General features: G+C 39.9%; 4 protein-coding genes across 4 annotated transcripts; all 4 read right to left on the minus strand.

The window, feature by feature from the left end:
• Positions 1 to 28,563: 28,563 nt before the first annotated feature.
• Positions 28,564 to 29,357, minus strand: LOC110892601 (uncharacterized mitochondrial protein AtMg00810-like). The gene is made up of 2 exons (XM_022139755.1): positions 29,085 to 29,357; positions 28,564 to 28,914 (listed from the first exon to the last, which is right to left on the minus strand). Exons 1-2 carry the CDS (start codon positions 29,355 to 29,357, stop codon positions 28,564 to 28,566), a joined length of 624 nt encoding a protein of 207 aa, XP_021995447.1.
• A 6,993-nt stretch (positions 29,358 to 36,350) lies between these two features.
• LOC110894390 (protein BIG GRAIN 1-like E) lies at positions 36,351 to 37,808 on the minus strand. Its single transcript, XM_022141622.2, has one exon. It carries the CDS (start codon positions 37,514 to 37,516, stop codon positions 36,500 to 36,502), a length of 1,017 nt encoding a protein of 338 aa, XP_021997314.1. The 5' UTR covers positions 37,517 to 37,808; the 3' UTR covers positions 36,351 to 36,499.
• Positions 37,809 to 55,361: 17,553 nt separating this feature from the next.
• Positions 55,362 to 55,877, minus strand: LOC110892602 (RNA-binding protein FUS-like). Its single transcript, XM_022139756.1, has one exon. It carries the CDS (start codon positions 55,875 to 55,877, stop codon positions 55,362 to 55,364), a length of 516 nt encoding a protein of 171 aa, XP_021995448.1.
• Positions 55,878 to 60,041: 4,164 nt separating this feature from the next.
• LOC110894391 (protein BIG GRAIN 1-like E) lies at positions 60,042 to 61,816 on the minus strand. The gene has a single exon (XM_022141623.2). It carries the CDS (start codon positions 61,360 to 61,362, stop codon positions 60,349 to 60,351), a length of 1,014 nt encoding a protein of 337 aa, XP_021997315.1. The 5' UTR covers positions 61,363 to 61,816; the 3' UTR covers positions 60,042 to 60,348.
• Between the last annotated feature and the right edge of the window lie 10,273 nt (positions 61,817 to 72,089).

Below are 72,089 nucleotides of genomic sequence, written 5' to 3' on the forward strand. Positions count from 1 at the left end.
AATTTAATGGAAGCAAACTTTTCACAATCAAACAGAAGAAATGCTATCAATCGTACATTTTCAAACACTGAATCAAATGATTAAATTTATTTTTAAACTCTGATTACAATGCGTGTATGATATGCAAACTCCCCCTCAGCCTAAGCTCAGTGTTTGTTCGTGTAGAAACTGATAGTTTTGTTGATACTCTCTATCAGATTTCCCTTGTTTGTTTTTGATTGAGATATCCTCTGCTTGCTTGGCCTTGATTTTCAAGTATTCTTCAATATTTGTTGGCCTGGGACATCCTTCAATCGATGGCAAGCTCCTTTTGGCAGGGTCATCCTCATAGTAGAAAGACTTAATTTCATCTCTGACAGTTACAAGTTCAAGAGGAAACTCAACACCTGCAGGAGGTAAGGGTTTGTACATTTGAGCTGAAGAAAGAGGAATGAGTTTTGGAATTGTGATAAGTGCTTGGGATTTTGAAGCTTTTGGTGGTGGTGATGGAGAATCATCATCTGATATGACAACCCTTCTCCATTTTATTTTAGGGAAGGCAGATGATGTTTTGGGTGGATCAGTGGGAGTGATTTTGGTGACAGTGGTTTGTGACTGACTAACAGCTGTTGAAACAACTGGTGTTTCAAACACTGTTGTCATTACAACAGATGTTTTAACATCTGCTGTCTTCTGCTTTAGAGCAGGAACTGATGGTAGTGGTAAGGCAGTGGTAGTGGTGTGTGTTGAAGTGGTGTGTGTTTGAGCGGGAGCAGTTGTTGTAACAGCAGATGTTTCAACAACTGTTTGGATGGAGGTTTGATGTTGGTGGCTTTTGGACAGTGGTTTTGGAGTGTGCTTTGGAAGGCTGGATGGTGTGGATTTGGGTTTCCTTACTTTTCTAGTAAGATTTCCTTTTGGAATCGGATTTTGATCATCCTTTTCACCAGAACAACCCTGCGCATTCAGCTTCATAAAAGCTCTTTTCTCCTCATTCCACCTTGCTAGATCCTTTGCCGCTCTATCCTTCTTTACACTTATGACAGCATCATCAAGTGCATTATGGGTAACATCAACCTTTTTACTGCCATCTGGCAAAGGAATATCTCTGAGCATTGCATCTTTTTCTGTGTCAAGGTATAGCCCATTATCAATCCCTTTCTTTACCCACTCCTTAATTTTCTCCCCCTTTTTGGCATTATCTGCAGGGAGGTCATCAAGATAAAGTACAGTCGGAGGAGCAGTGCCAGTGGTTGTCAACAAATGGGCCTTAAAAGCCTTGATGTCATTGTTTGTATCCTTGAACCTAGACTCCATTGCCTTTTTGAGACCTTGAACATGTTTGGCATGTTGGTGCTCGGCCAACTAAAATTGTTGATGAAGAAATGGTTGAAAGAGGTTCCAGAGCTCATTTGTAACATCTGCTGGTGGTGGAGCAGGTGTTTGAGATGGAACAGCAGTGGATGGTACCTTTTGAATTGTTAACAACTGTTGCAGCATGTCTTTAATTTCTGCAACAGATGCGTCCAATTTTTCAACACGTTCCGTCAATTCTTGGTACTTTAAACCATCACCCAATTTAATGGGATCATCTGATTTCCCACTAGCAGTGGTTTTATCAGAAGTGGAGGTAGGGAGTGTACTCCAAACATCAACAACTGATGCCCCTTTTTCTTGGTACTGGGGTCTTCTTCCTTCAACACTTGATAATCTTTTGATTGAACCAGTGGTTAATACAAACTCACTAGCAGATAACAGAGGTGTTATAGAAGGAATTGCCTCCAAGGAAGTCTTATTGATGTAACCACTGTCCAAGTGTAAACCTGTAGGTTCAACACTTGTAGTGGCTGTTTCACTTGGAATACCACCAAGAGTTACTTGTAACTCAAGGGGTGTAACCTCCTCAGGTTGTGTTGGTGGGTTAGCAAAGATTGATACATCAAGCCCAGTCTCATGTTGAAGTATTTTCTCATGAACAAGTGAGTGAGAAGGACTGGTTTGTGCTAGGTTCAAATCAATTGCATCCAACAGCAGTTTGGTGTTTGGTGGAATTGGGGATGTGAAGGTGGGTTTAGAAAGCGGAATTGCCCCGGGTATTGGGCTGTGGAGGATGGAAACGAGTGCTTCCAGAGCCTCATGATGTGGTGACCCTATTTGTACAACCTGTTCTTTTTGTGAAGAGACAGGAGGAGTTTCAGGTATGGGTTGAGATATTTCTACCAACTGCTGTGAGGAAGTAGCAGCAGTGGTTTGTTGTGATTTTTGTGCAATCACAGGCAGTTGCTCTGGTATCTCATCCTCCAGAGTTACCTTTTTGATGGGTTTGGGGGGTTTTTGATTTTTCTTTTTCTGTGGCTTTTTGGTGATTTGAGGTGTGGGTTTCAAGACAGTTGTTTGGCTGCCTTGATCACCTTGAGCAGTGGGCTCAGCAGCAGATACCTGAGGAGCAGTGTTTGCTGCTAAAGTCTGCTCAGGCACCTTTGCTTGTGTTTTACAAGGCGTTAACATTCTTGAAAATTTTTCAGCAGTTAAGCTGTTTATTTGAAAAGATTCACCTTGGTTTATTACCGCAATATCATTCTTACTAAACTTTTTCTCAAAGTAATAACTTAAAAATCTTGGAAACAGTAAGAATGATTTTGTTTCAACATTTTTAACCAAATCATTGAAAATTGCCTTGGAGTAGTTAAGATTTTCTCCTTGTAAAATAGCATACCCCAAGTTTTGAATTTTCAATGGTATTTCATTAAAGGAGGTGGTTTTGTTTGAAACACACATGAGAAGGGTATGAAATAAAAATCTGGTTGCAGAAGGGAAGAAACCTTTTTGTAAGGTATCCCTCTTCATTGTGTCTGCATACCCTCTCTCAATGAAGTCAGTTTTTAACTCGTTTTTAGGGAAAGGATCTTTACCTTCCTGGTCAGCGAGCTGAAAGACCTCAGATATTGATTGCGGTGTTATTCGGACTGCTTTCTGCTGCAGAGTAGAGTTAATGGCTATGATATCTTCTCCTTGTTTTTCAAGAATGCAATTTTTCCAAAACTCTCACTGAGTTTGCAGGTAAATGGGTGCATTAGCGGTCAACAAAGTTTTGTACTTTGAGGCGTTGAGTATGTCGAGGATGGAATCAAATGTATCGATGGTGCCGGGTTTTGTGAGAAGACCCAGTAGATTGTGAGATGGTTTGTGTGGGATGTCGGTGGAGGTAGCCTTTTGAGAGGCCCCTTTTGAAGCTTTTGCGGATGATGTCGATTTTGAAGATGAGGATCGAAGATGAGATTGTGGAGAAATTTGACGAAATGTGATGGAAACTGCTTTGAGAAGAGAATTTTTGAGAATTCAATTCGACAGTGAAACCCTGTTTGGGTGTTTAAAGGGGGTTTTATAGAGGAAGAGTGAATGCTGACGTGGCAGCAGTTACAAAAGGTCTGACCCCTAAGTACTGCCCGCATGCCATCCCCTGGTGAAGTGAAGGACAGTACTTTTAAACAGTACAAGTTGTGAAAACAACTGGTGAGAACAGCAGTTGCAATGATAATGGAGGACAGTGGATGCTTTTTACCATCAGTAGATAGCTCAGCAGTGGATGCACCACTAATTTTGACCATCAGTGGTTAACCAAAGAAAATGAGAACAGGGGATGACTTTCAGTTGAGGACAGACTTTTTGTAGAAGCACAGACTTTTTGAACCCATCAGTGGTTATGGCAGACTTTTAGGATTTTAATGAAAGATTCATTTTAGCTATTTTTAGGGATGGATTTTCGATTTTCTGAAAACATTTTAATGCTTTTATTCATGGAAAAACAAGATTTTGCCTGTCATTCCATGTTTAGCATGCCAATCCTAGAGATCAAGCTTTCAAAGGTGGATGTGTCTAATGCTTTGGTTAGCACATCTGCCAGCTGATCCTTAGTTGGAACATGATGCAGAGAAATCAAACCTTTTTCATAGCAATCCCTCACAAAGTGATGTCTGATGTCGATATATTTGGTGGTTGAATGGGAAACTGGATTTTTGATGATATTTTCTGCTGCTTGGCTGTCCAACATTAGTGGTGTCTTCAAGGCAGTGATACCAAAATCCAGTAGCTGATTTTGAAGCCAGAGCAGTTGGGCTGTACAGCTTGCAGCAGCTATGTATTCTGCCTCAGCAGTGGATGTGGAAACAACTGCTTGCTTTTTGCTTTGCCAAGATACTAAGCAATTGCCTAGGAATTGGCACCCTCCTGAAGTGGACTTCCTTGTTTTATCACATCCAGCAAAGTCACTATCTGAGAAACCTGAAAGCTCAATTTTACTATCAGCTGGATACCAGATACCAAGTGTGGGAGCACCTTTGAGGTATCTGAATATCCTTTTTACAGCAATAAGGTTTGACTTTCTAGGGGCTGATTGGGATCTTGCACAGACACATGTTGCAAACATGATATCTGGTCTAGATGCAGTTAGGTACAATAAAGACCCAATCATGCTTCTATATAAGGTCTGATCAACCAAATCATCCTTTTCTCCAGACATGACCAATTTATTGGTTGCAATGGGTGTACTACATGGCTTACAATCATCCATATCAAATTTCTTTAAAAGCTCTTTGGCATATTTGCCTTGATGGATGAAAGTACCATTTTGCAGCTGCCTCACTTGGAGACCAAGAAAGCATTGAAGTTCACCCATTGCACTCATTTCAAACTCAGCTGTCTTGAGTTGCCTGAACTCTTCACACATTTTATTGCATGTGCTTCCAAAAATGATGTCATCCACATAAATCTGGACAATCATCAAATCCTTTCCTCTCTATTTTAAAAACAGTGTTTTATCAATCCTGCCTCTGGTGAAACCAATGGAAAGTAAAAAGGTGGAAAGAAGTTTCATACCAGGCTCTTGGTGCTTGTTTCAAGCCATACAAAGCTTTATTTAGCTTGTAGACATGATCTGGATAAAATGGATCCTCAAAACCTGGAGGTTGACAGACATATACCTCTTCTTGAATTTTACCATAGAGGAAAGCACATTTGATGTCCATTTGATACACCTTTATGCTGTGGTTGACAGCAAAGGCCAGAAAGAGTCTGATAGCTTCAAGTCGTGCTACCGGGGCAAATGTTTCATCATAGTCAATACCCTCTTCTTGTCTGTAGCCTTGAACCACAAGCCTGGCTTTATTCTTGACAACAATACCCCTTTCATCAGTTTTGTTTTTGAAGACCCACTTTGTGCCAATAGGACTTACATTCTCTAGCAGTGGTACAAGCTCCCATACTTGTTGTCTTCTGAACTGTTGGAGCTCTTCTTGCATGGCTTCTACCCAGCTGTTGTCTTTCAGTGCCTCTTGGTACCTGACTGGCTGATGGAGTGATAGGAAGCCAGCAAAAAGACAAATGTTTTGGGACTGCTTTCTTGTGAGCACCCCTTCATTGATGTTGTGTCACACCCCTAAATTTTCACGTGTCACCGGTGGGCCCGGTGGGGGATTAACGTGACGTAGTTGATATCATCATAGTCAAACAACACAAATTATAATGCACAACGGAAGCAAATGAAAATAGATTTATTTCAACCATCAAATGTAATATTAAAGTATCACAAGTAGTCGAAATAGATCCACAGGCGGATCGGAATAAAAAGAGAAAAATTGTTCAACAGACAAATGCATCCCAAAGCTTGCGAGACTCTATGATGCTAAGGAGAAACCAGCCTATTGCGTATAGCACCTGCACTTAATCTTTTTGGGGAAAATACGTCAGTTTGCACTGGTAAATACAATTTAACTGACTCATTTTGTAAACATTTGAAAAATTTGGTTTTAAATGCACAAGGCACAAAACATTTTATAACTTGGGAAGAATTAATCAAAGTTAAACTTGTAAAAGATTTACATGTTTGTTGTGCGTTCAGTCGCCCGAGTCGTGTCGGGTTTAAGGTTAAATGACACACCACTAGTATAAGTCCGCGGCGGGAAGCCAACGTTTATACCTTAATAATATGGACATAATACCGGGTGTACGCCTACACCCGGGTGTCAAGGTCGTGGCCAAAAAATGATGCCAAGGATATCCGGGACATGGTCATTAAGCTCCCAAAGGCGTAAAAACAAACAACACCAAGTTTTCAAACGGGTCACATTGATAATACCCAACTACTAATGAGTTGGGGTCAATTGCCCGACCAAGCGGTATTTTATATACCGTACCCCCAAGCCCGTATAGGTAAAATAAGTTAAAAGTATTTACCTGAGCAAGTATAACCACAAATTCAAAAATGCACGTGTCTTTTACTGGGCTCCTATTCTGGAACGAAGGTTATAATAACCTATTAGAATCCTAACGGGTCTTTAATATAGCCTAAGCCTAGACCGGTTAGTTTCGAATAATAAATATGGTTTAATCGCGAGGAAATGCGAAAACCGGGGAGGAATGTGATTTAGACCCTACAAGCTTGGATACTTGTATAATATGGGTAAACTAAACACATTCTGAATTTAGAGACTAAGATGATACGGTTTGACCCGTTTCGGCTAATATGCGTGAACTAGTCACATAAGCCGATCCGAACGCGAAAGTGCGTAACGAGTAACCATATAAATCATATGCAAGTTTCCTGAGATTATATGCACCAAATATGTTGCAATATCAGTAAGGTATGTCCAATTATGCCCCAAACGTTTTTAAACGCCAATTACGCCTCATAAGGGCATTTTGGTAATTTTACATAGGCTAAAAGGGTAAAAATGGGAAAACTGAGTTTTTAACTTTAGTCTACTGTTATAATATATATATTTTTATTAAATATATCAATAGCTATTATATCTTTTATGTAAAAACTAGTTTTGACATATACTATGTCGTAAAAATGCTTAAAAAGGCGATTTGGAGCCATTTCCGGGTTTTAAAAGAAAAACTGATATTTTTATATTTCCAGAAGGCTCAACATATCATATTTAACATAATAAATCAGTAGAAAAAGGTTTGAGGTCAAAAGGTTTTGTAAAACTCATTTTATGGCCGAAAGGGCAAAATCGGCATAAGCCGAATTAAGCTTAAAACCTCTAGTTATGCTCATCCTAAAAATAAATAAAAATCCTTAAAATTCCCAAAATATTATTATATAACAGTGGGTATAAAGTTTTGATATAAAATTCGGGTTTAAATAGGTTATGCGTTAATTACGCTAATTATTTACTAAGAAAGTTTCTAATTACGCTAATGAGCATAACTCTTAATCTAGACCTCAAACTGATGTCAGATTTTGGGGACAAGTTTATATTTCAGTAACTAAGTTGTCAACGCTTTTATATTTTCAAAAATCATGATTTTTGGACATTTGGGCATAATGGTCAACATATGGGCATTTAACGGAAACATGCATACGAACAAGATATCTAATGAACCACGTTGCATAATCACAGGAGGATATACTAACATGTTATTAGGTCCAAAAGAAGCTCTAAGGCAATCTTAATCTTAACTAAAACGGGTCAGAACTGAAAGTCAAGGTGAAAGTCAAACTATGCGACTTTCGGTTCCGAACCGGGTCTAAAACAGAAAATTGTCGAGTTGAACATGTTGGAACATGTTCTTATACTTATTACCAAGTTATATTAATGTTCAAACAGGTTACATTCAACCTACATTGCTAATTATGCGTTAATTTGAAATTAAGCATTCTGTTGACTTTTTATGATTAGCTTTGACTCGACAATTGACATGCTTAGAGTGGGAATCTGGAAACACCCTTTTAAGGGTTTGTTACCCACTTAATTACCTTCCTAAAGGTATCTTTAATTCGTGATTTGACAGAGCACATTATGCTTAATCACGAAGTCAAACCTTAATTACGACGGTTTGACTTTTACTTAATTAGCTAAGCTAGAAAGGATTAAAGAAGGTTAAGGACACTTACAAGAGTCCTAAGATGGATTAGAGAGCCTAAGAAAATGTGTTGGTGACCAGAGGAGCTCCAGAAAGTCTTTAGCCAAAGTTCCAAATGAGCAAGTGTCAAATGAACACACTTAAGCCCTTTATATAGTGAACTAGGAGCTCCAAGATCTTGACAAGCAAGTCTAGGGTAGTAAAGGGATGATCCCAAGTGTCCCTAAGGAGCTATTTACTGCCTAGCAAGCCCATAGATTCACAAATTTACGTTTTAAGTCGGTTAAACGAATTGGACAGGCAGCTGTCCAAAACTTACTGCCAGCGACGGTCTTACGGACCGTAAGCTTGAGGCCTTACGGTCCGTAAGGACCTCTTGCGGACCGTAAGCTAAAGGGTTACGGTCCGTAACCGACCTTACTGAAACATGGTTCAGGTGCCTTCCTTACGGACCGTAAGCCTAAGGCTTTGCGGTCCGTAACCGATCCTTGCGGAACATGCCCAGGTACCCTGCTTACGGACCGTAAGCGATGGCCAGAAGACAAAAGTTTGAAAACTTTTAAGTCTTGACCATGCAATCCACCATTCCGAAATCAGACTTTCTTTTGCAGATGTGGGCCACCTTGACCAGCCATTGCATGCCCTACTTCCTCTTACATGTCCCTCATTCAAACTTAAATCATAATGGGACTTGTAAGATCGACGGAGGTTCCAAAAATGAGTCTTGGACTCTCAATTACTTGGCCAAGGAAGATTAGCTATACTAATTCTTATTTACAAGAATTTTATTTAAATTAGGAGTAGTAACAACCTATGTTTCCGAAGTCCTTGATAAAGATGTAACTTTATTTATTTGAGAGCAACCGGTTATCATATGAGATGATCATCAATTGATTTAAGGATCTTGGGATTTATAAAAATTTCGGGTCGCTCAGAGGTGATTTAATAACGTGTCGCCCTTGGGTCGTTCAGAGGTATTTTAAATAACATGACGCCCTTTTTGTTAGAAATCCTACCACACATCTTTTTATTTAATCCGGTTTCTCTGACACGTCTGTCACACATGACACGTGTCTTCATTCTAATGGACAGGAATTTTCGAGGTGTTACATCCTCACCCCCTTAAAAGAAATCTCGACCTCGAGATTTACTGAAACAATTGAGGGTATTTTTCGTGCATCGTGGACTCTAACTCCCACGTATAATCAGGACCTCTGCGGCCCTCCCATTTGACCTTGACAATGGGTACATACTTCCTTCGAAGCTTCTTTACCTGTCGGTCCTCAATCGACACAGGTTTTTCTATAAACTTTAAGCTTTCGTCTATATGCACATCTGTATGCGGTATGACTAGCGATTCATCAGCTAGACATTTCTTCAGATTGCAGATGTGGAACACGTTATGAATACCACTAAGCTCCTCTGGTAAGTTCAACTTATAAGCCACCGATCCTACACGTTCGATGACCTCGAATGGTCCGATATACCTCGGGCTTAACTTCCCTTTCTTGCCAAATCTCATTACTCCTTTCCATGGTGATACTTTGAGCAAAACTTTATCGCCAACCTCAAACTTGAGGGATTTTCGCTTACCATCAGCATAGCTCTTTTGCCTATCACGGGCAACTTTTAGGTGTTCAGTAATCTGGGTAATCTTGTCCGTTGTCTCCAGGACTAATTCTGGTCCTGATAACTGGACGTCTCCTACCTCTGCCCAACAAATGGGTGTTCTGCACTTTCTACCATATAATGCCTCAAAAGGCGCAGCCTTAATGCTGGTGTGGTAGCTATTATTGTAGGAAAATTCGATCAGAGGTAGGTGCCTATCCCAACTTCCTCCTAGGTCAATCACGCATGCCCGAAGCATGTCCTCCAAGGTTTGAATAGTACGCTCACTTTGCCCATCCGTCTGAGGATGATAAGCTGTACTAAAATTCAATTGCGTACCCAGGGACTTTTGGAAACTCTCCCAGAAATGAGATGTGTATCTGGTATCCCTATCTGAGATAATAGATACCGGTACGCCATGCAGGGATACAATCTTATCCACGTACAGTTGGGCTAGCATGTCGGAACTGAAAGTTTCTCTAATAGGTAGGAAATGTGCTGACTTGGTCAGTCGATCCACTATCACCCAAATAGTGTCATTTCCTTTCTGCGTCTTGGGCAACTTGGTGATGAAATCCATTGTTACCATTTCCCATTTCCAAGTGGGAATCTCAGGCTGTTGTAGTAAACCTGACGGTTTCTGATGCTCAGCTTTAACTTGAGCGCACGTCAGACATTTAGCCACATGGGTGGCTATAGACTTTTTCAAGCCTATCCACCAGTAATTTGCCTTTACATCCTGGTACATCTTGTCCGCTCCAGGATGGACGAAATATTTGGAACTGTGGGCTTCCTTAAGAATGACGTCACGAAGACCTCCATAAACAGGAACCCATATTCTTCCATTCAATCTCAGGATTCCGTCTTTACCATAGGATAACTGTTCTTCAGTCACTCCTAGCTTTTCATTAGGGTAGTTAGCTTCTAGCACTGCTTCCTTCTGTGCAGCTAACAACCTTTCATGTAGACTGTTCCTCACCTCAATGCTTTTGGCATTGATTCTGGTTGGCTTTATCTTTTCCTTCCTGCTCAGGGCATCCGCGACTACATTGGCCTTGCCTGGATGGTATCTTATTTCACAATCATAGTCATTTAGAGTTTCCATCCATCGTCGCTGCCTCATGTTCAATTCTTTCTGGTTGAACATGTGTTGAAGACTTTTGTGATCAGAGTAGATCACACATTTAGTGCCATACAAGTAGTGCCTCCACAACTTTAGTGCAAATACAACGGCACCCAATTCCAAATCATGAGTGGTGTAATTCTTCTCGTGCACTTTCAATTGTCGTGAAGCGTAGGCAATGACCTTGCCTTTCAGCATTAACACACAACCCATCCCGATGTGTGATGCATCACAATAGACTACAAATTCATCAATCCCATCAGGTAACGTCAACACAGGAGCATTACTTAATTTCTGCTTCAACGTATCGAATGACTCCTGCTGCTTAGGTCCCCAATTGAACTTGCTATTCTTGTGAGTCAGCAAAGTTAGGGGTGCTGCAATTCTTGAGAAATTCTCGATGAATCTCCTGTAGTAGCCTGCTAAACCTAGGAAACTGCGGATTTCCGTAGGTGTCTTTGGCTCCTGCCAATTCATGACAACTTCAACTTTTGCGGGATCCACTTGAATACCACGCTCACTGACCACATGTCCAAGAAATTGGACTTCCCTCAACCAAAACTCACATTTGGAAAACTTCGCATATAGCTTTTCTTGATGAAGCAGCTTCAGAATACAACGGAGGTGCTTCTCGTGATCAGCTTGATTCTTGGAATAAATGAGAATGTCATCGATGAAGACGATGACAAATTTATCCAAATAAGGTTTGCAAACGCGATTCATGAGATCCATGAATGCGGCAGGTGCGTTTGTGAGCCCGAAAGGCATCACTAGGAACTCGTAGTGACCATAACGAGTCCTAAACGCAGTCTTGTGCACGTCTTCATCCTTAACCTTCAACTGATGATATCCCGATCTCAGATCTATCTTGGAGAAATAGCTTGCCCCTTGAAGTTGATCGAATAGATCGTCGATCATGGGTAGAGGATACCTATTCTTAATGGTAACCTTGTTAAGCTCTCGGTAATTGATACATAAGCGCATCGAACCATCTTTCTTCTTGACAAATAGAATCGGTGCTCCCCAAGGAGACGAACTAGGCCTAATGAAACCTTTGGCTAGCAAATCGTCTAGCTGGGTTCTCAATTCCTTCATCTCCGTTGGCGCTAGCCTATAAGGCGCTCTAGCAATAGGTGCAGCTCCAGGAACGATATCGATTTTGAATTCCACTTGCCTGTCTGGTGGCAAACCAGGCAGTTCTTCTGGAAAGACTTCAGGGTATTCTGATATAACGGGAATGTCTTCAATTTTGGGCTTTTGCTCATCAATGGTTACCTGTGCCATATAGATGACACAACCATTCTTCAAGCATTGGGACGCCTTGAGCATAGACACCTGCTCAGGCAATCCATGACGCGTATCACCCTGAATGGTGAGAGACTCACCAGATGGAGTCTTGATTATTACTTGCCTTCTACTGCATACAATCTGGGCTTGGTTATGCGATAACCAATCCATGCCCAATACTACATCAAAACCGGCTAACTTGAAGGGTAGCAGGGATAGAGGAAAAGAGTGGTTCCTAATGGATATAGCACATCCATCTAACACAGTCGAGACGGTTTCTAAGGTACCATCTGCTAATTCTACCTCATACTTTGCACTAAGGGCTTTAACAGGCAATCCTAACAGCTCACAGAATTTACTATCCACAAAAGACTTATCTGCCCCGGAATCAAATAATACTCTTGCGAAAACGTCATTAATGAGAAACGTACCAGTTATGACGTTATCGTTCTGGATGGCCTCTTGAACATTCATTTGAAAGACCCTGGCGTTGGTCTTCTTTCCATCCTCCGTCTTCTTGGCATTCTTTGGGCAGTTGGTCTTTATGTGCCCCTTTTCGTTGCAACTGTAGCAAGTTGCATCCTTCAACCTCTTGCATTCAAGAGTTCTGTGCTCAGAAGACTTACATATCCCACACATCTTGGGTTGGGATTTCTGTTCGAACCTGCACCTCCCAAAATGGTGCTTCCTACAAATGTTGCACTTGGGCCTATCGCCCGACTGTTGCTCGCTTCTCCTGGCCTCAGATCCCTTCTTACTGTCACGGTTTCCCCTATGTTTCTTACTCGATCGACGTGAATTATCATCTTCACGTTTCCTCTTGTCAGATTCCGCACTTCTTAACGCTCTCTGTCTCGCTGCATCCTGAGTGAGAGACAGAGATAAGTCGGTGACAGATCGGAATGTAACAGGTCGCGAGGCCTTCACACTGGCCTTGATTTCTGGGGCCAAACCCCCAATAAAGCGCGCGATCCTTTTAGGTTCAGGGGTCACTAGGTAAGGTACTAATCTGGATAAAGTATTGAAACTGGTGAGGTACGCCTGGCAATCTAGGTTCTTCATAACCAAAGATAGGAATTCAGACTCTATACGCTCAACCTCATGCTGAGGGCAGTAGTTTTCCTTGATAAGAGCAACAAACTGCTCCCAAGACATACTATACAGGGCAGCCTTTCCAGAGGCCTGAATCAATGCTCCCCACCAGGCTAGAGCCACACCCTTGAAAGACTGGGATGCAAACTTAACCATATCCTTCTCAGCACATCCACTGATGTCTACCACTGTCTCAATCTCATCAAGCCATGTCATACAATCAACTGCCCCTTTCTCCCCAGTAAACTCTCGAGGTTTACATGACACGAAATACTTATACGTGCAACCCTTAGCACGTGGGGCTTCATCAACCACAAGCTTCTTGGGGTGAACACTGTTTTCATTTGAGGAATGACGATCCTCATCTTTCTTAGGTTTGGAAGGAGTAGGTGGCGGTTGGTTGCGAATCTCAGAATGATTCTTTGGTTTAGCATGCGGTGTAGATAGGGTTCTACTGCGGGTTTCACTGTACTCGCTGTACTGTCGCGCTAAGGCTTTCCGAACCGCATCATTCACAATTGCTTTTAACTCGGCACTAGTCACTAGGAACTTTGCATCATCACGGTTCTCTACCGGATGGCTATTGGCTTCTTCTGATCTGGTCATGTAGCTTCAACGCTACATATAATTGATAAACAAAGTTTTCACTTAAAGGCTCTTTATAGTATTTTATGTTTTATTAACCAAGGTTTTAAATTGCCATTTTAGGTTAATTTATTAAAACATTAGGATGTGGTTATTATCCTATAGTACTCTTATTATTAGCACATAAGGCCTAGTCACAAGGACAGTTAAGATATTTAATAACCAAGATTTTACAGTATCTAGGTGTTTTAGGTTGAATCATAGTTCTCTACCATTAATCAACAGGGAGTCATAAGCTACCACTGTCCTTAGTCACGGAGGACATTAAATTATTGCCCACAGGCACTTCACTTTAAAGAAGTGGTTAAATAATTAAGGGAATTTAAAATTAACCCTTTATGATATATGGCCTGTGCGACTTTACTGATTCACAGTTTTCCAAGAGCATTAACATACTAACAGATGTTAATAATTGGAATCTATTATGTGGGTTATACCATCTTGGCCAGGTTTGTAATAACACAAAGGCTAGGTTTTACCTCTAAGATTCTTTAATAATTAACGCAGAATAGTCCTAAATTGAGATGTTAATTATGGATCTTAACCTAATTACGGAACTACCATCTTGGCCTTGTTTTATAAACTATAAGGCTAGGTCTTGGTTCACTTTAGATTTTACCAATTATTATAATGGCAGATCCTTTTAAATATTTCATTTATCTTCATATTTTATGCATGCAATAAAATGAAAACTTAATTAAAACATCCCACAAATTGTTTTAAATCAGAACAACACTTGCCCAAACGGGACTTCTACTAAAAATAAATGAAAATGCCCACGCAGGGGCGGGAAACAAGAACAAACCCACGCAGGGGTTAACTAACCAAACTTGCTCACGCAGGAGCAGAATACAACCCACAAGCTCACGCAGGAGCTGAATACTGGAATAACAAGTCCACGCAGGGACTGAATTACAACATAAATAAAAATAACAAGGGTTCTCAATGACCCCTCCTCTTCGACTTCCCCTTAAGCAAATCTGATAGCCCTTTGAAGAAACCTTGCCGCTCTCTGCGGTCTTCACGAACCTCTTGTTCGACTTGGTTCAGCCTTTCAAGGACTTCCTGCTGAATCTGTGGCTGTGGCGGCTGATACACCGGTGGAGGAGGTGGCTGATGCTGGTACCCATAAGTCGGGTAACCAGTAGTCCATGGCCCTCCGTATGGTCCTTCAGGGTGAAGGGCATTGTAATCCCGAGCTACTTGATACAGATCTACCTCCGCATAACCGTAGTTGTAGTTGTAGTGGGTGTGCGCCGGCTGCTCGAAGGGGTTGTATGCCGCTGACCCAGCATACGCAGGAATCGGGTTATCGAAACCCAAAGGTGGTACCACAGGTACTGAGTTGACATCTGGTATAGGGCTTGTTGGACCACCCATCTGCGGGTCCTCTTCCTCCTGAAGTGGCGGGTAGTGGCTGCCACTTGATGGCTGGGGAGTACTAATTCGAACTCCACCTCGCACGGACATCCGTGCATTTGACCTTCTCCGCCTCGGTGGCTCCGGAGGCGGCTGCTGCTCCACTGGCGGTGGTGGCGGTGGCGTGACTGCCACAAATTGATGACCCACCGAAGGATCCTGTTGCTGCTCGTGATGCGAGTGCTCAGACGGGGTGAAATACCAATCATACTGATTGAATTTCTCCATAAAACTGTCCGGTCCGCGGTATGGCGATCCATGGAATGATGACCCATCTGAGATCTCAATGGGATGATTCGGCGTTCCTGATGCAGGTTCCACGGGGTCAGTATCCTCATCCATGTCGTTTTCCCCTGAAAAGTGGTCTTCCGGTCCAAGTGGGTTAAAACCCACAGGTTCAGGCAGAAGGTTAGCCGGGTTAAATCGGCTTTGGAAAACGGGTGTTGGGTCGCCAAAAGAATGATGAGAGTTGGATCTCTGTAGAGGTATGAAAGCTGGCGGCTGGTTGTTGGGCTCGTTTTCTGAATGGGGCCCAAAAGAGTGTTGGTACGAAGGTGAAGAGCTAAGGGATACAGATCGCCTTCCGGGTTCGACATAGAGCCTCCATGGCTCTTGCGGGCTTGTGCTCATAGTGATAGATGGAGTACGCCGGTGCGAAGGCCCGACTTCGTGATCATGACCTGTCACGGGTCCTTTGCCTCTACCGCGAAGGAATCTGGGTGGCATGATGACCTGCATAAAATATTTAGATAACAACAACAATATAATAAAAGACTCAAAAATAAAACAATTCAGAGTTTGTCCTAAGTTCAATGTCTAGACTCGGAACTCGAAGAATGTGCAATTTGTGCACTGAGATTAAACACAAAAGGCTAGTGTTTAATTCACTCAGTGTTGGCTCTGATACCAACCTGTCACACCCCTAAATTTCCACGTGTCACCGGTGGGCCCGGTGGGGGATTAACGTGACGTAGTTGATATCATCATAGTCAAACAACACAAATTATAATGCACAGCGGAAGCAAATAAAAATAGATTTATTTCAACCATCAAATGTAATATAAAAGTATCACAAGTAGTCGAAATAGATCCACAGGCGGATCGGAATAAAAAGAGAAAAATTGTTCAACAGACAAATGCATCCCAAAGCTTGCGAGACTCTATGATGCTAAGGAGAAACCAGCCTATTGCGTATAGCACCTGCACTTAATCTTTTTGGGGAAAATACGTCAGTTTGCACTGGTAAATACAATTTAACTGACTCATTTTGAAAACATTTGAAAAATTTGTTTTTAAATGCACAAGGCACAAAACATTTTATAACTTGGGAATAATTAATCAAAGTTAAACTTGTAAAAGATTTACATGTTTGTTGTGCGTTCAGTCGCCCGAGTCGTGTCGGGTTTAAGGTTAAATGACACACCACTAGTATAAGTCCGCGGCGGGAAGCCAACGTTTATACCTTAATAATATGGACATAATATCGGGTGTACGCCTACACCCGGGTGTCAAGGTCGTGGCCAAAAAATGATGCCAAGGATATCCGGGACATGGTCATTAAGCTCCCAAAGGCGTAAAAACAAACAACACCAAGTTTTCAAATGGGTCACATTGATAATACCCAACTACTAATGAGTTGGGGTCAATTGCCCGACCAAGCGGTATTTTATATACCGTACCCCCAAGCCCGTATAGGGAAAATAAGTTAAAAGTATTTACCTGAGCAAGTATAACCACAAATTCAAAAATGCACGTGTCTTTTACTGGGCTCCTATTTTGGAACGAAGGTTATAATAACCTATTAGAATCCTAACGGGTCTTTAATATAGCCTAAGCCTAGACCGGTTAGTTTCGAATAATAAATATGGTTTAATCGCGAGGAAATGCGAAAACCGGGGAGGAATGTGATTTAGACCCTACAAGCTTGGATAATATGGGTAAACTAAACACATTCTGAATTTAGAGACTAAGATGATACGGTTTGACCCGTTTCGGCTAATATGCGTGAACTAGTCACATAAGCCGATCCGAACGCGAAAGTGCGTAACGAGTAACCATATAAATCATATGCAAGTTTCCTGAGATTATATGCACCAAATATGTTGCAATATCAGTAAGGTATGTCCAATTATGCCCCAAACGTTTTTAAACGCCAATTACGCCTCATAAGGGCATTTTGGTAATTTACATAGGCTAAAAGGGTAAAAATGGGAAAACTGAGTTTTTAACTTTAGTCTACTGTTATAATATATATATTTTTATTAAATATATCAGTAGGTATTATATCTTTTATGTAAAAACTAGTTTTGACATATACTATGTCGTAAAAATGCTTAAAAAGGCGATTTGAAGCCATTTCCGGGTTTTAAAAGAAAAGCTGATATTTTTATATTTCCAGAAGGCTCAACATATCATATTTAACATAATAAATCAGTAGAAAAAGGTTTGAGGTCAAAAGGTTTTGTAAAACTCATTTTATGGCCGAAAGGGCAAAATCGGCATAAGCCGAATTAAGCTTAAAACCTCTAGTTATGCTCATCCTAAAAATAAAAAAAAAATCCTTAAAACTCCCAAAATATTATTATATAACAGTGGGTATAAATTTTGATATAAAATTCGGGTTTAAATAGGTTATGCGTTAATTACGCTAATTATTTACTAAGAACGCTTCTAATTACGCTAATGAGCATAACTCTTAATCTAGACCTCAAACTGATGTCAAATTTTGGGGACAAGTTTATATTTCAGTAACTAAGTTGTCTACCCTTTTATATTTTCAAAAATCATGATTTTTGGACATTTGGGCATACTGGTCAACATATGGGCATTTAACGGAAACATGCATACGAACAAGATATCTAATGAACCACGTTGCATAATCACAGGAGGATATACTAACATGTTATTAGGTCCAAAAGAAGCTCTAAGGCAATCTTAATCTTAACTAAAACGGGTCAAAACTGAAAGTCAAGGCGAAAGTCAAACTATGCGACTTTCGGTTCCGAACCGGGTCTAAAACAGAAAATTGTCGAGTTGAACATGTTGGAACATGTTCTTATACTTATTACCAAGTTATATTAATGTTCAAACAGGTTACATTCAACCTACATTGCTAATTATGCGTTAATTTGAAATTAAGCATTCTGTTGACTTTTTATGATTAGCTTTTACTCGACAATTGACATGCTTAGAGTGGGAATCTGGAAACACCCTTTTAAGGGTTTGTTACCCACTTAATTACCTTCCTAAAGGTATCTTTAATTCGTGATTTGACAGAGCACATTATGCTTAATCACGAAGTCAAACCTTAATTACGACGGTTTGACTTTTACTTAATTAGCTAAGCTAGAAAGGATTAAAGAAGGTTAAGGACACTTACAAGAGTCCTAAGATGGATTAGAGAGCCTAAGAAAATGTGTTGGTGACCAGAGGAGCTCCAGAAAGTCTTTAGCCAAAGTTCCAAATGAGCAAGTGTCAAATGAACACACTTAAGCCCTTTATATAGTGAACTAGGAGCTCCAAGATCTTGACAAGCAAGTCTAGGGTAGTAAAGGGATGATCCCAAGTGTCCCTAAGGAGCTATTTACTGCCTAGCAAGCCCATAGATTCACAAATTTACGTTTTAAGTCGGTTAAACGAATTGGACAGGCAGCTGTCCAAAATTTACTGCCAGCGACGGTCTTACGGACCGTAAGCTTGAGGCCTTACGGTCCGTAAGGACCTCTTGCGGACCGTAAGCTAAAGGGTTACGGTCCGTAACCGACCTTACTGAAACATGGTTCAGGTGCCTTCCTTACGGACCGTAAGCCTAAGGCTTTGCGGTCCGTAACCGATCCTTGCGGAACATGCCCAGGTACCCTGCTTACGGACCGTAAGCCAGGGGCCTTGCGGTCCGTAAGCGATGGCCAGAAGACAAAAGTTTGAAAACTTTTAAGTCTTGACCATGCAATCCACCATTCCGAAATCAGACTTTCTTTTGCAGATGTGGGCCACCTTGACCAGCCATTGCATGCCCTACTTCCTCTTACATGTCCCTCATTCAAACTTAAATCATAATGGGACTTGTAAGATCGACGGAGATTCCAAAAATGAGTCTTGGACTCTCAATTACTTGGCCAAGGAAGATTAGCTATACTAATTCTTATTTACAAGAATTTTATTTAAATTAGGAGTAGTAACAACCTATGTTTCCGAAGTCCTTGATAAAGATGTAACTTTATTTATTTGAGAGCAACCGGTTATCATATGAGATGATCATCAATTGATTTAAGGATCTTGGGATTTATAAAAATTTCGGGTCGCTCAGAGGTGATTTAATAACGTGTCGCCCTTGGGTCGTTCAGATGTATTTTAAATAACATGACGCCCTTTTTGTTAGAAATCCTACCACACATCTTTTTATTTAATCCGGTTTCTCTGACACGTCTGTCACACATGACACGTGTCTTCATTCTAATGGACAGGAATTTTCGAGTTGTTACATGTTGCCAATGATTTGATCTGGTGGATGAGATTTCAAGAAGATTATCTCTCCTTGGTATGGAATGATGGCATTTTGTGGTGAAGGCTGCAGATGTGTATCATCTGAGCTAACCACTGCTGGTGACTTTGATGACACAGCAGTGGCTTCAAAAGGTGGAGGCATTGGAGGTAAAGGTGTGGACACCTGCTGACTTTGATCCACTGTTTGAGGACTTTTGTCAGCAGTATTTGATGAGGTGAAAGCAGGGGTTAAGGGACTACTTTGGTCAACAACTGTTGAGGTAGCAGTGGTTGAGCTTTGACAACTGTTTTGAACAACTGATGCTCTCCCTTTTGAAGCAGACTTTTGAGGAATGATGATTTCATATCCATAGTCTGGTGATGAATCCTCTGATGGACCTGCAGTGTTAGTCTTGACAGCAGTATTTTCAAAAGTGATTTTTTCAAGATCAAACAATTCTGCAGGATTTGCAGGGATTTTCATTGATGAAAGTTCATTGAACTTTACATTCAAGGTCTCTTCCACTGCTTTGGTCCGTGTATTAAACACTTTGTAGGCCTTAGCAGTGGTTGAGTATCCCAAGTGATATCCCATATCGATTTTGGCTGCAAACTTTGAGATAGAATCTTTTAAGTTCAAAATGAAGCAGGGGCAACCAAAAACTTTGAAATATGAGATTAATGGCTTTATTTTATACAAAATTTCATAAGCAGTCTTTTTGTGCCTGGGGTTGATCAAAACTCTGTTTTGGACATAACACGCAGTGCTTACTGCCTCTGCCCAAAAAGTTAATGGCAAACCTGAATCTGCAAGCATGGTTCTGGCAGCCTCAATCAATGTTCTGTTCTTTCTTTCAACAACCCCATTTTGCTCTGGTGTTCTAGGAATGCTGTACTGCCTTACAATTCCTTTCTTCACACAGAAGGCATCCAACTCCTTATTTTTGAATTTTGTGCCATTGTCACTCCTGAAGACTTTTACTGGAAGGTCAAATTGCTTTTCAACCTGTATCACAAAGTCTTGCAAAATGCCTGCAGTCTCATCTTTTGAGTGTAAAAGAAGGTCCATGTAAACCTAGAGAAGTCATCAACAATAACCAAACAATATCTTTTCTTTTTGAGACTCATGACTTGCACTGGGCCAAACAAATCCATGTGCAGCATTTGCAAACACTGGGTTGTTTTGGACTCTTCAATGGACTTAAAAGAGTTCTTATGCTGTTTTCCTTTTAAACAGGAAACACAGTGTTCAGGACATGAAAACATTTTTTGTGGTAAGCCTCTTACTAAGCCATTTTTTGAAATTTCATTGATTGTTTTGAGATTTGTGTGTCCCAGTCTTTTGTGCCATAGCTCTGTCTCTTTGTTAGAGGCAACTGAGAACAGACAGGCATCAGCTCTGGGACACTCTCTTGACATGTCAACAACATAAACATTGCCACTTCTTTGAGCAACAAGTTTTGTTGAGCCTTTCTTGATTATTGCTTCAATCTTACTAACCATTTCTGGTCCAATAATCCTACAACAATCCTTTGTGAAGAATGATCCAAACCCTTTATCACTCATTTGAGACACACTCAGGAGGTTGAATTTCAGATTATCAATAAGATTGACATTTTCAAATTTTACATTCCCAGACTTTACTGTACCAGACCCCAGAACTTTTCCCTTACTGTTATTACCAAAGGATATATCACCCCCTCCATGAATTTTGAAATCTTGAAGAAGGGCTTTACATCCTGTCATGTGCCTGGAGCCTCCACTATCTACATACCAAAGACTATCTAAGCATGCAGAAGCTCCCTGCACATGAAGTAAACGGATTAGTTCATAGAGGTCTCCAAAGCCAACAGGGCTTTGGATGGGGTCTCAACAGTGACTGGGATGGAGGCAGATGCATGGACAGTGGTTAGCTCAGGGGTTTGAACATTTTTGGGAATGTTTCTCTCTAACCACTATTGGGGGGTCTTGACCCATCATCTGTTGATAACCAAAAGGATGTCTGTTCACTTTTGGTTTAGAGGGCTTTTTGTAAGCCTCATAAACATGTGGAATCCTTTGGTAAGATGCTTTTTCCTTGCCTTTTCTGAATTGATTGGCAGGGGGTGCATCAGTCACCTGTACATCTCTTTGGACAAACTTTTGGTTCAGCTGTTTTGTGACAGCTGTTTGGACAGGGACAAACAGTGGTTGTTTCTTGGTGAACTTGACAGATGATGTTGATGGACTCAAGGATGTTTTTGCAGTGTATTCATTCTTTTTTATGTCAAAGTTTTTGAGATACACACATGCTTGAGTTTTGTGATTATCTTTACCACAGATGGTGCAACTTTCAGCAGGTAAAATGATGCTTGTTTTGTTTATATCATATGCTTTTAGATGAAAACAATCTTTTGTTAGATGATTCTTCTTTTCACAGAACTCACAAAACAAGTTTTTGACCTTTTCTCTTTTCTTCCTTTTCTCAGATTCCTTTGCAACAGAGTTTTGAACCTCTGTTGGGATATCCTTGATAGGAATGACTCTTGCTTTTGGAGCTTTTACACCATCAGTGGTTGTGAAATCCATTGGTTTGAAATTTTCAAGGAGATCACACTCATCAGACCATGTGGGTTTAAATTGGTATTTCTCAATTTCCTCAAAAGTTGAGGATCCCACAGATCTTTCCAGAGTAATTTTGTTACCAAGTTTGTCGGTTATTTTAACCTCTTGGCCATTTTTGTTGGTTGGTATGATTTCAGAAGAAACAGCTTGCATTGCAGCAGTGCTTGCAATGTCATCATATTTTCTATGACCTATACCAAACTTGACATTGCTTTTAAGCTGTTTCTCAAACATAACCTCATACCCTTTGCAAGACTCTACCCATCTTTCACAAGTGATCTGGGTAGACTCTAACTCCTTTTTGCAAACTTGGTATTTTTCTATCATAGTTTGGAGTTGAGTTTTGGTTATGCTTTGTTCTTCTTTCAAGCTGCTGATCTCTTTATCTTTTTCAGCCAATTTGTTTCTAAGTTCTTTCAATGACTTTTCAAATTTGACCTCATCAGACAAGATTTTATCTCTAAGGTTTTCATTCACCTCTTTAATGTTAGCAAATGCAATAACACAGTTGTCTGAAAACAGTTTTTCAAGAACTTGAGGTGATACCTTAGCAGCAGCCATCATGGCACAATCACATTGATGATTATCTTCTTCATCAGCTCTCTCTTCTACATCACCAGCTTTCTTCAACTCTTCTTTTTCCTTGTCTTCTTTGGACCAAGGATCGGTCAGTGGTTCAATCAGGGTTTCTGAACTTTCTTCGAGCAGTAGTTCACCAGCAACTGCAGTAAACACTACTTCAGCAACTTGATCCACTGTTTCAGCACTTAGCTGTTCACCTTCAGCTTCATCCCCTTCTGGTATTGACTCTAATGCCATCAAACAGTATTCATCATTAAAAGCATCATTAGAAGCATATAGAGCAAAATTTTCATCACCAAGTTCATGAGGCATGCTGCTCCAATCAACAAAGCCTTGTGTGAAAAAGCTTTGCTGATCTGGTTGTGTCACAGTTGGAGCAACTGTTTGAGGTGCAACAGGTTGCACTTGTGCCTGAGGAACAGGGGCTTGAACATACTGAATTTGTGGAACAGTGGTTTGAACATAATGCACTGGCACAGGGGTTGCAGCATAATGAGCAGTGTTAACATGTGCTGCAGGGGCATATTGGGTATAGTGCACAGTGTTTTGTTGTTGTGGTCTAGGGTTTGTGCCAGGGTGAGTTATTATGGGACCAGTAGTTTGACTCCTACATTCTCTAGCAAAGTGACCTAGCCTACTACACTTGTAACACTTGATTTTTGACTTATCCAACCCCACCCTTAAATTTCCATGAAGCCCTGGAAATTTTCTCCCTGTTCTTTTGTAGAACTTGCTTGTTCTTACACTAAGCAAGGCCAACTGATGCAAGATGTCCATCTCTTCTAAGTCAGTGGGATCAAAATGTTGCAGATCATTCAGCTCAAAACACAAATTATCTGACATCTTGTTTTCAGTATTTGCTATGAAAGCATAATTTGTAGAGTGAGAATCAGAGTTGGCAAAGTTACCCCCAGCAGTTATGCCAATAAAGTGATCATAACTCTGATCCTTACTGCTACTGCCAGATTCTTCCTGACCAAACAGAGCTGTGCTGCCGAATGAATAGTCATCAGCAACTTTACCAGACTCTTGCAACCTCCTTTTTTGGTTCAACTCCCTTTCATAGGTCAGGAGTCTACCATGGAGTTGGGTCAGGGTCAGATCTTTGAATTCAGCTGAATTCCCGGTGACAAAAGCAATTGTGTCCCATTTTTCTGGCAATGATCTAAGGAACCTGCTATTTTGGGTTGCATTCAGAAATGTAACCTTAACAAGCCTTAGTTCACTGATGAGACAACTGAAATGTTCAAATTGTTGGGTTAGTGACTCCCTTTTGATGTGACAAAACGTTTCATACTGCTGATTCAGAATTTCCCTATTGTTTTCGATAACTTCCTCCGTTCCTCCGAACTGTTCCTTCAATGCATCCCACAATTCTCTTGCACTGTTACAATGTAACAGTCCAGCATAGATTTCGTTGGGTGTAACACCCCGAAAATATAAAATTGTGATTTTATATTTTAAAATAGCAATAAACGAAATAAACTAACTAGGAGTAAAAATAACCTAGTTAGTTAACTATATTGTAGTAATATGGAGTTTGAAAAAAAACATCTAAAATAGAGAAAAACTAATAGATGAGGGGCCAAAGATGTTAAAGATGAAACTAGTTTTAATAAAAAAAAATAAACAAAATATATCCAAACACACATTGGAGTGTGTATGGAACGATCAAGAACACAGGAGGGCGACCAACTCACTACAAACCCTAATCTTGCAATATTCACCAAATTGAGGGCTCCAATCTAGTCTAAATCGATTTCCAAGCATGAATTCGTGATCACATCGTTGAAGGGGTCATAAGGTATGCAAATTTTAGTGTTTTTGATTCATCTCAAGTTCTAGACAAATTGTGAAAATTCAAAATTTAGCTTGGTTATGTGATGTATAGATGAAACTTGTAATGAAAACAAGTTTAAGAATGAATACTAGTTGATAATTGCAGGAATCATGTCAAAAATTATGAAATTTATGATAACCCATTCATAGGTTAAGTGGGTTTTGCAAAATAGAATGAATACTAGAATTATAACTGTCACAAGTAGTATTACTTGGTATCTATATGATGATTTCAATGTTAGTATGCATGCTTGACATGATGGAACCGAAATGTGTGAATAAATAGGCGAAAATAACAAGTTGTGAACTTGATTCTAGTTAGATAAAAATTAGACCCGCTAGGTGTTCGTTAAAATGCCTAAGTGAGGATTAATATGTTAAAAATCGGATGGAAACGCATATTTAATTATTATAGCGAACCATGCACTAATGATTATGAAAAGAGTTCTAAATTGATTATGAATCGAACTCTTTAGGCAAGGAATCCGGATCGTCGAGCGGACAAGCCGGAGGAGATACGCGTTTGAAAGGTGTGCTTTAAAGGTACGTGACTTGTCGCCTCGTTATATTTATGTAGATAAGTCTAGTCGTAAATATGTTTGATGTTGATTATATCAAAAATGGTTGCGCTTGGTGAGTCTAGGAAGTGATGGAATTCACTTGACAAACCAAACGGGTCAAAAGAAATAGTTGAAATAGGTATGATGTCGAAATAGTGAAATTGAAATCCTTTGGTAAGTCTAAGAAGTGATGGAATTCACTCGACAAACCAAACGGGTCAAAGTATGTAGTTGGTTAGATATGTTTATTGAAAATATTGCTTAATTAGTCATAATGGGATGTAAGTAAAGTGATTTAATTCACTAGATAAAGAAAGGGGCTAAAAATAATGGTCAAAATAGTAGTGTTTGGAGTGACTCGAACGTCACTCGTTAAATTGAGTTATAAAAGCAGAAACCATGAATTAGAAGGGATATGCTAAGGTCGACAAGCCCGTAAATGGGTAATTTAAGGTTAGAAAGCAATGTCGACAAATTATGAAGGTATGTAACTTGTTATGTTACATTATGTAAATTTGATATTTAAATAATTTATAATTGTGTTTTAGAAAAAGGATTTGTATTAGTTGAAGTGACAATGTTCACTACTTGATTGAATAAGTTAAAATTTGATTAGAAAGCGTTTGGTAGTCATTAGAAATGGAGGATTCCATAAATGAGCCAAACGGATCGAATAATTGTTTAGTAAGTAATAAAAGTGTGTTTTGAATAGCATTCGACGATGACGGATCACAAGAGCGTGTAACCATAGATTTGGTAATGAAACGCCGATGATCATAAGCCCCGGATGTTGGGTAAATATGCCTTGCGGTTATAAAATTTGTAAATGGTTGAATTAGTGCAAAACTATACGGGTCAAATAAATACGTTAGGCATTTATAGACTTCCAGCCCGTACACTTTATCTTTGACACAACGATCATGATAAAAGCGTTGGTAATTTAACTACGGACGCGTAGGAAAAAGAATCGCCTAAAACGGACTTACGGATCATAAGTTATGGCAATTTTAAGTTGGGACTAGTTAAAAATTGGAGCTGGGAATTTACAGCACCAGCTGAACAAACAGGCTGTGAAAAACAGGGCTTGGCGTGACGCCAAGGCCCTTGGCATCACGCGACGCCCCCTGATCCGGGAAAATTTTATTTTCTTGATCGTTTGACCTTTAGAACTTGTTTATACCCATTGTAGCTTTATCAAAACTAACATTTGTGGTGGTTTTAACCTTAGGTGATGTTGGAACTAACCGGAAGATGATCGAGCTAGCTTTTGAAGAACCGAACACTAATTACAAGCTTCCGCAGTGTTTTAAACTTTATTAGAATATGGTTATGGGTTGTAAACAATTAGTTAAACAACTTTTGGATGTTTGAACTTAGACGTTATTCGACTAAGGTTTTTGCTACTTATGAACTTAACTTATGGAAGTTATGTTAATTTGGTATCTTTTAAAACAAAAATGGCATGAATTATTATTAAATTTAGTAAAATTTACCGGGTGTTACATTGGGGAGTGCAGAGGCTATGATGCTAAACGCTTTGGCATCCAGTTCAAACTTCTGAAAATCCAATTCAGTGTAATTTTTAGTTGGTTTAGGAATGGACTTTTTGGCATCCTCTGCGCTTGGCACCATAGGAACATGAGGACAGAAAACGGCAGACCTCCAACATCCAGTGTTTTGTTGAGCGAGGATGTGACTCATCCTTCGCTCCCAGATGTTATACTCATTTCTTTTCAGCATAGGTGGTTTAAACAAAGAGCCAATGTTATTTTTATCATCTTGTGATTGCGACATCTTTCCGGTTGTTTTATAGGCACTAATTAATCAACTTTATCGGTGATTAAACCTTACTCTGTTTTTCAACACAACGAACAAACGATCAGTATCAACAATTTCGAGCTGAACTATTTACGTCAAAATGATTGTTAGATCAAGTTTGACTGTCCAAGCTCTGATACCAATTGTTAGGATCTGAGTTTGGATTGATTGTGATTTGTGTTTGAATTTAAATGAACAAATGGAAGAGTAGTGCAGCGGAATTTAATGGAAGCAAACTTTTCACAATCAAACAGAAGAAATGCTATCAATCATACATTTTTAAACACTGAATCAAATGATTAAATTTATTTTTAAACTCTGATTACAATGCGTGTATGATATGCAAACTCCCCCTCAGCCTGAGCTCAGTGTTTGTTCGTGCAGAAAGAAGATGGTGAAAGAGCTAAACAGAACAGTACAGAGTACTGTTCTATTTATAGGCACTTACAAACCACTGAGCATCAAAGCTGACGTCACCATGAAAGTGACATCTAACCTCCTAACAAACTCTAACCTCTGATCTATACAAACACTGCTATGCTAACTACTGATATTACATTTCAATACATAAAACAGACTCAAACTGCTGCTGCATCCTTCCACTGCTGTGAACCCAGCAGTTCTTGTTATGATCAGCAATGCTTGAACCAAGGCAGTAGATTGAGCAGCAGAGCTTTAGTTCTTCTATCAGACTTTGTCTTGATCAGCAGTTGTAGGTCAGCAGTTTGCATGATCAGCAGATAGGAGGTCAGCAGATGTTGAAACCACTTTCAAGGGGAGAGACTTGCAACCAAACATCTGCTTATTCTGAATCTACTGCTGTGATCCAGTTTTGGCTTTTATTATCTGTTCCTTTGGTAGGGTTCAATCCCAACAGTAATGAAATGCCGGTGATATTAAGCCCCGGATGTTGGGTAAGAGCGCCTTAAGGTTACTATCTCATTGGTACAAAAATTGGTATAAACTTGGTGGGTTGAATAATTACATAGTGATTTTAGTCATTCGGTTCGTAACCCGAATTCTTGAAATAATAAATGTAATAGGCACGTCGGTAATGAAATTACAGACGTATAGGAAAAAGAATCACCTAAAATGGACCTACGGATCAAAAGTTATGGGCATTTGAAGTTAAAATTTGTAAATTTCGGAGCTGGCAGGAAATGCAGGTCAAAAACCTGCACCTGCTGGAAAACCGAGTCCCCCGCGCCACGCGACAGTATCCTTTGGATCCGGCGCGACACGTGAGAGTCCTCGCGACACGCGACAACATGAGGGGGGTCTGGCGCGACAAGCGACAGGCCTAAAACTTAATTTTTATTTTAGTTTCGATGAGTTGATGCTAGAACTCGTTTATATGTATTATATCAATGTCTAAACTAACATTTTAAGTGGTTTTGACTCTAGGTGATAATGGGGTCTTTCCGGATGGTGATCAAACATGTTTTGAAGAACCAAACACGAACTTTTGAGGCTTCCGCGTTAAATTGACTTTGTTTAGACAATGTTTATAGTGTAAACAATTAACTAATCATGTTTTAGATGTTTAAACTAGTTAGTAGTTAACTAGTATGTGATCACTTTAAAACTTCTACTTGTGTTGAAGTGAAATGCTTTTTATATAAAAATAAGCATATTTTTATTAAATTCGAATAGTAATTAGAAGGGTGTTACATGTACCGGGTTCCCAGATAAATAAACTGCACTAATATTGCCACAATAAACCACACTGGCCTTCCGAAGGGGGCGACGTAATTCCAATAATAAATTCCAAATCGAACACAATTCGGCGACCACATTAGCAACACCACGGTATTCTGCTTTCACACGAGAACGGGATACCACAGCCTGACGCTTAGATGACCAAGATAATAAATTAGAACCTAAATAAACACAATAACCCGAAGTAGAGCGTCGAGTATCAGGGCAACCAGCCCAATCAGCATCAGCGTATGCGCGTAAAGAGAGATCACTGAAGGTGCCCAAACTGAGACCAAACGAGGGAGTACCCTGAAGATAACGAATAATGCGTTTGAGAGAATTCCAATGATCAACCCGAGGAGAATGCATATGCATACACACTTGCTGAACTGCATAGCTAATATCAGGTCTGGTGAAGGTAAGATACTGGAGCGCATCTGCTAGACTACGATATAACGTAGGGTCCTCAAATGGGTCACTTGAAGAAGCACTAAATTTAGATTTTTGTCCACTAGAGTAGCAACCGACTTGCAGGATGACATACCAGCCCGATCAATAATCTCTAACGCATATGATTGATGTGACAAAAACATAGTATTGTGCTTTCGTGTTACATTAATCCCCAAAAAATGACTCAATGGTCCAAGATCTTTCATATCAAATTCGGCTGCCAGTAGACGTATGAGAGTAGCTCGTAGTGTATCATGTGATGTTGTAAGAATAATATCAACATAAATAAGTAAATAAGCCATGTCAGAACCCTGATGATATATAAATAACGAGTTGTCACACTTACTCTGCTGAAAACCAATGGACAAGACAAAATCCGTAAACCACTGGTACCATGCTCTGGGTGCCTGTTAACTCGTATAATGATCTCTTTAATAAACAAACGTGATCCGGATACTGGCGATGATGAAATCCCATGGGTTGATACATATAAACTGTTTCGCTAATGTTGCCATGTAGGAAGGCATTGGTAACATCCAACTGATGTATGGGCCATGACTGAGATAAAGCTAGGGTTAAGACAGTCCGAATAGTTGTCGGTTTAACAACCGTACTAAATATCTCCCCACAATCAATGCCCACCTGCTGAGTACTGCCATCACAAACTAACCGGGCAATGTATCGCTCCAGCGTGCCATCCGAGCGATATTTATGTCGAAACAACCACATACTACGTATCACATTCATATCTGCAGTGCGAGGGACTAATTCCCACGTCTTATTTTTAATAAGTGCATTGAACTCAATAGTCATGGCATTGTACCAATCCGGTTTAGACTGGGCTTCGGTGGGGGTTTTAGGTAAAGGAATGACAAGAGAGGCGTTAAGATTAAAGGGTTATTTGGGTTTAGAGATGTCGTCCATAGAACGAGTGCGTATGGTACGGCCAGTCGACGGTTGGGTAGGAACGACCGGAGGAGGGGGAGGGGGTGGTGGTATCGGGTTTGTATGGGTCTTGGGCCGACGAGAATAAGTGTGGTTAATGGGCGGATTAGGGGTAGGGTTATTGGGCCGAATGTGAGAGGACAGAGGTGGAGGTGGATCGGTCGGAGTTGAGTAGGTATGGGTGGGTGAGCTAATGTGGGAGGTAGGGGAAGCTGGTGATGGGGTTTGGGCCGAGTTGGGTGAAGTAGGGGATGAGGTAACATGTGTCCAGGAGGAAGGATGTATAGGAGTGGATAAAAAATCATATGAAGAAAGGGACTTTTGAGGAGAAGTGGAGAAGGGAAATGTTGTTTCATCAAAGATAACATGACAATTTATGAGAATTTTGTTGGTGGCAAGATCGAGACATTTATATCCTCGATGATTGGGGGGTATCCGAGAAAAACACAAGGCATGGACCTATGTTCAAGTTTGTTGATAGTAGTGTGAGGAATTAGAGGATAACATAAGCAACCAAAAACACGAAGATGAGTATATGAGGGTTGAGTGAGGTAGAGAGATTGGGTAGGGGACTGGTAGTTTAGGAGTTTGCTAGGAAGGAGATAGGTGGCTACCTCGAGAGCATGATGCTAATAGATGTTAGGCATAGAGGATTGAACAAGAAGGGTTCTAATAATGTTATTAATTGTTCGAATTTTTTGCTCGGCTTTACCATTTTGGGACGATGTATGTGGGCAGGAAAATCGGAATTTCATGCCATGTGAATAACAAAATTGGTTAAATATAGCGTTTACATATTCTTTTCCATTATCGCATTGAAATTGTTTTATGTTACGCTCAAATTGGGTGGTAATGTAAGTAGAAAAAGTTTGAAAAGTTGAGAATGCTTGTGATTTCAAACTAAGAGGAAATGTCCATAAAAAAATTGGTAAAATCATCTAGAAATAAAATGTAATAACGGTGCCAACCACTACTAAGTATTGGTGAAGTCCATAAATCACTATGTATGATATCAAAGGGTAAAGAAGTAGAATTAACAGAATCAATAAATGGAAGGCGAACATGTTTACCAAAAACACAAGATTGACATAATTTAGTTTTTGAGTTATTACAATCAATAAAACTTGAATTTTTAAGGGAATGCAAAAATTTGAGCCAGGGTGGCCAAGGCGTTGATGCCAAAGATCTTGAGACACAGCAGTAAAAGTAGATGGGGAGATGAACTTGGACACTTATGTGGGATCCAATGTGTAGAGGTCACCAGAACTATTGCATCGTAGGATAGGAGTCCTGGTCTTGAGATCCTTCACAATAAAACCAAAGGGGTCAAATTCTATAGAAACATGATTATCTTTAGTGAAACGACGGACGGAAAGTAGGTTTTTGATTAAAGATGGTGCATAAAGGACATTAGTTAATTTGAAAGGTGGGAAGGGTGGTGGCAAGGTTTGGTTTCCTTGTCCAAGAACGGGTATAGTTTTGCCATTATCGACTACAATATTACGAGACATGCAATTATCAAATAAAGACGGAAAATTAGTAGAAGTCATATGATCTGACGCACCTGTGTCCATTGTCCAATTTGGATCAGGCGGATTGAGTGCCATGTGATAGAGAGCCTAAGTCAAATCCGTTGGTGTGTAGCCATCGGTAGAGGAGACTTGACTGGCAGCATAATTCTGGGCTGGCCTAGGGCCCAAACCATCTGGGCCAGCACTGTTCGGTTTGGGAGCAGTGGGGTAGGGGCATGGAGGTACCATCCATTGGGCCCAAGAGTGTTGCTGTGGACTGGCCCAAGGTTGTGATTGTTGACCGGCCCAAGGTGGAGAAGAAAAAGAAACCCATGGGTACTGTGGATGCAGTCCATTTGTGCTTGAATTAGTCCAGCCACCACGTCCAGCCTGGGTACCCGAGGAATTCCATCCGCCACGTCCTCGAGAAGCACTCCTGCCCCACCCGCGACCTCTACCACGGCCACGATCACGACCGCGATCCAAATCAGACCTGTTTTCCGAGTGTCGAGCATCTGGAGTCCTGAAGGAGGAGCTGTGATCAGTGGTTGCGGTTAGGCTGTGCCGGCGAGGTGATCTGCTTGTTTGGCTTGATTTATTTTTCTTGTCTCTGCCATACACAATTGGGATCTGGTTTCCTAGAAATTTGGCAAAAGGTTTTGTTTATTGAATGATGAGAGTGACACTCTCGTACTGTTCTGTGAGCCCAGTTAGGATTTGTAGCACAAGCTGTTCATCGGTGATCGGAGAACCAATATTTGTAAGCTGATCGTATATGACTTTCATGGCTTGACAGTAGGCGGTCATGGATGAGAACTGATCAAGTCGAGTGCTGGCAAATCGGTTGTTCAAGTCGATTGTTCGAGAAGCTTTGTTGTCTTGAAACAGATTTGCGAGTGCGGTCCAGGCATTATAAGTTGTTGTGTCGGGTTTCAGAATGGTGTGTAGAAGATCAGAGGTTATTGTACCGTAAATCCATTGCAGAACAATCGAATCCAACCGTTCCCAGGTCTCGGCCGGCGCTTGATCTTTGTCTTTTTCTTTTTCTTTGTCCGATGAAGAAGTAGCAGGAGAGACACGAGGCTGGAGGTGATCGTAGACTTGAAAAGATTTGCACTGGATTTTGAACAATTCCGACCACGTTGTGTAATGGCCGGTTTCAATATCCAGGGTGACTGGAATAAGGGTGCGGATGTTAGAAACGGTGACTGCGGGGTGAAGTTGTGAAGCCATAAAGGTGAAGAAAAGTGGGGGATCGGAATAATAGTGGGGGGTCGGATGATGCTAGGTGTTGGTGTATATGTCTGTCGACTTCGTCTTGTATCGAGTCTTGTGAATAGATTAGATGGAACAAAGCTCAAAGTGTGAGAACTTAGGGATTTAGAGGTGAGAGTCCATTTCGCACGAAATGGCTAGGCCATTTCGTACGAAATGAACCTTGACCATTTCGCACGAAATGGTTCTTGATCATTCCGTGCGAAATGAGTTTCCTATAAATACCTAAGCTGCCTATTCATTTGTAACAGTTCTAATTCCGGTACCGAAGTGCTGCCGAAGTGTCTACTGCCTGTAAATTGCTGTTATATCAATAAAGAAGACAATTAAAGTGATTCTCTGTGTAAATCAAGCTGATTCGAAGTCAATACGTTTGTTTCCGCCTCTCGTATTGATTAGAACTCTTCTGAACGACTCGTTTTGGTCGTGCAAACGATCCTACACTAGGGACCGAGAGAAAGAAGAAAAGAAGGGTTAGAGGATCAGAACTCGTGCTCTGATACCATGAAGGTTTAGTAAAATCGATGCCCTTCTCATTGATCACAAGTCCCTATAAATACAAAAGGCTCTACACTATTTTTGGTAGGAGATAACCTTAAAACCAATACATATTTATCTTTAAATATACAAGATGTAGATCTAATCTAAATATACAAAGTTGATCTAATCTATTATTGACAAATCCCTTTACCTAAGTCTCTAAAATATGTTATGTAAAATAATGCAAACGTACGTAACATTCTGTAACTTTTTTATCCCGTATTCTAGTAGGTCAGACAATACCCCTTTTTTCTTCAAAACCCCGAACGTGTGTTCATTATCGTTCCTTGCAGATTCCTGGTTTTTCGTGAAATGTACTCGTTTCTCATCAAGTTGACTTGAGTATGTTTTCACAAACACGCGGGCCACTCTGGATAAATACCATCAGTAAGATAATACTCGTACTCATACTCCAAATCACTAGCATAAAATGAAGTGCCATGTGCAACGCCGTTTATAATGTCGTCAAATAAAGATGATTGTTCAATAACATTGATATAATTGTGTGCCCTAGCCATACCAAAATATGCATGCTAAATATATAGATCATATGATGCCACCGCTTCTAATAACAAAGTGGGGCCATCCTGATCACCATGATGGTGTGATCCTCGTCAATTGGTTGGACATGTCGTCCAACCCCAATACATACAATCAAGGCTACCAAGTATCCATTGAAAACCATATACTTTCTCATGGACTTGGAATATGCTTTGGATGTCACTAAAGGTCAGTCTTCTAAAATAATGCTTGACATATAGTGGTATAACACCTACGATACAATATGTATTATAATAAACTCCAATTAAATATTAAATGACATAACATTTAAATATTTAAACAAGTAAATGGATAGCAATACAGAACAATATAAAAATATAACATTTAAAAATATACCTTTAAAAAAATTGAAGAATATCACGACACACTTTATCTGACATTTTCAAATACTTGTCCCATGAGTAATTTGCACTGCCGTACGCATTTGAAAAATTATCGCCGTGCATCTTTACTTTGTTGGAAAAATGTATAAGTGTGGTCTAAATCGCCTCCAATTAGTACGAATAGTTGGCGACTTATGCAAAAACGGCACTGGAAAGTTTTCTCATTACATAGCAGATTCTTATAAAAATAATCGTTTACGGGTCGGTTATGAGCGACTTCACGATCTCTTTGCAATGCAACACGTCTTGTTAATGATTCAGATGTTTTATCATGATCGAATAAAAGATTCACGCCCGCTTGAACCGCGACAATAATTAAATGTTCTACCGTATTTCGATTAGGTGGAGAAATCGGGTGGGAGATGCATGATAAGAATATGGTTGAGAGTGAATTGTGGATGCAATTTAGAAGAGGTTTGTGTGAAAATTGCTTGAGAAATGCGGTATATACAGAAGTGGTTTGTGGTATAATATTAAAAATAAATATACTTTTTTATTTAGAAACCCGACCCAAATCCTAGAGGTGTCTCTGAGATTAATGTACCTTGTTCGAGCTCGGAAAAAATGTGCCCTTACATAATGTTTTTTTATTATTATTTTTAAATTAAATGGGTATTGGACTCATAAACCTAATGTCAATGAGCTAACTTCTAAACAATAAAAATTATTTTGTAAATGAGCTTATCTTGAAGTTGATATTAGTATACTATTTAAAAAAAAATTAACACACACACACACACACACACACACATATATATATATATATATGTTGGATTTTTTTTAAAAAACACGTGCCCCTTGATATAATGGGCCATGTGCAGTTGTCCTCCCGCACACCCTCATCGCCGCTACTACCAAATCCCCCGGCTACTTTCCCCCTCGAAATCATCACCCCAACGACTCCTTTTTTTTGCTTCACGATGCCCACATATTAATGGGTCCCCATTAATGACCGGCATTAATGAGGTGGGGCGGTGTGCGCTCGTTAATGGCTGAGCTGACACACCCCTACCAACAGACAACGCATAATACTAACCATTTCGTTGTTCATTTATGGACCAAAGAACTTTTCCAAATATTTATGATGTTAATAGATGTGATGTGGAAACCAATTTGTGTTTAAACATATGATGGTTATATTAAAATTTGAGTAAACTGTTAAAATGATTCCTATGGTTTGGTCACTTTTGTCACTTTAGTTTAAAACTTAAACCTTTTGAATCTTGGTTCTCGTGGTTTCAGTTTTGTTGCCATTTTCATCCAAAATCAAAATTTGATCAGATTTTTCAGTTAATATCCAACTTTTTTGATTTTTTCCTGGCTTTTAATTTGTTATAATATAACGTTAAAAGACCATTTTGCCCTTCATTAAAAGGGAGGAAAAAGACAAAAAAATTGGATGTTAACTGAAAAATCTGACCAGATTTTGATTTTTGATGAAAATGACAACAAAATTGAAACCACAAGGACCTAGATTCAAAAGGTTTGAGTTTTAAACTAAAGTGAAAAAAGTGACCAAACCTCAGATACCATTTTAGCAATTTACTCTTAAAATTTTGTACTTTTATCAACTAATTTTGACTAAAAGATATATTCCCCAATTTGTTACGGAAGGAAAAGAAGAAAATAATACATGTAAACGAGCGGTTAAAAAACGGGGTTCATGGTCTCGAATTACACGGGAGGTTAAAATTTTGTACTTTTGTAATCTTGCCTCGCCCTGGCCGACCACCGCAGCTCAACCACCACCTTAGCCAGCTCCCATCCACCCCAGTTAACGTACAAGAGCCTTTTAACGTACGACTATACACGAGTAAATTTCAAAGACTAATTACGCATGATGAAGAAATCAGGCATTGTCAAAACACAAATCTCACATAGGTTGGTTTTTACCCTAATTACGCATGTTATATCATAATTAACTACATTGTTTTGTTGGTCGCCATTAAAAGTGTTTTGTTAATTTATATGTAAAAAGTAAATAATTCATTTTTTTAGAAAGCAAGAACACACTAAGACATATGTACACAAGTACGTACATACACACAAATAAGAACAGTAGACATATGTTACTATCATTGCACGCCATTAATATAAAACGAATAACTTGTGATCAAGGAAATAACAGCAAGGGTAGTTAAATTGAATAACGAACATAAAAAATCTCTACATGTAGTAAATAAATATATGATGCGAAAGATCAAAGATTAGGGTTTCGTAAACCTGAGATCACACACTTAGCTCGACATTGGTGCACCTCTCTTGAGTCTTGATGCTACCCATATGGGTGGCTTTATAAACAGGTAAACCTCTTGAATAATAACCCAAATCACAATTTGTTAACTCAAAAAGATCAGAACTTGAATCACTGTCTGCACCATCATCATCATTATTAAACTTCTTGAATTCTTTGACATCTTCTCTTGAAACATACTTAAAAGGATGATGTTCTTCTTGTTTTTCATCAAGAATCTTTACTTTCTCCACAACCCCATTTCGAAAACTCATGTTTTTCTCAGGAAAATCACTCTTTATGTTGAAAGTTTCAATCTTGTTGAGGTTTTCAGTGAGGGGTATTTTTGTAATTTGACGTGGAGGAGGCTTGAGATATGCATAGCTTATTGGGTCTATGTAGCTTGTAATCTTTGTGGAGGTGTGTGTTACATGAGAAGGAGGTGGTGTTCTAAAGCCTGAGGTTGAAAAGGAAGATTTATCACTGCTCACAATGGTGGCGGTTCCGACGGTGGCGGCGGTGGTGGTGGTGGTGGTGGTGTTCACACTACTCAGATGGCTCATGCTACTCCTCCTCTTCCTTTTCCAGCCGCCAGGACTCTCATCTTCATCCTTTGTTGACTTTTTCTTGGACTTTGACTTCTTTGAAGATGTTTGGTTGAAAAGAGAATTCAAGAAATGAGCCAATTTGCCTCCTGGTGAGCTTGGTTGCTTGAACTTCTTCTCTTTGCCCATCATGGTGGGATTCTCTATCAACCTTGCTTGTAAGGGAGAGGAATTACCTCTATGGTTTGGCATGTCAAGGCTCATTCTTCTTATAGGCCTCATGTTATACTTTTGTGTATTGTTACTAAAAGAGTTCGATCCACCACTTATGTTTTTATGGGTGTCTTTGAAGCTTTCAGTGACACTCGAGAAATAACCAGCGGCTTCAAACACGTCAAGCTCGCCTGAACCGTTCCTATGATGGATCGGCTTCTTGGGTTGGGATGAAAGCATGATACTCGCGGACATTCTTGAAATAAAATGACAAAATTCTCTCGAAAACAAACAAGATCGAAGCTACCCACGAATTAAAATTGTGTTACAACCGTTAATATAGGCTTCTTTGTGATTAAAGGCGTATCGTGAGTTGGGTAGGAATGAATGAGAAGCACAAAAATTGTAAGGAAAAGAGTGTTTCATAGAATGATTTAGGGTTTGGTAGATAAATTCATAAATTTGAGTACTAAACCTTGCCTTTTATAGTAATATATTTGCCATCCATGTGCTCTAGATATGTGAATAGTTTTTACAAAATTACAAGTGTTTAATGCATGAAGTACAAGTTTGAATCGAGATTAATAGTGAAAAAGGGTTGGTTGGCTGTAGGGTATTGATTGTTGTGGCTATGGTGTTCCGTATTGAAGCAAAAGGCTCCAATAGAAGTGGAACAACCGTGAGGTTTGAGTGTAGAGGGACAAGTAGGGTACCACTTCAAGAATGGATTGCATATGGATCTTTATATCACTTCTTTTTAGTGGTGATTTTAAAGTTTTTTTTGCTATGTATTGTTGGGGAAAAGGATTCTTTTGATTATTTTTCAAACTTCTACTTTTAAGATAAGGACTAGATATCAAATGTGGGCTTTGTAATTTGTATCAATCCTTTACTAAAAGGTGGAGGTTGCAATAATATGTGGTGAGCACATACAACATTTTCTATACTTATGTAAGATATAACCTTATAACCGGATTCATATGTGGGTCGATACTAGGGTTAATGTAGTAATTGTCGTATTTAATTTCTTACTATTCGTTTGATGATACTTGAAAATAATCTTCTATAAAAACAACATACTATAACCTTTTAAGAACCTTAAATTACATTCAAGAATATCTATCATAGTTTTTGCCTTCAAGAAAGTGTATATATGTTTTCTACAAAATCCAATGCTTGTCCAAATTACAATACTTATGTCAATATGATCTAGTGTATATATGTAACTAAAACGTTAAGGTCGCAAAACCATGGCATTTACTTTATGTCGCTAATTTTAGAACAACCATAATTCTTTAGAGAAGAGATGAATGCCAGAAATCGCTCTTCTAAAATCTCCTCGCTTTCGTGCATCTAATCGATCCTCTTGTATTAGCCATCTAGTTTAATTTGTGGTTTTAGGCAAGCTATTCTTGTTGTGTTATTTCTATTTTTACTTTCGCGTGTATCTTAGTTAATATATATTTGTGTGAATCACTTGCTTATATTCGGTTAGTCGAAATATGAGTATGTGAATCTTTGGAGTAATTGCCTTGAGTACGATATGAATGATAAATAAGATAAGATATTTTAGGTAATTCATGTATGTTGCGAGTCTAAATCAGTAATGTTGATATTTGGGGTTTCAACCTTTGAATTTTGATGGTTGCAATTTATTCGCGAGTGTCTGTCCACACGTGATAATGGAAATTGCTCCAACTTTGTAGGACCATTCTTAATAACTTTTGTCTTTAACAAAATGGAATTGTCAAGATAACTTAAGATATATATATATATATATATAGCTCATTGAAGCTGCACTGTCACGATCACCTATCACTAATTTTTGGTATAAATCTGCGTATTCTGATCACAAATTGCTACATAATTAGGTATTATGGTCACAAATTGCTACATAATTAGATATACGATGTGTAATTTGATATTCGATATATGTGTATGTGTATCCTTCTAGTTTAATGTCTTTTTGCTACATGCAACAAAAGTATGGATAGTGTAACATGATAGACCGGTTTATATCCAACGGTCAGACTAGAATTTTAAGAACTTATCAAGTTATTTGGAGCAAAGGAAATTAAAAACATATATATGGTGTAATAGGAGCAAACGTTACAAAACAAAAAAAAAAAACAACCATATGGTATTTTACGTGCGTATCAAACTTTGGATATAACTAACCTCATTAATTAAGATCCGGGACTAAGCTACAAAAAAAATGTTAACGAGGCATACAATAAAGAAGTTCAAGCAATCAAGTAGGGTTTTGTGAGACTATGAATGAAATCAGAATTTGTTATCAACTTTTGTCTAGTTTTCGTGTATATTTAATCTCCACAGCGGGTGGATTGTGCATAAAAGAAGCACATCGTCACAAGGTTAAGTTCGGAATCTAATATAAAATTAAGTTAGAAATATATGTTATTGAGAAAATAAGCGTTACGGAACACAAACTCTAATTATATTATATAACCCTATAAAAAGCAACTTAAGACACCATGGTTTTGAATCACACCCCTTCAAAAAGACACAACCCTTCAAAAAGACACAAACTCTAATTGTATTATATAACCCTACAAAAAGTAACTTAAGACACCATGGTTTGAATCACACCCCTTTAAAAAGACACAACCCTTCAAACCACTTTTATATGTATCACACCCCTTATAAAAAAAAGTCACAACTTTTAAATATATCACACCCCTTAAAAAAGGCACAACCCTTCAAACCACTTTGAAATATATCACACCCGTTACAAAAAAGTCACAACTTGCAGAACCTTTCAAACTACTTTTAAATGTATCACACTCTTAAAAATAAGTCACAACTTTTGAATATACCACAACTCTATAAACTACTTTTAAATAATACAAAAAACATAGTTTAACACACATACCCTTTTAATTAACACATACCTTTTTTTCTGCCATACATACCTCTTTAATTATATTATGTTATATTAATAAAAACACCACCGGACCAATACAAACAAAATCCAACTTCTCAGTTTTCGGAACCGACCAAAACATCCGAATACCATCGTGACATTTAAGTTAATAACCAAATCGTTGTGTCTACCGTCGTTAGTTTTAAGTTGATAACTAAACCGTTGTGTCTCCTCTAATCACCGTTTCCCCGCCGTACTATATAACCCCATGCCACCCCGAAAAAATTTCCGGTCATCAATCTGAATGCTCGGTTGCCGCAAAGAAGAGGAAGAGGGATGTAATTGGGTCGTTAAATCGGACTTTGGGTGGCAGAACATTTGGAACCTATGATTTGGGAATCTCTATCCAAATATGAAATGAAACTAAAGTTAATATTGTAGGCTTGAAAACTTCATATGCTTCCCGCGCGAAGGCAGAAGATGGAGAAGGATATTTATTGGTGTGTGGGTTGTACCACTCTCACCGGACGATTTTTCCTTCGCCGGAAGACGGTTGGAGTTGCCGCTCTCTATATCTCCAAATGGGTCCATTGAGAATTGCATGTGATAACACAACTCCAGGTTATTTAATGCAAAATTTATGGGAAATCACAAAATGATTAGTCTTCCATGTTGCACTCTTTCTTTTCTTTTCATTTTAATTTTATCTTTTGCATTGTGGATCTATTTCTTATTTAATTTTTACTTAATTAATTGTTTTAATTTAATATTTACAAGCACACTTTTTTTTATTATTTGAAATTTAACTTTCCCAACATAAGTGATTGTGGATTCATATACGCATTGGTAGTGTATTCACAATCAGTTTTATTAAGAAATTATCCCACTTATAAAAGTGGCAATTGTTAAATTATTATATCAGACTATAAATTGCAATTGTTTAATTATTATATCAGAGTACAAAGATTGAGTTTAACTCTTATTCTTTACATCTTTTAACGTTGTTTACCGTCATGCAACACACGTTTGGGTTTAGGTTTAGGTTTTGTTTTTTTCTTATATAAAATTTGCGTAAAAATATTTTATCTAAAATTTATTGAACCCTGTCTCCTCGGGCGCAGAGTGCGTGTCCACAAACCAATGTTATTGTTGACTTAGCAATTCTTTTTTATAAAAGATTTACATAACGATCCATAATGCATGTGAAATTCAATGTCTCCCGCTGCAACGTGCGAGTTCGCGTCAACTTGTTTAAAAATAAAAACAAATGACTGCGATCTATTATGTAATCGTGTTAATTTTTAAACATGTTTTAAGAAATTAGTATATTGTCTTAAAAAAATAAAAGATGTTCTAAACAAATAATAATAATTTAAAAAGAAACATTTTAATAATAAAAACAAACAAAATAAAATATCGATTTAAACTATGTTTAAAAAATAAAAAGTTGTTCCAAACAAAATAAAAAAGCATTTAAATATAATTAAAAACAAAACATTTATAATAATATCACATGTGTTCGTATTTATTTACTACATTTAACAAAAAAGTACTTTACCTACGACCTATTTCGCAAATCAAGGGCTTTTCCTCGTAATATATCGCTTGTGTTCGTATTTGTTTACTACATTTGTACTTAATTCATCCCATTATAACTACTTTACCTACGACCTGTTTCGCAAATCAAGGATCCTGACACTTACTTTCTCAATTCCGTTGTTTCCAGGAGCACCTCACCTCACCTCACTTTCTCAATTTGGTCAGTAAATTAATCTTGTTAATTATTGACCAAAACAATTTGGCACCCACCTTGGGGTAAGTGGTGTTTTTTCATCGCAATTTTTTTCTTCAAATTTATGTTAACCCAGTTTCTTTCGAAGTTATTTTCAAGAATGGCTTCTCAACCTAAATCAACCTCAACTTTATCCCCTGTTACTGCTACAACCTCTAGAACAAGCAACATTCTTCCTCCTCCATATCAGAGGAAGACCACTGCTACTAGAAACGCCTCTTTAGGATCTGAGAAATCTGCTATTGGACCCGTGCTTGCTTGTAGGTCCCTTTCCGGAGGATGACGAACCTAAACCTTGTTATACTAACCCACTAGCGAGTGCGGAATCCAAGCTAGCAAGCAAACCGGGATTAAGCAAGTATAAAGCACAACACACAAGGTTCACCGATTAACACCACTTGTATTAATACGTATGAAAGGTTTCGGTTACAAGCTCAATGTTCACAAATGTGTTTTGCAAACTCTCTAGTGTGTGTGTGTTTTCTGGACAGAATGCTCTCAAGAACTCTCTCTCTTTCGGTGTGTGCATCTGCCTTCTAACATACACTGCATGGGTATATATATACCCAGCATCTGATGTCTGGTCCGAAGGATCCGATAGATGATCGAAAGATCATCTATCGATGACAAAGCTGTCGAAGGATCTACAAATACTTCGAAGGATTGCATATCCTTCGAAGTCTAACATTATCCTTCGTAGCCTATCTTTCGATGTCATCGAAGGATCTACAATATCCTTCGATAAGCTATCCTTCGACACAGAACATCTTACAACCTTTTACCAACTGTTGTCCAAGTCAAACCGGAGGATGGTTGACTTGGTCAACTTACAACAATAACAAGGACATCGTTTACATCGTGACCGAATACAGACAAAGTACAGACACAAGTGCACCAACAAACTCCCCCTTGGCTGTAGCTTTGTCTTTATCTTCTATAGTTGTAGACTCGTCTCGAACTTCGATGGTCTTTGGTCTTCGAGTTCTCAAGACTCTGATGTCCTTTCAAGTCTTCAAAGTCGGAGGATCTTCAAAGTCTTCACGTATTGAAAGCAGAGAGTGTATCAACAAACTACCCGTATCATGTAGGAAGTGTGTTGACAAACTCCCCCTTAACATAAGCTCCCCCTTGAGTTATGCTCGTGAAATACTTGAACTTTATGAAGTGAGATCCTTGTGGTGTTGATGATGGTCAGCGGCAACTCGATCATCTTCATCATTTGAGTGCCTTCACGTCATGTCTTCATTCCAAAGCTTGTCATCGACCATGTTCTCCTAGCCTTTAGAATCTGCACATGCAAGAAATCTAAACGCGTAATGAGAACAACTGCTTGGAATATAGTTAACATAAACAAATGACACACGAATGACCATGTCACAATCAAACACCGTCCGACAGGTTGAAAGTTTAACAAATTTGTCAATTTTAGATTAACTTTCAAAACTTGCAAATTTCAACCGATTATGAAGATTTAGTCAGTTCGGTTTTCAGTCGGGTTTCAGGTAACGAAGACTCGAGTTCCAACATCGTACGATCGAAAATAAAGAAGACATAAAATCTTTTTGGCTTTTTGAATTTTTATATTAAAACACGCCTAAAATCTTTTTGGTATTTTTGAAATTAAAAGACAACAATTTAAAATCCTTTGAGTGTTATCAAACGACATCACCGCTAATGTCGTGCTGATATGCACCAAACGACGAAACTGTTTTTAAAAGAAAACAATAAACGTTAAGTAGTAAATAAATAAATATATACAAACATTCTTTTTGCGAGTTTCGAGGGTAAGAGAATCATATCAGTGTACGGTCATGCCAAAACACTCTTGTTGTTCAGTTAATTAACATTAAGATAAGCATCCTATAACAATTATCGGTATTGTTGTCCACTTAAGCTCAACTTATCAGATGTAATCATGGCGAGGGGATACGTTAAGGTATGATTTATACTTACCGACCGGTGTTCATCCACATCACGACATATTCCCGTATCAAGGTATGCACGAGGGTTCATCTTACCGGTGAGTATACCGATTATCATCTGTTTGATCATATAAGCTGTGAGATACTCACTTATTTTGATTTGAAAACAAGCCCTATGTGATAGAATCACTTATTTATGAGGAACTTGATTTTCGTATGCATGAGGGCACAGGTGCAAGTCCGTGAACAGGTCAGTACTTCCGTACAGCAGAGAGACGAACTTGACACCCGGATAAATGTGATATTTTATCACTTATTTGATTTGGACATGTGATTGTTTATCACTTATTGAGGTCGAATGCAGTATGCAATATGTACACGTATGTATAGTATCATGGAAGATCTAGACTTGCGTCCCCGTTATTTTTCGGTAAAAGATACAACCATGATACCCAGATGATAAGCAGCATAAAGACCGAATATCTCAGAACCTCGGCAATCTATCAAACGAAATTTCGGTACTAAGACCATATGCCAATGAATGGTTCCCACCTGGTCTTCAGTCGATTAAGATTTATATCACCCTGCACACTTTAAAATGATTGTGAGCCTACCGATACATCTTATATAGAGCTGCTTATTGTTTTTCATTTAAGGTTTTAAAGAGGTTTGGATAGACCACTGATGTACTATCATTTTCTCTTTTGCTCGCCAGGAAACTCATTTTTGTTTTTCTATTGTTTTTGTGTTTTTGAAATTTTTTGATGTTTTTGGATTTTCAGATTTTTGGATTTACTCCCCCTAAAATCAATAAACTAAGATAAATTTAAAACACAAAGGTATTTACAAAAATGATTTTCCGATGTTGGTTTTACTCTTGCTTGACCTTAATGCCGTTTACCAATAATAAGAAGTCAAATCTAGATTTGTCAAAAGCTTTGGTGAATAAGTCGGCACGTTGGTCATCGGTGTGGACCTTAACAACATCGATTAGCCTTTTCTCAAAGCAATCACGTATGAAGTGATATTTGATTTCGATGTGTTTGGTCTTTGAGTGCTGCACAGGATTTCTAGTGATATCTAAAGCAGCAGAATTATCAACGTAAATAGGAGTAGTTAGGAATTCAAAACCGTAGTCCCGCATTTGTTGTTGGATCCAAAGAACTTGGGAGCAACAACTTGAAGCAGCAATGTATTCAGCTTCGCATGTTGATGTAGCGACGCATGTCTGCTTCTTGCACTGCCAGGTGACTAGGCGATTTCCTAAAAACTGACATCCAGCCGTTGTGGATTTGCCGTCGATTTTGCATCCGCCAAAATCAGAATCACTGAAAGCGACCAATTCAAAGTTATTATCCCTAGGGTACCACAGACCGGTGTCAGGGTACGCCTTCAAATAACGAAAAATCCTTTTGACAGCTGCAAGATGTGAGGCCTTCGGGTTAACTTGATATCTGGCAAGCAGGCACGTTGGGTACATTATGTCTGGCCTTGATGCTGTGAGGTACATAAGAGATCCGATCATTGCGCGATAGTTTGAGGGGCTAACAGCTTCTCCCTTCAAGTCAGGAGTAATTCCGTGATTTGTTGGCAATGGGGTACCAATGGGCGTTGCATCAGACATCTAGAACCGGCTCAAGATGTCACCAACATATTTAGTCTGATGGATGAATATCCCAGACTCTGTTTGTTGTACTTGTAGGCCCAAGAAGAAGGTCATTTCCCCCATAGCACTCATCTCGAATTTATCCTGCATTATGCGCTCGAAATTCCTACACAAGACATCATTAGTAGAACCAAAAATAATATCATCAACATATACCTGTACCAGAAGAAGATCTCCATCTTGTTCTTTGATGAAAAGAGTACAGTCGATAAGACCTCTACGAAAACCGTTCTCCAGCAAATAGTGTGATAAGGTTGCATACCAAGCTCGCGGTGCTTGATGAAGACCATAAAGAGCTTTGTTGAGCAACCAAACCCGATCGGGATGGATAGGATCTTCAAAACCTGGAGGCTGTTCGACGTATACCTCTTCTTCAACCACACCATGTAAGAATGCACTTTTCACGTCCATCTGATAAACCTTGAATCCTTTGAAGGACGCATAGGCTAGAAAGATTCGAATTGCTTCGAGACGTGCAACAGGTGCATAGACTTCGTTGTAGTCGATCCCTTCAATCTGACGAAAACCTTGAACGACTAAACGTGCTTTGTTTCGGATAACAACTCCGCGGTCATACTTTTTGCATTTGAAAACCCAATGGGTACCAATCTTCTTGTATCCAGCAGGTTTCTCTACGAGTTTCCAGACACCCAGCTTCTGGAATTGTTGCAGTTCTTCCTGCATTGCTTCAACCCAAGTGTTATCTTTCAAGGCTTCTTTCCAAGTTCTTGGTTCTTCCTGTGAGACATAACACGCGAAGGACCAATCGTTTTGTTGCCCGGATTCTCGAATAGCTGCATACAAGCCTGCATTGTTGTTGTTTCGCAACATGTTTCTTGTTTGAACGCCACTTTGCACATTTCCAATGATGTTTTGTTGAGGATGGGTATTATGAATCCTTGTTTCTGGATTATCTGGAACTGGAACATTTATACCCAGGTTGTTCAGATTAAGATCAACAACCAAATCAAGGCCCGGAATTGACGAAGAGGATGATGCAGTAGCCTCAGCTGTTCTATGGGCATCCACTGGAGGAGTACCCTCTGAAGTACCATGAACTGCTGTTGTTGGGGCTTCTTGATCTGCATCTAGAAATTCATCATCCTCTGAAGATTCGTTCAATTCGTTTGCATCATGAAAATCCTCATTGTTGAGAGTATTATTGTTCACCGAAGAAGATGGTTCTTGATTAACAAGAATTGGACGAACCACCGGTGAAACCGTTGCATTGTCACTCTCGAAAAACATCCTAGCCGCAGCATTTTCTTCAACGGCTTCAACATTGATCGAATTGAAGAAGTCATCGTACTCAAACATCCAAGGTTGACCCGGATTTTTGACTGGCAAGGTGTGTCTTTGTACTCTGACCTCAGACCATTCCTCGACCCTTTTAGTCTCTAGATTCCAGACTCGTAAGTTAGGGGTGGCATACCCAAGAAAGTATCCATCAATTGCTTTTGCCCCAAACTTTCCATTAGGATCGATGATTGTGCATGGAGCTCCAAACGGTTCTAGATAAGACAAATCTGGTTTCCGTTTTTGAAGAAGCTCAAAGCAGGTCTTGTTGTGCCTTTTGACTGTAAGGACTCTGTTCAATGTGTAACATGCAGAGGCCACAGCTTCAGTCCAGAATGGAATGGGTAGCTGTGACTCTACCAACATTGTCCTAGCAGTCTCGATTAATGTGCGGTTCTTACGTTCAGCGACACCATTCTGTTGAGGAGTATAAGCTGCACTAAACTCATGAAGAATACCCTTTGAAGTGCAGAACTCCGCCATGGAATGATTTTTAAATTCAGTACCATTGTCGCTACGTATCCGCCTAACCTTCAACTTATACAAATTCTCAATCTGAATGATCAAGTTTTTGATAATACCAAAGGTTTCACTCTTGTGTGCCATGAACGCTACCCAAGAAAATCTTGAATAATCATCAGTTATCACGAGACAGTATTGATCACCCCGAATACTCTTGTGCTTGACAGGACCGAACAAATCCATATGCAAGCGTTCAAGAGGAACTGCCACCGTGTTGATCTTCTTTGTAGGGTGCTTCTTCTTTGTTTGCTTTCCTTTCTGGCACGAAACACAGACGTCTTGAAGATGGAAATTTTTGAGGGGAACACCATTCACCAATTCATTTGAAACCAAATGATTCATTTTGCGTAAGTGAATGTGACCCATTCGTCTGTGCCAAGAGATAGTGTCTTTTTCTGTGGCCTTAGAAACGAAACAAGTTGCTTGTGCAGACGTAGTAATAGCTTGGCTCATATCAAGGACGTACAAATCATTTATCCTTGGAGCCGACAAGAGAATCCATTCTTTTGGAATTTTGAAGCCGGGTTTCAGCACATAACATCCATTAGCATCAAAGTGTACTGAAAATTGCTTGTCGCAGATTTGAGAAACACTAAGAAGATTGTGATCAAGTTGTTGCACAAAGTTGATCTTGTCAAAGCTGACAATCCCGTTGGATATCATTCCTTCACCCGTTATATATCCACCTTTATCTCCAGCAAAAGCAACATAACCTCCTCTAATAGATTTAACGTCGTAGAGAAGCTTCATGTCGCCTGTCATGTGCCTGGATGCCCCACTATCAACAATCCAATGACTACTGACAGTTCCTCCTGGAACACCCTGCACATGAACTCAAATGAATTAGTTGGAGATGGGGACCCAAGCCATTGTGGTCTTGGGTCTTCCATTTTCATCAATGACAATAACTTCTTGTCTTTGATGGTTTGTGAATTGTGATGGTCCCCCTGATTCAGTAACCGATTTTGGTTTCCAGGTCTGTTTTGTTTTACCAGTGTCTTTCTTTAAAACTTTAACTTCTTGATTGTTTGAAGTTTTAGGATTGTCTGGTTTTACAGCAACAGATTGTTTTTGAACCACATCAGTTTTAATTGCTTTTTCAATCTTCTTGACCTGTTGGCGTTTCTGTTTCTTTTCCTTATCTTTTGCAAGGCGGAGATCTTGTTTTACAGAAACAGATCGCTTACAGTCATTGTGGTCACGGGGAACATCAACCTTTTCTTTTTGCTTATGAAGATATGGACAATTTCTAATTATATGTCCAATGGTTCCACACTCAAAACATGATCTTCGTTCTACAAACCCCGAAGTATCATGTGATCGCTTAGCCGATGATGTTGAACCTTGTGAACCCGAGGTACTAGGCTGTGAGCTGTTTTGTTCATTTCTTTTCAAAACAGTAGCTTTCTTGACAAAATCTAAGTTAGATTTATTTTCAAACGTTTCAATTTTGTCCGTTCCCGTCGATTTCACAAAGTTTACATTCTTGTTTTTCTTCTGATTCGGCTTCTTTTGAGTTTGAGCCGGTGATTTTCTTTTGGTCTTGGTGTGATTTTGCTGTTTTGGCACTGTCGGTAATTTCTTGTTGCCAAATTGTTTTCGAATTTCAGCTTTTGGAATAGGAGGACACTGTGTAACTGTAACACGTGGTCCTGACTTTCCCAAAAATTTACTTGTCGAATTTTCAAAGACTTTACAGATTAAGGATTGATTAACATTCTTAATGGGAAAATCTTTGTCTGAGTAAATTTTATCATCACCAACTAGAGTGTACAGCAAATTCACACTCTCCGGCTCTTCTGCAGATGAGGACTCAGTTGCAACAGTCTTAGCGGGTTTTACAGGGGGATCACATAGAATGTGATTCTCGAGAGGTATGTCCTCATTTTTTGCTACCGCATCAGACTTTGCTGGGACAGTATCATCAGATTCATCATCAGAAGAATCAGCATCCTCAATCACAACTGGAGGATCTTGATTCTGTTCAGCACTTACAAATGTATCTGCTGACACATCTGAATCTGAGGATACTTCCTTTTGGTATCCGAGTCCTGCAGCAAACTCCTTAACATCTAGAGGCACAGAAGGTTCAAATAACACTCTGTCCTCCTCATCTGGCATGGCATCATAATTGTGTCTCACAGGAGGTGGACATTTCTTATATCCCAAGCACGTCATGTCCCTTTTCTCCTTTTGGACATCAATGATGTGATCCAACACATAGCTAGAACTCAAATAGCTATCCAGCTTGAGTTGGATTGCCTCACTTTCCGTTTTTACACAGACCATTTCTTTTTGCATTGTCTCAAGACGAGAGATATACAAATTAATGTCCGTTTGTTTTCTGGAAACCATTTTAGTCAATTCAGTTTTATCTTTCTTTAATGTCTCAATCATTGACTTAAATTCTTTTTCATGGTTTTCATAAAACATATTGGCTTCTGTGCATTTGGAAAGGTCCACAGTCAATTTCTGATTGTGGAGAAAAGTCACATCATACTTTTCTTGCAAAGCGTCATGCTTACTTTGCAAGTCACTCAAATTCTCATTCACAGTAGTATGTTTGTCTTGCAAGTCAAACAAACTAGCTTGTAAAGCATCATGTTTGCCTTGCAACTCAGACATACTTTTCTCCATATCAGCACATCTAGCATGCAACCTAGCACACTCATCACAATTAACAGCAGTGGGTTCATCGACACATACCTGACTTGATGAACTGTCGACATTAGCCATAAAGGCTGAATGGAGAGAAGACGAAGTATAAGCAGCTTGATCCACCAGAATAGATCTTCTTTGAGTTTCTGCTGCAGCTTCTCCCAAGAGTTCATCAATATCTGCATCGATTGCTGCATTCGATGTCTCACCTACATGATCATCACCATAATTGGATGATTCTTCATCAACACTTCTGCTGTACCCAGAAGAGTCTTCATCTTCAGACGATTCACCACCACTGGTAGAAGATTCTCCACCACTGGTGTGAACTAGCTTCTTCACAACTTGAGCAAAACATGCTGTTCCATCGGGAGCATCACCACCCAACTGGATTGACCAGTCACAACCTTCATCCACCTGAACCGCAAGTGCCCGGTTGGTTTGGTTGTTGACGGGTACCATTGTACGATCATTGTTTCTGTTCTGCTGGTTGCCTTGGTTTCTGAAGGGGTTTTGATTCCCGTGCTGTGCTGGCTTTGTACATTCCCGTTTAAAGTGACCCCGTTCACCACAGTTGAAGCACTTTACAGCCTGCTTATCGAACCCATACTTGGTGTCTCGCTTACTTTCCAAGCTGGTTCTGCCAGTACTTTCCATCCAATCCTTTGCTCTTCTCACAGCACTCGCAAAGGCCCACTTGATATCCATCAAGTCCATCTCTTCTTTATCAATCTGCCGGTAGTCTTCTTGTGTCAGATTAATATTGCCAATCTGACCTTCTATCAACCCACAGTACGCGCTCACTACAGTGTTAAGCAGCTCCATGTGTTCCTTAGCTACTTCTACACTAATTTTAGAGAAGCTTGACGTGTCGAGCTGTACGGTACCTGACTTTGATTGTTGACCAGCAGATGATGTTCCTCCATAACATGCACGTTGTTGTTGAGCAGGAGGAGGAGGAGGAGGTGGTTGTGTTGGATTTCCGTACATATCTGTGGTGGGAGGTGGCTTAACAGGAACTTGCACAGGGTTGCCATACATATCCGTGCTAGTAACAAACGCCGTTTGAAGTGGAGCATGTGGACCGGTTCTTGCAGACGAAGAATTGGAAGTTCCACAATACATCTCTGGATTTTGCGCCACTGGAACTCTTTTTGCCTTTAATGTTTCCTCCTGATCCTTGTTTTCCAAAAGCTGCACGAAGTCGTTGATATTAGTGGTTCTCAACACTCCGTTGTACTTCAGGATTTCCAAGAAACTACTCCATTGAGGAGGCAAAGCATCAGCAAACTTCTTCACCACTTCAGCTTGAGTTGTCGTTACACCATAATTGTCCAATTCCGTAAGCAAATGATAAAATCGGCTTGTCATATCTCCCAAGGACTCCTTATCCATACAAGTGAAACCATCAAATTCTTTCTTGAGAAGATCATGACGCATTTGACGTGTTGCTGCATTTCCTACTCCTCTGGTTTTCAATCTGTCCCACAACTTCTTTGTTGTCTTGAAGCTGACAAACTGGTGGTAGATATCCCTGCTTAACGCCTGAGTGAGAATGGCGTATGCCTTCTTTTCCAGATCATAGGTTTTCTTTTTATCTTCTGGAAGATCGGCAAACGTAGCAGTATCTGAAGCAGCAACCTCTATGGCTTGATCGAAATCTGTAGTGAAACGTATCCACAGTTCGGTATTTTGACCAAGAACATATGTTTTAAATCTCTCAACCCATCCTGAATATTCATTCAAATGCATCAACTTTGGAGGTCGATTCAAACTTCCTGTTTCGCTTTCGCTTAATAAGATACTTTGAATGCTCGGAGTTTGATTCGATACCAATGCCCATTGATTTCCCTGAGAAGATGTCGATACCGGAGACTCGGCCCATGAAGGAGATGACCTTGTATTCGTGTATTTTCCATCGTCTGGAGCCGGTGTACCCCACCATGAGGGAGTGACACCTGAACTTGTATATTTACCACTATCTGGAGCCGGATTCCACCAATTCGGATTCATGATTGATAAGCAAAATAAATGCTAAGTAAATATTCCGAAAGATCACACAGCCGAAGGATCCTGTTCGAAAGATCTAAAATCACAGAAACTTGTTAACAACAAACAGACCACAATCGAAAGATCAAATCTTGTTCGAAGGATCAACAGTGCTCGAAAGATCACTGTTGTATCTCGAACAATGATTTCGAAAGATTCACAAGCTCGAAGGATTCACTATTTGAAAGATCCTTATCTTTCGAGTATATATCCTTATCTTTCGATGAACTGTCTTTCGAATAGATTCCCTGGTCGAAAGATATGTTTCGGACTCCGAAGGATGGGTCGAAAGATGATGATCTGTCGATCCTTCCTTGATCGAAAGATGGTCTTTCGATGTCGAAAGATATCTTTCGAGCGACTCTGACACACTGACACTTATGTGAAAGGTTGGTGAAAAGGTGATGTGATAGGTAAGGTCAACTTTCGGCAAAAAGGTATGGCAGACTGTACTTTCTTACCAACCCAAGATTTTCAAACAAAACTTACCCAAAATGGACAACAACCAGTCACCGGAATAATGACCGGAAATTGGCCGGAAAACACCAAATCACTTAAAAACAAGTTTTAAGTTACCCAACCCGCCTTTGAACACTCCCGGTTAGTTTAGAGCACGTTTTTCAGTTTAAAAATCCAGTAAAACCAACAAAAACGGGTGCTAAACCAAGTGTCCAAACACACCAAGAACTTGAACAAAACCCGGTTTTAAACAAGGTAAAGAGCCTTAGCTCTGATACCACTTGTAGGTCCCTTTCCGGAGGATGACGAACCTAAACCTTGTTATACTAACCCACTAGCGAGTGCGGAATCCAAGCTAGCAAGCAAACCGGGATTAAGCAAGTATAAAGCACAACACACAAGGTTCACCGATTAACACCACTTGTATTAATACGTATGAAAGGTTTCGGTTACAAGCTCAATGTTCACAAATGTGTTTTGCAAACTCTCTAGTGTGTGTGTGTTTTCTGGACATAATGCTCTCAAGAACTCTCTCTCTTTCGGTGTGTGCATCTGCCTTCTAACATACACTGCATGGGTATATATATACCCAGCATCTGATGTCTGGTCCGAAGGATCCGATAGATGATCGAAAGATCATCTATCGATGACAAAGCTGTCGAAGGATCTACAAATACTTCGAAGGATTGCATATCCTTCGAAGTCTAACATTATCCTTCGTAGCCTATCTTTCGATGTCATCGAAGGATCTACAATATCCTTCGATAAGCTATCCTTCGACACAGAACATCTTACAACCTTTTACCAACTGTTGTCCAAGTCAAACCGGAGGATGGTTGACTTGGTCAACTTACAACAATAACAAGGACATCGTTTACATCGTGACCGAATACAGACAAAGTACAGACACAAGTGCACCAACATTGTTTCTAATGATGATATCTTATTAATGTTTGCTACGATGGAAAAGCAGATGAAACAGCAGCAGGAGACAAACCATTTGCTGTTAGAGAACTCAGGGAACCGAAGGAATCCAGAAGGCCTTGGAGGTGACAACGTCATTGCGGGCGAGGATCCTGAACTTTGAATGTTGAGGTTCCTCGGCAGTCCATCAAGGAGACTTTCTGCCTATGCAGCCAGGATCAGCAAACTGTTGGTCCAACCTCATATGTCAGGATCACAACTAGCATGGATCTTGGAGTTACTTCGGGATCCTCCTCCCAGGATCCCAACATCAGTAACACCTTGTTGATAATGGTTCTTTAAATACTAATGATTTTATGCAGGGTGCAGGTGTTAGCCCTGAAATGGCAAGAGAGTTGAAAAAACTAAGGGAGATGATCTCTTGTGTGCCAGGAGTGGTACATCCTATACCAGAGGCATCCCCAGGATCTCTAGATTTGCTCATCTTATTTGCAATGCAGAGATCCCGAAGAGATTCCAAACGCCAAATATGAAGCTCTATGATGGAACTACTGATCCTGAAGAGCATGTAGCCTAATACAGAGAAAGGATGGAGATAAATCCCATTCCATCAGAATTAAAGGAAGCATGTTTGTGCAAGGGATTCAGTTCCAGCCTGACAAGATCAGCCTTGAAATGTCTGCTTAATGTCCCACCATACTCTATTACTTCTTTTGCTCATTTGCTAAATTTGTTTAACAACCAGTTTCCATGCAGCAGAACCTTGAGATATTGACTAGTGATCTCTACAGGGTCACTCAAGGTGCATATGAGTCCTTAAGGGACCACGTAAGCAAGTTCGGTAGAGAATCTCTAGAGATCCCCAACCTTGACACTGCTATGGCAGTCAAGGCTTTTAAAATGGGTCTTCAAATTTATGAGGATTTAGTAATGAATCCATGCAGGAACCTAGATGATGTGGGGAACCGGTCCTTAAGATTCATAAGGCATGAGGACGACAAGAAGATCCAGCAACCGATCAATGCGTCTACCATAGCTAGGTAGTTTCTAGCTCCTGTGGTTTTTTGTGCCACAGATCATCTTTCAAAGAAGAGATCAAGGGATTTTCACCGTAATATATCGCATGTGTTCGTATTTATTTACTTCAATTGTGCTTAATTCATCCCATTATAACTACTTTACCAAGCTTAATTACCCTATGACCTATTTCGTAAACCAAGGATCCTAACACTTACTTTAGGATCCTCAACATTTCATCGTTTTCAGGAGCATCTCACCTCACTTTCTCAATTTGGTCAATAAATTGATCTTGTTAATTTTTTTTTACCAAAACACATGTTAATGACATAAACAAACTAAAAAAAATATTGTTTTTAAATATTTTATTGTTTTAGTTAAAATTCAAAACAAAAACTTGAAAACCATACCATAAGGTGAATCACATGTGAATGCAATAAATTTGAGCCAGGGTGGCCAAGGCGTTGATGCCAAAGATCTTGAAACACAGCAGTAAAAGTAGATGGGGAGGTGAACTTGGACACTTATGTGGGATCCAATGTGTAGAGGTCACCAGAACTATTGCATCGTAGGATAGGAGACCTGGTCTTGAGATCCTACACAATAAAACCAAAGAGGTCAAATTCTATAGAAACATGATTATCTTTAGTGAAACGACGGACAGAATGTAGGTTTTTGATTAAAGATGGTGCATAAAGGACATTAGTTAATTTGAAAGGTGGGAAGGGTGGTGGCAAGGTTTGGTTTCCTTGTCCAAGAACGGGTATAGTTTTGCCATTATCGACTACAATATTACGAGACATGCAATTATTAAATAAAGACGGAAAATTAGTAGAAGTCATATGATCTGACGCACCTGTGTCCATTTTCCAATTTGGATCAGGCGGATTGAGTGCCATGTGATAGAGAGCCTAAGTCAGATCCGTTGGTGTGTAGCCATCAGTAGAGGAGACTTGACTGGCAGCATAATTCTGGGCTGGCCTAGGGCCCAAAACATCTGGGCCAGCACTGTTCGGTTTGGGAGCAGTGGGGTAGGGGCATGGAGGTACCATCCATTGGGCCCAAGAGTGTTGCTGTGGACTGGCCCAAGGTTGTGATTGTTGATCGGCCCAAGGTGGAGAAGAAAAAGAAACCCATGGGTACTGTGGATGCAGTCCATTTGTGCCTGAATTAGTCCAGCCGCCACGTCCATCCTGGGTACCCGAGGAATTCCATCCGCCACGTCCTCGAGAAGCACTCCTGCCCCTCCCGTGACCTCTACCACGGCCACGGCCACGATCACGACTGCGATCCGAATCAGACCTGTTTTCCGAGTGTCGAGCATCTGGAGTCCTGAAGGAGGAGCTGTGATCAGTGGTTGCGGTTAGGGCTGTGCCGGCGAGGTGATCTGCTTGTTTGGCTTGATTTATTTTTCTTGTCTCTGCCATACACAATTGGGATCTGGTTTCCTATAAATTTGGCAAAGGTTTTGTTTATTGAATGATGAGAGTGACACTCTCATACTCTTCCGTGAGCCCAATTAGGATTTGTAGCACAAGCTGTTCATCGGTGATCGGAGAACCAATATTTGTAATCTGATCGTATATGACTTTCATGGCTTGACAGTAGGCGGTCATGGATGAGAACTGATCAAGTCGAGTGCTAGCAAATCGGTTGTTCAAGTCGATTGTTCGAGAAGCTTTGTTGTCTTGAAACAGATTTGCGAGTGCGGTCCAGGCATCATAAGTTGTTGTGTCGGGTTTCAGAATGGTGTGTAGAAGATCAGAGGTTATTGTACCGTAAATCCATTGCAGAACAATCGAATCCAACCGTTCCCAGGTCTCGGCCGGCGCTTGATCTTTGTCTTTTTCTTTTTCTTTGTCCGATGAAGAAGTAGCAGGAGAGACACGGGCTGGAGGTGATCGTAGACTTGAAAAGATTTGCACTGGATTTTGAACAATTCCGACCACGTTGTGTAATGGCCGGTTTCAATATCCAGGGTGACTGGAATAAGGGTGCGGATGTTAGAAACGGTGACTGCGGGGTGAAGTTGTAAAGCCACAAAGGTGAAGAAAAGTGGGGGATCGGAATAATAGTTGGGGGTCGGATGATTGTAGGTGTTGGTGTATATGTCTGTCGACTTCGTCTTGTATCGAGTCTTGTGAATAGATTAGATGGAACAAAGCTCAAAGTGCGAGAACTTAGGGATTTAGAGGTGAGAGTCCAATTCGCACGAAATGGTTCTTGCTCATTCCGTGCGAAATGAGTTCCCTATAAATACCTAAGCTACCTATTCATTTGTAACAGTTCTGATTCCGGTACCAAAGTGCTGCCGAAGTGTCTACTGCCTGTAAATTGCTGTTATATCAATAAAGAAGACAATTAAAGTGATTCTCTGTGTAAATCAAGCTGATTCGAAGTCGATACGTTTGTTTCCGCCTCTCGTATTGATTAGAACTCTTCTGAACGACTCGTTTTGGTCGTGCAAACGATCCTACACTAGGGACCGAGAGAAAGAAGAAAAGAAGGGTTAGAGGATCAGAACTCGTGCACTGATACCATGAAGGTTTAGTAAAATCGATGCCCTTCTCATTGATCACAAGTCCCTATAAATACAAAAGGCTCTACACTATTTTTGGTAGGAGATAACCTTAAAACCAGTACATATTTATCTTTTAATATACAAGATGTAGATCTAATCTAAATATACAAAGTTGATCTAATCTATTATTGACAAATCCCTTTACCTAAGTCTCTAAAATATGTTATGTAAAATAATGCAAACGTACGTAACATTCTGTAACTTTTTTTATCCCGTATTCTAGTAGGTCAGACAATACCCCTTTCTTCAAAACCCCGAACGCATTATCGTTCCTTGCAGATTCCTGTTTTTTCGTGAAATGTACTCGTTTCTCGTCAAGTTGACTTGAGTATGTTTTCACAAACACGCGGGCCACTCTGGATAAATACCATCAGTAAGATAATACTCATACTCATACTCCAGATCACTAGCATAAAATGAAGTGCCATGTGCAACGCCGTTTATACTTTATAATTTCGTCAAATAAAGGTGACTGTTCAATAACATTGATATAATTGTGTGCCTTAGCCATACCAAAATATGCATGCTAAATCCATAGATCAGATCATATGATGCCACCGCTTCTAGTAACAAAGTGGGGCCATCCTGATCACCATGATGGTGTGATCCTCGTCAATTGGTTGGACATGTCGTCCAACCCCAATACATACAATCAAGGCTACCAAGTATCCATTGAAAACCATATACTTCCCCATGGACTTGGAATATGCTTTGGATGTCACTAAAGGTCAGTCTTCTAAAATAATGCTTGACATGTAGTGGTATAACACCTACAATACAATATGTATTATAATAAACCCCAATTAAATATTAAATGACATAACATTTAAATATTTAAACAAGTAAATGGATAGCAATAACAGAACAATATAAAAATATAACATTTAAAAATATACCTTTAAAAAATTGAAGAATATCACGACACACTTTATCTGACATTTTCAAATACTTGTCCCATGAGTCATTTGCATTGTCGTACGCATTTGAAAAGTTATCGCCGTGCATCTTTACTTTGTTGGAAAAATGTATAAGTGTGGTCTAAATCGCCTCCAATTAGTACGAATAGTTGGCGACTTATGCAAAAACGGCACTGGAAAGTTTTCTCATTACATAGCAGATTCTTATAAAAATAATCGTTTACGGGTCGGTTATGAGCGACTTCACGATCTCTTTGCAATGCAACACGTCTTGTTAATGATTCAGATGTTTTATCATGATCATCGAATAAAAGATTCACGCCCGCTTGAACCGCGACAATAATTAAATGTTCTACCGTATTTCGATTAGGTGGAGAAATCGGGTGGGAGATGCATGATAAGAATATGGTTGAGAGTGAACTGTGGATGCAATTTAGAAGAGGTTTGTGTGAAAATTGCTTGAGAAATGCGGTATATACAGAAGTGGTTTGTGGTATAATATTAAAAATAAATATACTTTTTTATTTAGAAACCCGACCCAAATCCTAGAGGTGTCTCTGAGATTAATGTACCTTATTCGAGCTCGGAAAAAATGTGCCCTTACATAATGTTTTTTTATTATTTTTTTAAATTAAATGGGTATTGGACTCACTAAACCTAATGCCAATGAGCTAACTTCTAAACAATAAAAATTGTTTTGTAAATGAACTTATCTTGAAGTTGATATTAGTATACTATTTAAAAAAATTAACACACACACACACACACACACACACATATATATATATATATATATGTCGGATTTTTTTTTTAAAAACACGTGCCCCTTGAAATAATGGGCCATGTGCAGTTGTCCTCCCGCACACCCTCATCGCCGCTACTACCAAATCCCCCGGCTACTTTCCCCCTCGAAATCATCACTCCAACGACTCCTTTTTTTTGCTTCACGATGCCCACATATTAACGGGTCTCCATTAATGACCGGCATTAATGAGGTGGGGCGGTGTGCCGCTCGTTAATGGCTGACCTGACACACCCCTGCCAACAGACAACGCATAATACTAACCATTTCGTTGTTCATTTATGGACCAAAGAACTTTTCCAAATATTTATGATGTTAATAGATGTGATGTGGAAACCAATTTGTGTTTAAACATATGATGGTTATATTAAAATTTGAGTAAATTGTTAAAATGATTCCTAAGGTTTGGTCACTTTTGTCACTTTAGTTTAAAACTTAAACCTTTTGAATCTTGGTTCTCGTGGTTTCAGTTTTGTTGCCATTTTCATCCAAAATCAAAATTTGATCTGATTTTTCAGTTAATATCCAACTTTTTTGATTTTTTCCTACCTTTTAATTTGTTATAATATAACGTTAAAAGACCATTTTGCCCTTCATTAAAAGGGAGGAAAAAGACAAAAAAAAATTGGATGTTAACTGAAAAATCTGACAAGATTTTGATTTTTTATGAAAATGGCAACAAAATTGAAACCACAAGGACCCAGATTCAAAAGGTTTGAGTTTTAAATTAAAGTGAAAAAAGTGACCAAACCTCAGAGACCATTTTAGCAGTTTACTCTTAAAATTTTGTACTTTTATCAACTAATTTTGACTAAAAGATATATTCCCCAATTTGTTACGGAAGGAAAAGAAGAAAATAATACATGTAAACGAGCGGTTAAAAAACGGGGTTCATGGTCTCGAATTACACGAGAGGTTAAAATTTTGTACTTTTGTAATCTTGCCTCGCCCTGGCCGACCACCGCAGCTCAACCACCACCTTAGCCAGCTCCCATCCACCCCAGTTAACATACAAGAACCTTTTAACGTACGACTATACACGAGTAAATTTCAAAGCCTAATTACGCATCATGAAGAAATCAGGCATTGTCAAAACACAAATCTCACATAGGTTGGTTTTTACCCTAATTACGCATGTTATATCATAATTAACTACATTGTATTTTTGGTCGCCATTAAAAGTGTTTTGTTAATTTATATGTAAAAAGTAAATAATTCATTTTTTTAGGAAGCAAGAACACACTAAGACATATGTACACACGTACGTACATACACACAAATAAGAACAGTAGACATATGTTACTATCATTGCACGCCATTAATATATAAAAACGAATAACTTGTGATCAAGGAAATAACAGCTAGGGTAGTTAAATTGAGTAACGAACATAAAAATCTCTACTTGTAGTAAATAAATATATAATGCGAAAGATCAAAGATTAGGGTTTCGTAGACTCTAAGTTTGAACCTGAGATCACACACTTTTTTTTTTAACGGAAAATTTCTTTTATTCCTATCGACTTGAACCCAAGACCTCCCTCTCCCAAGATGTTTAAAGGCTTTACCTTTACCAATGAACCACCACTTATTGGTTGAGATCACACACTTAGCTCGACATTGGTGCACCTCTCTTGAGTCTTGATGCTACCCATATGGGTGGCTTTATAAACAGGTAAACCTCTTGAATAATAACCCAAATCACAATTTGTTAACTCAAAAAGATCAGAACTTGAATCACTGTCTGCACCATCATCATCATCATTATTAAACTTCTTGAATTCTTTTACATCTTCTCTTGAAACATACTTAAAAGGATGATGTTCTTCTTGTTTTTCATCAAGAATCTTTACTTTCTCCACAACCCCATTTCCAAAACTCATGTTTTTCTCAGGAAAATCACTCTTTAAGTTGAAAGTTTCAATCTTGTTGAGGTTTTCAGTGAGGGGTATTTTTGTAATTTGACGTGGAGGAGGCTTGAGATATGCATAGCTTATTGGGTCTATGTAGCTTGTAATCTTTGTGGAGGTGTGTGTTACATGATAAGGAGGTGGTGTTCTAAAGCCTGAGGTTGAAAAGGAAGATTTATCATTGCTCACAATGGTGGCGGTTCCGACGGTGGCGGCGGTGGTGGTGGTGGTGTTCACACTACTCAGATGGCTCATGCTACTCCTCCTCGTCCTTTTCCAGCCACCAGGACTCTCATCTTCATCCTTTGTTGACTTTTTCTTGGACTTTGACTTCTTTGAAGATGTTTGGTTGAAAAGAGAATTCAAGAAATGAGCCAATTTGCCTCCTGGTGAGCTTGGTTGCTTGAACTTCTTCTCTTTGCCCATCATGGTGGGATTCTCTATCAACCTTGCTTGTAAGGGAGAGGAATTACCTCTATGGTTTGGCATGTCAAGGCTCATTCTTCTTATAGGCCTCATGTTATACTTTTGTGTATTGTTACTAAAACTGTTGGATCCGCCACTTATGTTTTTATGGGTGTCTTTGAAGCTTTCAGTGACACCCGAGAAATAACCAGCGGCTTCAAACACGTCAAGCTCGTCTGAACCGTTCCTATGATGGACCGGCTTCTTGGGTTGGGATGAAAGCATGATACTCGCGGACATTCTTGAAGTAAAATGACAAGCTTCTCTCGAAAACAAACAAGATCGAAGCTACCCACGAATTGAAACTGTGTTACAACCGTTAATATAGGCTACTTTGCGATTAAAGGCGTATCGTGAGTTGGGTAGGAATGAATGAGAAGCACAAAAATTGTAAGGAAAAGAGTGTTTCATAGAATGATTTAGGGTTTGGTAGATAAATTTGTAAATTTGAGTACTAAAGCTTGCCTTTTATAGTAATATATTTGCCATCCATGTGCTCTAGATATGTGAATAGTTTTTACAAAAGTACAAGTGTGTAATGCATGAAGTACAAGTTTGAATCGAGATTAATAGTGAAAAGGGTTGGTTGGCTGTAGGGTATAGACTGTTGTGGCTCTGGTGTTTCGTATTGAAGCAAAAGGCTCCAATAGAAGTGGAACAACCGTGAGGTTTGAGTGTAGAGGGACAAGTAGGGTACAACTTCAAGAATGGATTGCATATGGATCTTTATATCACGTTCTCTTTAGTGGTGGTTTTAAAGTTTTTTTGCTATGTATTGTTGGGGAAAAGGATTCTTTTGATTATTTTCAAGCTTATACTTTTAAGACAAGGACTAGGTATCAAATGTGGGCTTTGGAGTTTGTATCAATCCTTTACTAAAAGGTGGAGGTAGCAATAAAATGTGGTGAGCACATACAACATTTTCTATACTTATGTAAGATATAACCTTATAACCGGATTCATATGTGGGTCGGTACTAGGGTTATTGTAGTTTATTAGTTGTTAGCAATATTGAATTCTCTGATTGTCGTATTTAATTTTATACTATTCGTTTGATCATGATACTTGAAAAGAATCTTCTATAAAAACTACATACTATAACCTTTTAAGAACCTTAAATTACATTCAAGGATATCTATCATAGTTGTTGCCTTCAAGAAGGTGTATATATATATGTTTTCTATAAAATCCGATACTCGTCCAAATTATAATACGTATGTCAATATGATCTAGTAACTAAAACGTTAAGGTCGCAAAACCATGACATTTACTTTATGTCGCTAATTTTAGAACAACCATAATTCTTTAGAGAAGAGATGAATGCCAAAAATCTCTCTTCTAAAATCTCCTCGCGTTCGTGCATCTAATCGATCCTCTTGTATTAGCCTTATAGTTTGTGGTTTTAGAGCATTCACATCCAATCCATCAAATTATACATACATTCCACTAAAAAACAACTCTTATATCAATATATTTCCACTAAAAACAAATACTTTTTCTCTCTCCTTTCAATTAAATAATATTATCATTACATTTTTCTCTCACTTCCACTCACAACCACTTTCAAAATATATTAAAAAATTATAACGGGTGAACAGTGTCCCCCCAAATATACAGATGAACAGTAACATTTTCTCTCTCCTCTACTCACAACCACTTTTTATACCCTTTATAATATAAAAACCCCTCCTCACATAATTTGATGGTTAGGATGTGAATGCTCTTAGGCAAGCTATTCTTGTTGTGTTATTTCTATTTTTACTTTCGTATCTAGTTCACTCATGGGCGGACCTAGCCTTTGGCCAGGGTGGGCGGCCGCACCCTTTGAAAAAAAAATAGTGTATATTTTAGGCAAAAAAACCCGACCGCACCACTTGAAAATATGGTTGAACACCTCATCCGCACCCCCAACAAAAAATTTCTGAGTCCGCCACTGTAATTCAGTGCCTCGGTTGGTTTTCTTAGTTAATATATATTTGTGTGACTCACTTGCTTATATTCGTTTAGTCGAAATATGAGTATGTGAATCTTTAGAGTTGCCTTGAGTACGATATGAATGATAAATAAGATAAGATATTTTAGGTAATTCATGTTGCGAGTCTAAATCAGTAATATTGATGTTTGGGGTTTTAACTTCAGAATTTTGATGGTTGCAATTTATTCGCGAGTGTGTGTCTACACGTGATGATGGAAATTGCTCCAACTTTGCAGGACCATTCTTGATAACTTTTGTCTTTAACAAAATGGAATTGTCAAGATAACTTAAGATATTTAGCTCATTGAAGCTGCACTGTACCACGATCACCTATCACTAATTTTTGGTATAAATCTGCGTATTCTGGTCACAAATTGCTACATAATTAGGTATTATGGTCTTTTTGCTACATGCAACAAAAGTATGGGTAGTGTAACATGATAGACCGGTTTATATCCAACGTATCAAGAACTTATCATATTGTATCATGTTATTGTTAGAATTGGATACCAAAGAACGTATTGAATCAAAACTCGTTTATTGATAATTGGTACAATTAGGGTTACAAATAAATCATTCTATTTATAAGCCTAATAACTTGTTCAACAAGTAAACCTATTTGACTCAAACTAGGATTAAAAAACTATCTAAAAAAACCCCAAGTTTATAACCCGGTCACTTTTTACCGGAGCTTTGTAAGTCGGTCACTTTTAACCCGAACTTACGCATAATATGCAAGATTAGTCTAACAATCACCCCCCTTAATCTTGCAATACCGAAAAGATATCTCATCTCGATAATCTTCAGTCGTGGCACGACTTTTGTGAGAATGTCAGTTCGTTGCAAATCCCCGCTAATACGTTCCACTTTAACTTACTCTTGCAATAAGTTCTCGACTTTCAAACTTGTCTCTTCATTTGATAAACTGAGCATCCATTTAAGTATTAAAGTGCTGAAAAACTGATATGTCGCAGACTCGTCGCTAAAAGCTGTCACTGGCTGATCAGATTTTGTCGCTGACTGGTCAGATTCTGTCGCTAATTGGTAAGTCTGGTCGCTATATGTCTGCTGTGTTGCTGACTGCCCAGATTGGTCACTAATTCCTGTTGCTGACTGATCTGTTTGGTCGCTAACTTCTGTCACAATAGAGACTGGTTGGTCGCTATTTTCAGCCTTGTCATCTTTAGTCTGTATGCAAACTGGAGATAAAACCTCAAGATTAATCTTGTAAATGCGATTAGGTGAACAAGGTACCTTCATTAGCAAAGTTCCGTCTTGCTCAAACATCCAAAGTATACCGTCTTGGATTGCGATCTTGTACCCTCTCTCGTCCAACTGACCAATGCTTATTATATTACTTTCAAGTGCTGGAATATAGTAAACATCATGCAACACCCTTTGTTCCCCATATTTTCCTTCCAAGACGACCATCCCTTGTCCTTTAATCTCTACGCATGACTCGTCTCCAAACTTCACTTTTCCCTTGATGTTGTGATCGAGGTTAGTGAACCACTCCTTTTTACCTGTCATGTGGTTACTTGCCCCATTGTCAAGAAACCATGTATTAAGTTCACTTAGGCTCGAAGCATACATCCTTGGAATGATCCTTTCCTCGTCTAGAAACACATCATTAGCCTTTTCAACGTGTGTTTGCAGGTAAAGAACCGGTTCAACCCTTTGAATAAGATTGTTTTCCTCGTCCTCGTCCTCGTCCTCGTCCTCGTCCTTTTTACGCGTAGGACAATCCGAAGAAAAATGCCCTAATTCATCACATCGAAAGCACCTTATCTTAGAACGATCCTTCTTTGGTTTTTGATCCGGTTCCTTATCTTTATCTTGACCCCCGGTTTTTCCTCGACCGCGACCCCGACCTCTTTGACTAGACTCGGCCGTTCCTTTGCCTCGATCGTACCCTTCCTTTTTTTAGCTTCCCACTCCTCATACGTCAGTAGTAACTGATCACTTCTAACCGGTTGCTCCTTATCTTCAGTGTTGACGCGTTCCTCATAGGCTATAAGACGACCTATGACATCATCAAATCCAACTGTCTTAAGGTCAATGGATTGCTCAAGAGAGGCAACTGTCACACCCCAACCGATGGCGGAATCATCGGGGCGCGGCACTGAGCGAAACAGATTGTTCAGAAGTTTCCACAACAACTATCATACAATTCAGTTATATAACACGTCCCATACCGTGTCCCAAATAATAACAAGTTATCATAGAAATCAACCAAACAATATGGGAACTGTTCCGACAACTCAAATTCTTAATTATTACAGACCGAAAGTAAATATCGTTTTAAGACCTCTAGACGGCTATCCGTAAATCTTACTGACTACAGGTGCCAGTACAAGATCTACAGATAATTATGGCCCTGGAACAGATACGTGGGCACTGTCCTAAGGTCACAGGCTCCTAGAAGCTTATTATTGCCTCGCTTCCCTAGCACGCTAGTAGCTTAAACACCTGTCACATACGTTAAAATAACAGTCAATACATATAATGTAAAGGTGAGTACACAAGGGCAAACGATGCATGTAAATCATCAACATGGGACCATCGATACCAACGACTTCGAGTTGACTGTCCGAGACAGTTCGCAATACATGATTACCACCGTAATCCATGCAAGTAATTGTCCTTAGCAACCCCCGTGTGAACGGGTGCTGAGTCCAAACTATAGTACTATGTTGCTAAAGCAGGTAGATAGCACTCCACGTGTAAACATAATAAACAGCAATCATTTAGACAAGTAATACATGCAAGTAGGTTAGCGTTCAAATAGTTTGTGTTGTTTGTGAATTTGATAGATTACGTATGTAACACCCAAAAGTGCTGAAAGCAAAAAGGGATCGAGTATACTCACAGTGGTTGATTGTGGATTGAAGGGAGTACTGAGAATAGGTTAGCCTGAATAGTTCGATCGAGTGGGCTGTTCGATTGGTTTGTAAATCCGTTCGAACATCCATTCGATCGGCTGGCTGGTTCGATCGGCTGGTTTCTTCAAGTGGATTGTTTCTTCCTTTGATGTGAAGGATGTGTTTGTGTATGATGGTTTGTACTACCTTTCAGGTTGGCCGATCGAACAGCTGTTCGATCGGTTAGCCCAACCGATCGGTTAGCTTTGCGGACTTGGCAAGATGTCACTCGATCGGTTAGCATGTTCGATCGGGTGACATTCCAATGTTTCAAAAGTCTAAGTGTTTTGAAGTATAGTATCTCATGATTCGAGCAGTAATGATTACAATCGAGTGGCGTAGTCGATCGAACAGTACCTCGTCAATACTACACTTTGTGAGTTGGTGGGTCTAAGTGCTAGTCGATCGGTTAGCCTAGCCGATCGGCTGGCATAGTCGTTCGGTTGGGCTGTTCGATCGAACAGCCTAGCCGTTCGGCCAGCTTCTCGATTCAGTTAACCCATCACTTAACACTTGGTTATTCCCGTTATTTGTTGATGTTTTAGAGATATTTTGACTACGAGTTGAACCACAAAACTGAAGTCCCCATTTAGCCTACTGACTCGAGCAGGAATCACCCAAACTCGGTCAGAGACGGTTTGGAACCCAAGTCTAATGTTTAACCCGGAATCGGTATATCTCTCGGTAGAACCCGAATCTTGAACCATGTGTTTGTTTAGATGGTTTATAAATCGGTTCGAGCTTCGTTTTCACCGGTTTGAGTGTAAAAGAGTTGAAAGATAGATGAAAACCCATCTTCCAATCCTTTCCCACCGTGAAATGTTAAGATCTTTGGAAGATTTTAGGTTATTTATGTGGAAATCGGTTAGATCTAGCTTATTCATGGTTGAATGAAGTCAAGAACATGAAGTTCTTGATGAATACCAAGAACACCATGATGACATCACTCAAGAACACCTAGATCTTGGTGATTTCATGGATGAAATTCAGATTTTGAAAGATAGAAAGATGGAGAATCGATTAATGAACAAAAACGTACAAGGATTAGAGTGAAATACTTACCGGTTTGAGAGAAATCTGAGATTTAGTGAGAAGAAGAGGCTGGTCGGTCAGAGCTTTTCCAAAAGTGGAAAGGTTGACAAAGACAGCCCTATTTATAGGCTTCCAAAAGAGGAAAGGGTCAGCTGATCGAACAGCATTCCTGATCGAGCAGCTGTCCGATCGAACAGCCTGTTCGATCGGCTAGCCTGTTCGATCAGGTTGCCCTGTTCGATCGGCTAGCCTGTTCGATCAGGTTGCCCTGTTCGAACGGCTTGCCTAGTCTTGAGTGTTTCGCGACGATTTTTGATATTTCGACTTCGATGAACGATGATTTGAGAATGATAGAATTCCTAATCAAATTACTTTTAGTTCCAACTACTATATCTAACATACAAGCATCCTTACACCACGATTTGGATTCGATTTTGATTGAGTTTGATTCACCCTTGAGTCTTGATTGATTTGATTGATTCACCACACACTTTAACATAAAAGTAAACATGCACAAGTAACACATAAAACACACACACACGTATAAAAAGTACTAAAAATTCCCACACTTGAGTTTGATGATTGATTCGATTAGCTTGATTATTGATTGACTAGCTTTATTGCGTTGTTACTTCCTATCATTCACAGTCGGTCGTTGATTCACAGTTCGATTATCGGCCGGTTAGTTTGATTATACAACACTTACTCCAAATAATACGAAAATCAAAATGAAACTAAAATGAAATTAATCTTTATTAATCTTTAATTCCAATAACAGTCAACACTTGACTTTGACTTTGGCTTTGGAAAACACGGGGTGTTACAGTCTCCCCTCCTTTAGGGAATTTCGTCCCGAAATTAGGCCGAGAACCGTACATCGCCGTGTGATTTTACCTATTTGATGCTTCAGATCTATCTGAACAACTGCGGGTACTTGGCCTTCATGTCACTTTCGAGTTCCCAAGTGAACTCCGCGCCTCGTTTGCCTTCCCATCGTACCTTCACAATAGGAATGCGAGAGCGTCTGAGTTGCTTGGTCTGTCGGTCCATGATTTCGACAGGCTTTTCCACGAAGTGTAGAGTCTTATTGACCTGAAGATCGTCGAGTGGTATTATTGCGTCGTGGTCAGCTACGCATTTTCGAAGGTTTGAAATATGGAAAGTCGGGTGGACATTGCTGAGTTCCTCCGGTAGTTCGAGTTTGTAGGCAACTTTACCGACCCTTTCCAGAATCTTAAAAGGTCCAACAAATCGAGGCGCAAGTTTCCCTCTTTTGCCGAATCGGACTACTCCCTTCCAGGGTGATACCTTTAGGAGCACGTAGTCGCCAACTGCAAATTCGCGGGGCCTGCGTCGTTTATCGGCGTACATCTTTTGTCTGTCCCGGGCCTTTACCAAATTTTCCCTTATCTGGTGGATCTTGTCAGTCGTTTCTTGCAGAATCTCGGGCCCGGTCAATTGTGAATGACCGACCTCGTGCCATACAATAGGCGAGCGACATCTCCTACCATACAAGGCTTCGAAAGGTGCCATTTCGATGCTGGAGTGATAGCTATTATTGTACGAAAATTCGACTAACGGTAGGTGTTTGCTCCAACTACCACCAAAATCGATAACACACGCACGGAGCATGTATTCAATAGTACGAATTGTTCTTTCCGTCTGCCCGTCGGTTTGCGGGTGGAATGCGGTACTCAAATTCAGCGTCGTACCAAGAGCCGCTTGAAAAGTTTCCCACAATCTCGATGTAAACCGAGCATCGCGATCAGAAATGATGTCTCGAGGCGTACCATGATTCTTAATGATCTCGTCGGTGTAGATTTGGGCTAGTTTGGCCACCTTGTAGTCTTCTCGTATTGGCAGAAAGTGGGCTGATTTGGTTAGACGGTCGACTATAACCCAAATACTGTCGTGGCCTGATGGCGTGGTCGGAAGCTTAGTTATGAAATCCATAGCTATGCTTTCCCACTTCCATACGGGTATCGGCGGTTGTTCGAGTAAGCCTGAAGGTCTTTGGTGTTCAGCCTTGACTCTTGCACAAGTTAAACAGCTACCAACATATAGAGCAATATCCCTTTTCATCCCAGGCCACCAGTACTTGTAGCGAAGATCCTGGTACATTTTGTCCGCACCGGGATGAATGGAATATCGGGATTTGTGGGCTTCGTTCATGATGATCTTTCGCAAATCTGTCCTCCTCGGAACCCAGATTCGGTCCAGATAATAGAATATCCCGTTGGCTTTGCTCATGAGCTGAGTTCCATCGTGATAGATTCGTTCTTTCTTCAACGTACGCTCGTTAAAGCAAGCGTGTTGTGCTTCGCGGATGAGAGCTTCGAGGCTATACTGAGCCTGGATGTTTCGAACACCTATCACGTAATTCTTTCTGCTGAGGGCGTCTGCAACTACATTCGCCTTGCCCGGGTGATAACGGATCTCACAGTCGTAATCGTTGAGAAGTTCTACCCATCGGCGTTGACGCATATTGAGTTCTCTCTGGTTAAAGATGTGTTGTAGGCTCTTGTGATCAGTGAAGATCGTACACTTTGTACCATACAGGTAGTGTCGCCAAATCTTTAAGGCAAAGACAACTGCGCCTAGCTCGAGGTCATGGGTTGTATAGTTCTTCTCGTGAATTTTGAGCTGTCGAGATGCGTAAGCTATAACCTTGTCTCGTTGCATGAGAACACAGCCAAGTCCAAGGTTTGAAGCATCACAATAGACAACGAAGTCATCGCTTCCGTCCGGCAGTGTAAGAACTGGTGCATGGCACAGCATGTGTTTGAGGGTTTGGAAAGCAGTCTCTTGCGCGGTTCCCCACACAAAAGGCTTGTCTTTATGAGTAAGGGAGGTAAGCGGTACAGCAATCTTTGAGAATCCTTCGATGAATCGCCGGTAGTAACCAGCTAGTCCGAGAAAAGAGCGAACTTCTGACGGATTCTTTGGCGTAACCCATCCCTTGACTGCCTCAATCTTTGCAGGATCAACGTGTATACCCCGACTATTCACAATGTGACCCAGAAATTGAACCTCCTCTAACCAGAACTCACACTTGGAGAATTTGGCGTAGAGTTGGTTTCCCTGAAGCAATTCGAGAACCAATCGCAAATGCTGCGCATGTTCGGCCCTCGATCTGGAATAGATCAGGACATCGTCGATAAATACAATGACGAAACGGTCTAAGAACGGTTTACACACGCGATTCATCAGATCCATGAAGACCGCGGGTGCGTTGGTCAAACCAAAAGGCATGACAACAAATTCGTAGTGGCCGTATCGGGTTCGAAAAGCGGTTTTGGGTATGTCTTCCTCTTGAATCCGCAACTGATGGTAGCCTGAACGTAGATCAATCTTGGAGAAACACTGAGCACCTTGTAGTTGGTCAAACAGATCATCGATTCTTGGTAAGGGGTATCGGTTCTTGATGGTCAGCTTGTTCAATTCCCGGTAATCGATGCACATTCGGAACGACCCGTCCTTCTTTTTGACGAAAAGGACTGGTGCGCCCCATGGAGAAGTGCTCGGGCGAATGAAGCCTTTTTCAAGTAACTCTTGGAGTTGGTTCGAGAGTTCTCGCATCTCAGATGGAGCGAGTCGATACGGAGCCTTGGCCACTGGGTTGGCTCCTGGAATAAGGTCGATTCGAAAGTCGATATCACGACTTGGAGGTAATCCAGGAAGATCATCAGGGAACACCTGAGGAAATTCTCGGACAACAGGAACATCATTGACTTCAACTTTCTTTTTCTTGTCCGTCTCTGCTACAACAATGTTGGCCAAGAAGGCTCGATATTCCTTGCGGAGATATTTGCGAGCTTGAAGACAGGACATGAGCTTGAGATCTTTTGCAGTAGTTTCACCATAAACACATAGAATATCACCACTAGCTAGCACAAAACGAATCATCTTATCGGCACACACAACTTCAGCATGGTTTTCACGAAGAAAGTCCATGCCTACTATGACATCGAAACTTCCAAGTTGCATTGGAATGAGGTTAATCGGGAATACATGATTGTTGAGCTTGAGAGTACAATCACGGAGCACAGAATTGACAGCAATGGTTCTTCCGGTAGCGACTTCTACTTCGAAAGGCGTCGAAAGATAAGAGCGCTTACGTCTAAGAAGCTTCTCAAATTCAAATGACACAAAGCAGTTATCGGCTCCAGTATCAAACAAACATGATGCATATATACCATTCACAAGGAACGTACCATTGACCACGTTGTTATCAGCTTGAGCCTGGCGTGCATTGATGTTGAAAGTTCTGGCGTGAGCGGCTTGTTGTTGAGGCTGTTGTTGTTGTTGCTGGGGTTGTTGGGCTTCTTGTTTCACCACCCTGTTCGGGCACCGGTTCGCGAAGTGGTTAGGGTCACCACATGCAAAGCAGGTCCGAACATTGTTTGCCGGGGCCTGTGCAGCTTGAGGAGCTTGAGGAGCTGGGAGTAGAGCCTGGTTAACAGCGGCTTGAGCTTGAGCTTGACGGGGACCATAGCGGCAACTCGCAGTGAAATGCCCGTAAACGTTGCAGTGGGCACAGAATCGGCAGGCCACACCCACCGGGTGATGATAAGAACATGTAGCACAGAGTGGGTGGGGGCCGGTGTATGCACGCTTCGCCGGCGGCGCATTGATCACTGGCGCAGTGCGCTGTGGTTGCTGCTGTTGTGGCGGTACTGACTGAAGAGGAGCAGCATTGGTTGCGGCAGCGCAACTTTTGTTCTTCTTTCTTCTTCTCGAAGACTTGGAGGCTTGAGTAGTGGTGTTATCGGTTGATGCTGCGGTGACTTGATGCAGAGACTTGGTTTGTTTATCCCAGAAACCAGCCTTCACCCGCTTGTCATTAATCTCAGCGGCGAGCAGGTAGGTTTCCTCAATCGTTGCGGGCTTGGAGGCGTGAACAAAATCTGCGACACAATCCGGAAGAGCACGGATGTATTTCTTGATGGTCATGTCGGAAGTCTTGACCTGGTCGGGACATATGATACTCAATTGCTTGAAACGGGCGGTGAGACCAGCATTGTCTCCCTCCTTTTGCT

Source organism: Helianthus annuus, chromosome 12 (genome assembly GCF_002127325.2).
Source record: "Helianthus annuus cultivar XRQ/B chromosome 12, HanXRQr2.0-SUNRISE, whole genome shotgun sequence".
Classification (NCBI taxonomy): domain Eukaryota; kingdom Viridiplantae; phylum Streptophyta; class Magnoliopsida; order Asterales; family Asteraceae; genus Helianthus; species Helianthus annuus.

Coding starts and splice junctions, on each gene's coding strand:
- LOC110892601 (XM_022139755.1), bottom strand. CDS start 29,357: ATGGCTTATTTACTTATTTATGTTGATATTATTCTTACAACATCACAT. Junction 28,915..29,084: donor TAAATTTAGTGCTTCTTCAA/GTGACCCATTTG, acceptor CGTTATCTTCAG/GGTACTCCCTCGTTTGGTCT.
- LOC110894390 (XM_022141622.2), bottom strand. CDS start 37,516: ATGTCCGCGAGTATCATGCTTTCATCCCAACCCAAGAAGCCGATCCAT.
- LOC110892602 (XM_022139756.1), bottom strand. CDS start 55,877: ATGGCAGAGACAAGAAAAATAAATCAAGCCAAACAAGCAGATCACCTC.
- LOC110894391 (XM_022141623.2), bottom strand. CDS start 61,362: ATGTCCGCGAGTATCATGCTTTCATCCCAACCCAAGAAGCCGGTCCAT.